At 46.6% G+C, this 70,295-nt stretch overlaps 3 protein-coding genes across 8 annotated transcripts in view; 2 read left to right on the forward strand and 1 right to left on the reverse strand.

Annotated features, from left to right (window-relative positions):
• PDIK1L (PDLIM1 interacting kinase 1 like) overlaps positions 1-8,556 on the reverse strand; it is a 10,913-nt gene extending 2,357 nt beyond the window's left edge. Inside the window, exons 1-3 of one of the 4 annotated variants that reach the window (XM_046662582.1) lie at positions 8,392-8,556; positions 5,627-5,928; positions 1-1,377 (exon numbers count right to left, since the gene is read on the reverse strand). The exon at positions 1-1,377 is cut by the window's left edge and continues 2,357 nt beyond it. In XM_046662582.1, the coding sequence (XP_046518538.1) occupies positions 637-1,377; positions 5,627-5,911 (1,026 nt within the window). In that variant the 5' untranslated portion in view covers positions 5,912-5,928; positions 8,392-8,556 and the 3' untranslated portion in view covers positions 1-636. Of the gene's footprint in view, positions 1,378-5,626; positions 5,929-7,071; positions 7,163-7,182; positions 8,089-8,391 lie in introns of those variants that run through there. The other 3 variants (XM_046662580.1, XM_046662581.1, XM_046662584.1) reach the window with 3 other exon arrangements.
• Positions 8,557-37,381: 28,825 nt separating this feature from the next.
• TRIM63 (tripartite motif containing 63) lies at positions 37,382-50,882 on the forward strand. 2 transcript variants are annotated; one of them, XM_046661673.1, is made up of 9 exons: positions 37,382-37,671; positions 39,049-39,221; positions 42,105-42,273; positions 43,074-43,169; positions 44,643-44,876; positions 45,888-45,910; positions 46,275-46,399; positions 48,630-48,701; positions 50,301-50,882. In XM_046661673.1, exons 1-9 carry the CDS (start codon positions 37,513-37,515, stop codon positions 50,309-50,311), a joined length of 1,062 nt encoding a protein of 353 aa, XP_046517629.1. In that variant the 5' UTR covers positions 37,382-37,512; the 3' UTR covers positions 50,312-50,882. The 2 variants fall into 2 exon arrangements, with proteins under 2 accessions (XP_046517629.1, XP_046517630.1); XM_046661674.1 differs by lacking the exon at positions 50,301-50,882 and having other exon boundaries at positions 37,383-37,671; positions 46,975-48,673.
• A 14,800-nt stretch (positions 50,883-65,682) lies between these two features.
• Positions 65,683-70,295, forward strand: part of SLC30A2 (solute carrier family 30 member 2) — a 6,285-nt gene continuing 1,672 nt past the window's right edge. For both annotated transcript variants that reach the window (XM_046661671.1, XM_046661672.1), the window contains exons 1-6: positions 65,683-65,880; positions 66,545-66,765; positions 67,358-67,504; positions 68,226-68,379; positions 69,129-69,285; positions 70,045-70,150. In XM_046661671.1, coding sequence (XP_046517627.1) covers positions 65,831-65,880; positions 66,545-66,765; positions 67,358-67,504; positions 68,226-68,379; positions 69,129-69,285; positions 70,045-70,150 — 835 coding nt within the window. In that variant the 5' untranslated portion in view covers positions 65,683-65,830. The remainder of the gene's footprint in view (positions 65,881-66,544; positions 66,766-67,357; positions 67,505-68,225; positions 68,380-69,128; positions 69,286-70,044; positions 70,151-70,295) is intronic.

Consider the following 70,295-nt stretch of genomic DNA (forward strand, 5'->3'; position numbering starts at 1 on the left):
GATGCCTAAAAAAAGCTATATAAAATTACAAAAATAAAAAACTTAGGATGATTTCATTCGAGGGAGGGACAGGGTAGGAAGATGAGGGAAGGTTCTTTTATTTTTCATCACTGATTTCACCAGCAAATCTCAAAAACCCAAACCTACATCAAATAATTTAAACAGAAGTGGCATTTTCTTCATATGGAATGCAAAATGCACACATTCACATACTTACATATACATAAATATATACATATATGTTTCCTTTACAAAGTTTCAAAGGTTGCATTACCAGCATGCAAACCTCTCTTCCATGGAAATTCCTAATACTGACAAGGAATGTCTAAAATACTTAGAGACATATTTTCAGAAAACTGGACTCTCTTCTTGGCTCTTAGAGAATTTTCCTGCCAAACTTCTACCAATGATCATTTAAAAAAATTTACACCCACATTGGTAATACACATTTAAAACATATTAACAAAATGGGAAGCTTGGACTTAAGTAAAACGAGGGAAAAAAAACACCCCACAATAAAATCTAAACCCTTAGAAGGTGGAGTTGAGCTTTTTATATTCTTTTCAGCCACATTATGTTGCATCACTGTTAAAACAGAAGCAGCATATCATCCAAGATATTTGCAAATAATATGTGTCACGTTTCCCAGCTGCTATCTTTAAATGCAATTTGTACTAATCTGAGTTCTAGTTCAAAAGCATCTGGACGATCCTGAGGGTTTGCAGCCAGCATTTCCTTAATCAGTTGTTTCATTCGCCCATTCATAGACTTCTTCTTCACAGGAATGAGAAGTTCCATTTTGGGATTTTCCAGAAGCGCTTCCCCAACAGGCACAATCTCAGTTCCCTGTTTTACGTAACTCCCCAAGAGTTCCTTCTTTGTCTCTGTGTCTATGAATGTGATCCTTTCCAGCATTGCCCAGATGATAATCCCCAGAGCAAAGATGTCAGCTTTGGCTGTGTAATGTCCCTCCCACACTTCAGGAGCCATGTAGAAATCTGTTCCACATGCTGTGGAAAGGAAACACTTGTTTACACTGACAGGTTCTTCTGGGTTCTGCCCAGAGGCTGAACAAACTTTACTTAGACCAAAATCAGCCACTTTCAGTGTAGGTTCCAAGTCACTGGTATCCAACCTGCTTTGAGAAATCAGGATGTTATCAGGTTTAAGATCTCGGTGGATGATCTGGTTTTTATGCAAGAAAGCCAGGGCGCTGCTGAGCTGAAGCATGAAGCTGGTGTTAGTTTTACGATTGGGTTTCCTGGACAACAGATACTCATTCATATCTCCTCCATCACAAAAATCCATCACAAACCATAGATAATAGGCGCTTCTGGGATCAAAGGCAATTTCTCCTTTCAACGAAGTCTCTACAAGCTATAAGAAGGGAAAAAACCGATTACGGTCACCTGCACAGTTTATACAATTTAGCTGTAGAAGAAGGGAAACTGGTTAAATTAGTCTCCAATTTTAAGTGGAAATTCCATGAATCTACTATTTGGTCAGTGCCTTTATATGTGCATTTTATTTTAGACTTCAGTCCTTCAAATTGTCACTCTGTCCCACCAAATCTTTAAGTCTAGAGTAAACACTTATTTAAAAACAGCTTTATTTTGAAAAGTGTCCAACTGGCTATACGTTTTCTGCATGTGTCAGTGGAGCTGAACTCTACTCACATAGCTAATAACTTCATGAAAAGATCAAAGTTTCAGCGGCTAGACCTGGGAGACTGCCAGCTGGAGTATAAGTATCAATTAGGAAGTTCTATTCAGTGAAACTGCCTGAAAAATACTTCTTGTTCATTGCACATACACTATCAACATAATTTGTGAAATCAAGAGAAAAATGATCAAGGAACAACTAGTTGTTACAGAAATAAAGTGCTCCTATAGTTACTAATAAAAATAAGACTAGCATCATTACTTCATAAACGTCTACAGGCAGAAGGCAAATATGTTGGCTATCTCTATCACTGGATGGCTTCTAAAAATCAATTTATAAAAATTATATTTGCATTTTGACATAAAAGTTCAAGTCTGAGCTTGTATATTTGATACAAGCTGAAAAAAGAATAAATTATTGCTTTATTTATCATTATCCAATTATTACTCTATTACCTGAAAATTCAAGAGTATTAATTACTTAACTGAACATGAACTACCATTCTAAAATATAGGCACATGGTGCTTTGAAAATATTTGTCCCATGGTGTCCTTTCAGACCCACAGATTGAATAGAAACTCAGTAGGACAGCCAGAGTTGCTGAAGAGTGAGTTACGTGTTAACTTTACATTTAAACCTACTGGTACTTCCTCCTGTCATATTGCCAGGCAGAAGCAAAGAACACCTCTCCATGCCATCTCCTCCCATGGCAAACAGCAGTAATTGCAACCGTCTGCAGATGTCTTTTTTGCATGCATTTTCCTTGTTGCACGTGTTTGCCAGTGAGACAGAAAATAATAGAAAGGTACAGATCACACAATTATGTACTTGTGCACTGTTACTAAATATGTTGAGATTAAAGACCAGCACCACCACTCTTACTTCATTTCCTCTCTTCTTTCTTTACTCTTAAAAGCAGACTTTCTACATAGCTTTGAGCAATGAAGAGTCTCAGCGTTCAAAGAACGGTTTAGAGTAAGGCCAGATAGTGAAGATTTTAGGCTTGACAAGCCACGTAAGATCTCTGTTCCATATTCTTCTTCCCTTTTTTTTTTTAAACAATTTTTTAAAAAACGTAAAAGCTATTTTTAGCATCCAGGCCATACAAAAACAAGAAGAGGGCTATAGTTTGAGGGCCCCTGGTTGAAAGCTACAGAAATACAGAGCCCAATCTCTTTATTTTCACGTGCAGAGGATGTTAGCCATTGGTTCTCTTGCTTAAAGTCCTTCAACAGCTTCCCTCTTCTCTCAGGATACAGGCTAAGCCCTTTAACATGGGCTATGGGATCCTGTGTGCTCTGACCTTTGCTGATCTTTCTCGCCTCATCTAAAACAAACTCTCCCTGTACAGTATAGTCTTACTATCTTCTTTCAATTCTTAGAATGCTTCATGTTTTTTGCTTCAAGACATCTCTATGTACAGTTCTTTCTGCTGGGGAAGTTTTGTTACTCCCTCACTTAGCTAAGTCCTTTTCACCCTAGAAGTTTCAGCTGAAATAGTTCATAAGTCCTAAACCCCAGGACTGTCCCAGGTTCCCTATAATATGCTCCTATACCATCCTGTACTTTTCATTCATGACACTTATCACAAGTATACAGACTGGCCACTAAGTTCCTGTGCATGAGATTTGTGTCCTCTGTTAACTATTTGTTTTACATTTTCTTCCAGGTGATATTTTTAACTCTCAGGAACTGATATAATGATTTCAATAGAGAACAAGGAAGATATCTGGAAAAACATGGAGAAAAATAAAAACCCGTATAGAGAATGGAGAACACCATGCATAGGGACTCTGTGGTCACCCTGCAGATTTGCTTAATTATCTTTACTAAATGTAAATATTGGTTGTCTTTACTAGATATAAATTTAGAGAAGGTACTTGCTAAATGGGTTGATGAATGTCTGGTTAACTAAATAAATCCATAGAAAAGACAATTTTTATAGAGCTATATTATTACTGAGCACTTCCTATGTGCAAGTATTCTATCTGCATCACCTCTAATTTTGACAACTCCCATGGAAGGTAGAAATTATTATTCCTATTTTAATTAGGAAGATACAGATGCTGGGAAAAAACTGGGTTATTTATCCAAGGTCATACAGCTAGCAAAAAGTACCACAAGTCAAACACAGGTCTATTAGGCTTTAAAAAATAAAAGAGATTGCTAAACAAAAAGGTGCTTTAGATTAAAAAAACAAAATCACTGAATCAAGTCTGGGAGTACTTTACATCTTAAAACCTTGCGAGGCCAGCTAATGCCTAGTTAACATAAAGGTTGCTCAATCTGGACTCAAGGATACATCAGCACTAGGTTCTATGTGTAAATGGCTTTGCATTTGTAGTCCGAAAGAAATCAGTCTTCAAAATCCATCACAAACTTCAGCAGGGTTCTAGCCACTTTAAGAGGCAGTGTGGTAAGAATGTTTCCAACATTTTCTACTAGTGCAACTTATATAATGAGCACTTTTAGAAAAGTAAGCAATAAAATGAATAGGAGCTAAAGAGTTGTGTTTTATACTCACTGTCTTTAGAGAGAAAACTTCAGGGCATAGCACGCTAAAATGCAATATAAATTAGGTTCTCCAGATTGATATTTGCTCACCATACAATGCAACTTGCAAGTTTCTAATTACACTTATTAATGCGCTTGTTTTGTTGTTCCTAGTCCAAAAGCTTTTGTTTTAAGAACAGACTTTTGCGCCCTGATGGTAATTTCTGAATTTAGACACACTCATGGAAAGTTGTTTCCTTTCCAAAGAATGATGGGACTTAAGAAATTTTGCTCTCGTCTTTCACTAGCTATGTCTTAAGTGTCTTTTCTCCTCAGTGAGTATAGAGCTACTGGAGATTCTGATCTAAGGCAGAAGCCAACCTGAAAAAAAAGGCTTTTCTGTTTTCCTATGTTAATGCTTTCCCCAGGTCTACAAAAGAGTAATGTGGAGGTTGAGAAATTTTTTTTCTTTCTTTCTTTTTTTTTTTTGGGTGAGGAAGATTGGCCCTGAGCTAACACCCGTTACCAATCTTCCTCTTTTTGCTTGAGGAAGATTGCCCTGAGCTAAGATCTGTGCCAGTCTTCCTCTATTTTGTATGTGGGAAACTGCCACAGCATGGCTTGATGAGTGGTGTGTAGGTGCACGCCCAGGATCCGGCCTGTGAACCCTGGACCACTGAAGCAGAGTGTGCAAACTTAACCACTATGCCACCAGGCTGGCCCCCAGAACACAAGTTTTAGCTGTGAGATAGTCCTAGGTTCAGCTCCCAATTCTGCCACTTGCTAGCTATGTGACTTTGGATAAATTCATTATCTATTCAAAGCCTCAGTTTCTTCATTGTAATGATGATAATAATAGTACTTTCCTCATAAGATTGTTCTGAGAGACTGCCTTTAAGGCACTTAGCACAGAGCATGGAACTGAGTATTAACCCAAATGTTAGCTATTAGCACTGTTAATAATATGCAGATGCTAAGCTACCTAGTTCATGAAAATTAACTGGAATTGCATGGTTGAAAAACCACATAACCCTCTAAAAGAGCAGAGGCTTATGTTTAAATCACTGCTTTATAAAGAAATGCCTGATTACTTATGGGTGTGGCTATTGGTTGTAGAGTTCTTCGTTTTCTTCTGTCTTCAGTTCCTAAAACTCTGACTTAAATAAGTAAACTTATTAGACTCCAGTGTTGATTACTTCTGTAGCTCCTATGTTGCCCCATTCCTATGCAGATTGGCAAGTATCATGGCATAACAGGTGGCTTATGTTATTTTTAGGTATTTGCATCACAGGTTTAAATAAAACCTTGTTTTAAAGCAAACATCTACTCAATTCTTGGCACACCCCAGTCTACTCTTAACTATATAAACACCTGCATTTAAAGGTAGGGGTTCATCTGACTCCTGCATTCCCCTTCTTGCTGACCAATGCTATGTTCAAATCATTTCTATTTCCCACTCAACCACACATACCTGTAAATAAAGGGAAGAATTAGAGCCGTGGGACATCTTTTGCACCATCCCATCTTTTTGTAGGATGCATTCCTCCAAGTGAATCACATTTGGATGTTGGCTCTTGATACTGCTTAGTGCCCAGAACTCCCGCAGGGCTAGTTCAACATTTTCGGGTGCATGGCATCGAATTTTCTTCACTGCCACCCGTGCAGAGGTCTTTCTGATGACTGCTTCATACACAACACCGTAACTACCTCGGCCTACCTCCCGTATTAGATCGTACTTTGGCTGGCTACTCACCATCTTCAAGGTCAAAGTTTCTGGAAAAATCAACAAAGTGCTCTGTTGAAATTAAGGATATCCTACTGGCTTGTATTTCTTCTTAAGTATGATTTAGTTGTCATCTGTCTTACTGTTGGCAGTGCTTGAAAGATATTTGCTATACCTTGGGCAAATCAAAATATTTTAGTAGTGATGATAATATAAGTGCTAACACTTATGTTGTACATACTTACCATGTCTCAGGAACTGTTCCAAGCATTTTAGAATATTAAATTCATTTAATCCTCACAACAATGTTCGATACTATTATCGTCATTTTATAGATGAGGAAACTAAAGCATGGAGAGGTTAAGCAACATGCTGCTTAACAACAAGGTCAAAACAGCTAGTAACGGGTGGACCTGGGATTTGAAATCAGGACATCTGGCTCTGACGACCGTAATTTTAACCACTATACTATACAGCCTCTTACATGAACTGCTTCCAAACACCACTGTTAAAAACAAACCAAAAAATTCAGTACTCTTATTTACCAATGATGAAAAAACAAACCAACCCCTAGCTTCTCCTTAAAGCTGACACACACATAAAAAGGTCATAAAAACAGCAAAAACAAAAAGCCCTCACAGTTAGAAGTACAAATCCCTGGCTTATGCTTAGGGACTGAAAGTGAACCAGATCACGTATAGAACTGAAAACGTGTAGTTATTTTTATTATTTAAACGGCCAAACGGCATATGTTCCTATTTTAATTTTACGATATTTCCTTCTTTCTTGCAAAATAAGTGAAAATAAAGTTTGCAGAGAAAAATGTTCCTCTCAAGATAAAGTGAGCTACTTAGAATATGCTCACGTTTCTGCTGTCGAACAACAGTTGTTTAGATCTAGGTCATTTTTGCCGACAAGGACTGTCCTGCATATCAAGGGGCTCTCTGACAGAGGTCTTTGGAATTCAACTTGAGAAGTCATTTAAAGGCAGGAGCAACGGCCCTAAGAGAAACGCTCACGTGTGCAATCAAGAACGTCTAAAGCGTGCCTCCTCACTCTCCCAAGAATGTCAAGATTCTAAGGAGCTTCGGGAACAAGTTCCCATTTGCAGATTGCCACCAAGGGCGAGAAGAGTAACCCGAGACTGTACAATCTTCAAATTGCACGGTTTGGGGGAACAAAAAGCTACTCACCCTTGAGCCTGAAAAATTGGGCACAGCTACGTTAAGTCCGTAGAATAGACAATAAAGAGAATGAAAGCTGAGATTGCTTCCTAGGCCCGCCTCCTCTACTTGGACACCCACCCTTCAAACTCCCACTGCATTTCCTAGTGTCTGATTTCCTGGTCCAGAAGCCTCGGCCCCAGGCATCCGTGCATCGCCAGCTCCCAGCCGTCTCGGAGGGGCCCTGTCCTGGAAGCTCCCCCACATCCTCACCCCAAAGAGAGCCTGGGGAACGGGGAGGGCGGGTGTTTATGGAACTCCGAGATCCTGGGGCAGACACAGCACGGTGGTGCATCCCGCGCGAACCCAAGCGACCCCGGACGGCGTTCGGGCCCTCGTGCCCGCAGCGGCGACCCCGCGCCCGGACGCGGGCAGCGGGCCCTACACCTGCTGGGCGACGGACTGGAAGGGCCAGTCCCGGGCAGAGGTGTTGCCCGACGCGGCGGCGCAGGGCCCCGCTCATTGGCCGAGGGTCAGGCCCTCCCTCTCCTCGGCTGCGTCCAGAGCAAACCCGGAGGGGATCCTCCCGCGGCCCTTCGCCCCGAGGAGCCAGTCCTGCAGCTGCCCCAAGTGCTCGGGGCTGGCGGCTGAGCGCGGGGCCTGGGAAGGAGGCCCCGGGCGCGAGAGGAGGCCGCAGCTGGGGCCGCTGGCCTGAGGGAGCGGGCCGGAGGCCTGAGCAGCGCAGGCCCTGCGGGATGACTCCGCTGACAGGTCTGTGACAGGCCTCCCGGGGACCGAGGCACGGACAGAGCCCTCGGCTCTGCAGCGGGGCCGCTCTGCCAGGCCGACGGGCCGGATTTACCTCAGGGTAGCCGCCGCCGCTTCTCCCTCTCACGGCCTCTGCAGGCCGCCATTATCGGGCAGCTCGCGCCTCCGCCGCCGCGGCCTCCAGTCAGAGGCCGGCGCGCGCCCCCGTGGTGCGCGCGGACACACCCCCTTACGCCCGCGGCCACGCCCCCCTCCGGCTTTCCGTAGCGCGAGTCGCGACGCCCAGCGTCGTCCCCATTGGGCGCGCGCCCCGCACTCCGCCAGCCTCCTCCCGGCTCCCGTGGCTTTCAGGAGCCGGGAGTCGCGGAAGGTGTGCGCGCCCAGGAACGCACCACTCGTGCCCCTCCCCGTAGGGGTGGCCGGGCCCGGGAGCGGGGAGGCCACTCCACGCCTGGGGCTCGCTCGCTGTCCAGTCGCAGCGGGCGCGCACGGCCCGCGGCCCCGGGGCTGGTCTGCAGCGGCGGGGCTGGGCCTGGGGGTGCATGCGCCCGGTGCGGCCTCCCCGCCCCCCTCCCGACCTACCGAGCTGCGGGCAGGTGTGCGGGGGTCGCTGGGGTGGAATGCCTGGTGCATCTTCCTCGGCGCGGGCCTGCAGTGCTTGCTGGATGCTGGGCTCTTCTGCGGACCCGCGGGGAGGCGCGGCCCGAAGCGGGAGGCCTGGCGTCCGCGCCGCCGGGAGGGAGGCTGCACCTTTTGTCAGAGTCACTGAGCCATGTTTGCGGGCGGTGCAGTTGCCGAGGCGGCGGCGGCGCGGGGCAGGGTGCGATCATCTGGGAAGACACCGTCCCCTGCCCCGCCGGCGCGGTGGTATCTCCCTTAAAGAAGCCGGCGCCTCATTGTTCCCGGGCCGCAGCCGCGGGGAGTCTGGGGCTCCCTGCCCTGCGCGAGGAGGAGGGGGCGGCGGCCCCCGCACCCCCTGTCCGGCGGCGGCACCTGCGGGCTTGTCGTGGAGAGTCGGGATCCCGCAGGCGCGCGGCGAGAGGCGGCGGTCCGAGTCGGCCGGGGCCGGGATTGACAGCGAAGGCCTGTGACAGCCAGCCCGGGACTGTCAGTTACTCAGAGACCCGGACCAATCGGTCATTCACTTAGTTGCGCAGCTCAGTAAGCATCCGCCAGAAACGCCCATTTCTTCACCGATTCTGCACCTACTATTTGTCAATACAGTGGTTGTTCCTCCTCCCCGTGCTGTATTAAGGCACGATGTGCAAAGAATCCCTGTGATTGCTTTCAAGGATCAACTAATTACCCATTCTATTTTCTGTTCTCCATTTGTGGACCTTCTTCCGGGAGTCTAGAACTGGATTAGGTCTTTAAATTCTCTCTCCTAATCCTAAGAAAATCCCACAAAGGCAAGCTTTATTACTAACCCTGCTTTTACGGGTGAGGAAACAGACCTCTGTCTTATTTGACCAAAAGGTGTCTGGGTTGGGGGGGGGCGTGGCTTGCCTTAAATACCGACTCCCCTGGTATAGCCCCCTCAACACCCCCCTCCCCTAAACCCTCCTCTGTAATCTGTTGAGACTTTTGTTCTGAGTACTATGTACTAGTCCTCAGCGATCTGCTAAACCTTGTCTGTAATTCATCTCTGCAGCCTCCTCTATCTGATATGGTACCAAGATACACCCGAGGAGAGCGTTGTCATACATTGCTGGTGGGAACGCAAAATGATGTAACTCTAATTAAGGAGATTTGGCAATATATAGCTACGTTACGTATGTATTTACTCTTTCACCCAGTAATCCTAGGTCAAATCCTAAACTAGGAATCTGTCCTAGTGATATACCGGCAAAAATATAAAAAGTAGTATACACAAGGCTATTCATTATGGCATTATTTTTATAGCAAGATTGGAAACTGCTCACATGTCAATAAAGAACTGGCTGAATATAGTACATACACAGGATGGAGTGCTATGCAGCTGTAAAAAGATCAGGAAGATTTCATATATATGCTAATAAACATGCTAATATGGAGTAATGTCCATATATTGTGAAGTGACATAAGCAAGGAGCATAATAGTGTTTATAGCATGTGTAAGTAACGGAGAGATATAAATATACATTAATTGCTTATACTTAAAAGTTAAACAATGGAAGAATAAACTGTAATCTTCTAAAAATGGTTTCTTATATGGGATGGAAGGGGTACGGATGGAAATGAGACTTCTGTCAATGTACCTTATTATATAGTTACTATTTTGGAACCTTGTAAATGTTTTGCATATTTATAAAACAAAGTTCAATAAAAAGAATAAAACGTCCCATCAAAACTAAAAACAAGTGGAAACAAATGAACCATCTGTATATCAAATTGGTGGCTTAACTACACAGAGAATCATTTCCAGTGGCTTTATAAGTATTTTGACTGCCGCCCTGATGAGATGTAGTCTAAAGACAAGGTGAACTGCATAGAAATATTAAATGCGTTCGTTCGTTTTATTGTTAGTAGTAATATTGATATTGCTGTTTTGAAACTATGATAGGTATATTTTTGGATAAAGCAAATAATTGTGTTAATGGCATTAGGAATCAAGATTTTCAAAGTATGAGAAAAAGAGTTACAAGTATTAAAGATGCTTAGGCTAATCTTAGACCTGAGTTAGATATCAATGAATGAAGTTTGTATTTTTGCCTTAAAAAATGTATTTTCTAGCTGTCTCCTGAAAAGGCCAAGAAGCAATGACCAGCCCAATAGTAATGAACACTCATAGTGCACAGATTTGGTGACTAAACACTATTTTCCAGTTGAAAAAGAAAATTAAGAATTAAACAAAGAAAATCAAGATTCCTTTGATAAATGGCTGGTTCCAGACCTGGAGCAGGAAGGATAAGGTTGGGTCCTCCTGTTCCTGGAAGCCAGGAAGCTATCAAAGACTATTGGAGTCCTGTAAAAATGACTGAGGAACCAATACAAAGGGGCCCCACTGGCCAAAGATGAAATAATTTGAGGATTAAACGAAAAATAATGACTTCAATAGATTACAACATATAAAATACATAAAAATCCATTAATCAATAACAGTACTTAAGGAAAACAACACATTTGTGATCAATGGAGTTTTATAGGGAATCAACTAATTGCTCTGAACGTTAATAAATAAAGGGAAATAAACATTTTTCTGGTTTTTCCCTGATGAGTTATATCGCAGGTAACCAAACAGTAGATAAGAAGTTTTTTATGCACGAATTCCAACCAATAAGTGCAGAAGAAATGATAGAATTGGAGAAGCACGATTTTGCAAACCTTAATGAAATAATGAGCCTAAGCAGCAATCGTGAAATGATGCTAAGACAATTGGATGAAAAGTTCTGAGGGAGTTTTGTAAGGAGAGCCTAGGCTGACGCTGCCAGAACCCACTGACCAATCTTAAAATCACTAAGAGAAGGATACTGTGTTCTCCATGAAATATTCTTGCCCCCCCAAAAAAGGAAAGAATCTAAGCCTAATCAAGGCAAGATCTAATTACCAGTTTACCAGAAATATATGGGGGATAGATAAACAGCACAATCAGCCAAACTCAAGATGTGGGATATTCCACGGGACAAGTGACCTGGTTTCTACAACAAATTCATGGCATGAAAGTAAAAAAGAATGTTAAAGGATAAAACTCAAGACACTTATAAAATGAGAAAACCTTATGTGGATCCTAATTCAAGTGAGCCAACTGTCGAAAAAGGTATCTGATTGTCTCAAATTAGAACTGCACGCTGACGTACCGTTTGTAAAATGAAATGAGGTCTGGGATATGCTTTAAAATACTCCACAGGTAGCAAAGCAAGCAAAAAGAGGAAGACTAGTAAAACAGTGATAGTTGTTGAAACTTGCTTCTGGGAACATGGAGTTCGTTACACTATTCTACTTTTGTGTATATTTGTTTTTCATAATAAAAAGTTAGACAACCATGCTCATTATCTTGGCCAGCTGGGAGTTTGGATGTAGCAACCCTGCCACCTGGTGGCACATTAGTGCAGCTGCTGCACAGGCCTAAGGCAGGTCTGAATTCCCAGACCTGTCTAGAGCCGCGTCATTGAGAAATTTCACAGGAACTCTAGGATGTGGGTAGTATTAGCATACCATTTTACACTTGGGGAAACTGAAACTCAGAGAGACTCAGTAACTTAAGTTCCTAGTAAGTCACTGGGGGAGCCAAGACTCCAGGTCCCAAGTGCCATAAATTGCTGTGTTTCTGGACTTTTCCTGTCTGAACAAAGAGGTCATAGGGGAAGAAACAAGTGGAGATGCCCCCAATTAGAATGAGTCCACAGGAAGCAGATCATCAGGGAGTAATTTCACCTATAAACTACAGATAAATATAAATAGGTAATACAAATGTAAATAAATAATAGGTAATATTCATATTATCTCCTGTGCCAGGCACTTTGCAAAGAGCTGTTTATACATTATCTTTTTTATGCTGCATTCATCCTGTGAGGTACACACTATTACTACTCCCCTTTTACAACTGAGGAAACCGAGGTTCTAAGAGGTGAGAGGACTCGTCCAAAGTCACACAGCTAGGAACTGTCTGAATTGGGACTTGAACCCAGGTCTGACTACAATGCCAGTGTGTTCTGTAATTAATTTCTTTGAAATATAGTTTACATACAGGGAAATAAATGCTCACATCTTCAGTGTATATTGCTTGTGTTTTTAACATCTAGTAACTATTAAATACTGCTTGCCTCGCTTTAGCATGAATGCAAGTATTAATTTCTTCCTGGGTAGTGTACTCACATTTTCTAAGTCTGAATGGGCCACGGTAAGGTCAGAGTTCACAGTTCTGCCCAGAGCTGACCAGGCCTCTGATGATGTTCTCTTCTTGCGGAAAGAGGTGGCTCCTTGTATTTTTGTTTCCTGTGTTCTTTTCGAGGGATCTCCATCATGCCTACCCAGCCACTTAAACGTACAGTTAAGTCAGTGGTTTGCAAAAGGGGTGATCTTGCTTCTCAGGGGACATTTGGCGGTATCTGGAGATGTTTTTGGCTGTCACGACTGGGAGGGTAGGTGCTACAGGGATCCAGTAGGTAGAGACCAAGGATGCTGCCAAACATCCTGCCATGCACAGGACAGTCCCCCCCAATAAAGAATTATCCTGCTCAAAATGTTAGCCGCGTGGACATTGAGAACCTCTGATCTAAGTAACCACAGTAGACTTGCTATGCAAATGCTGTTTCAAGGCAAGTCTCTTCATCACCTTTCCCACCAGATTTCTGGCCCTAAATTCCTCCCCTTTAGAAATTCTGGAGGCATCATTGATGCTTTGTAGAGGCTTAGTATCCTCTGAAGTCATCTCACCCTGGGCCAGCCACCAGGTGTTATCAAAATTCCAGAAAATTATTGAGGAAAACTCACCAGGCCTACCAGCGACTGTTTGTGGGAGCAGCTCTTACCTTGCCATAGCAGGGAGAATCCCCATCAGTGTTCCCTCCCCTCTCCTTCCAAAGCTGGGGGAGTCCCAGCCCCATCTTTGCAGGGGGAGGCTGATAGAGAAACTCCTTTAAGGAGAGTGCCAGCTCTGACACTAATGAGCTGTGGTGACCTTGAACAAGTCTTCTCCCTGCTCTGGGCCTCAGTTTCCCTATTTGCATAATGAGGGGTCTGACCAGCTCATCTCTAAGGATCCTTCCAGTACCGACAGTCTGATTCTTCAATCCTACACCTCCACTATTCTCATACCAAGAAGACTGAAATGTTTATTTCTGGTGCAGCCCCCCGACAAGTGATTTAGGGGCCCAAGAAGGTCATATGCCAGGTACAACTTGAGCTGTTTTGTCTTTGGATGGGTCCTAGTTGTCTCCTGGGTGAGGAGTGAGAACAGCTGGAGCAGTTGATAGTTAAGATCAAGCTCCGTATCCCCTGCCCTTGGCGCCAAGAGCTGCTGCTGGGTGGTGGCCCCGTCTGAGAACCACAGTGGATAAGAGTTGAGGGCTGCAAGAAAAGGTCACAAGAGCATTCCACACAGAGCATTCGCTCAGCTCCTCAGCAGGTACTGAGATGATAAAGCTTGGGCTGCCTCTGATGCTTCTGGTTGCTTCATGTTATAAGAGCAGAAACCCAACTCAAACTGACTTAGAGGAAATGATTGGCATGCTTGCCTGAGAAGAATGGCTTTGGGAGGGCTTCAGAAAAGGTTTGAATCAGCTGCTCACATATCACCAAAGACCCAGCTTCCTTTGCTCTGCCTTTAATGATGCTGACTTCATCTTAAACCTGGCTTCTCTCAAGGGCCCAGGTGGTCAACAGTGTTCCTGGGGATTCAGCCTCAGGAGTTCGCATCCCACAGGAACAGGAAAATCAGCTTCTCCATTCCTCAGACAACAGTCCTGGAACTGAGTCTTTTTAGACCTGATTGGCTCATCTAGGGTCATGGGCCCTTGCTTAACCAAGCTCTGTGTCCTGGAGGATGGGGCTTACTCACGCTGGCTTAAATCCAGAGGCTGGGGAGCAGCTAGCAAATGTCACTGCACATACCCCTCCTGAGGAGTCAACTTGTGCCTGGCACACAGTGGGCACTTTATTCATTAAGTCAACAGCCATTTAGTGAGGACCTACTATGTGCAAGAAATTATGCTAGATGCTGGTGAAGAAGCAGTGAAGAAGAAGATAAGGCCCCTGCCCTCATGGCCCTTGTAGTCTAGTAGGGGAGACAGACAGCTAAACAGGTAAAGACAGTACAATGTAATTAGTGCCTGAAGCAGGTTATATGAGCCCAGAAGAGGGGACCCTAAGCTGTTCTTACATGAAGGGGGTGGGGGGTCAGGGAAAGCTTTTGAGAGGAGGTGGCATTTAAATTGAGACTTGAGGGTCAAAGTGAGAAGCTTGGACACTCCTTTAATTAATTAATTAATTAATTAATTAATTAAATTTTGCTGAGGAAGATTCACCCTGACCTAATGTGTGTCAGTCTTCCTCTATTTTGTATGTGGGTCACCACCACAGCATGGTCCACACCTGGGAACCGAACCTGGGCTGCTGAACCGGAGCATGCTGAATTTAACCACTAGGCCACAGGGCCGGCCCCTGGACACACCTTTAAATTGACATTCTTTGAATACTTGGTCAATGGTTATTTAGAGCAGAGGTTGCGTGCTGTTTGGGTGAAGGGCAGAGAAGGAGGCCCCAGGTAACTGCACTTAGCTTGTCGATGGTCCTGAGTAATCGGGCCCCGGACAAACCTGTAGACCCCATTCAGCAAAAGACTAAAGGCCTGCTACTCAGCGTAGGCCCGAATGTCATCTTGCTGCTAACCTCCCAGCCCCAAAGCCTTACCTATGTTTTCCTCCCAGCAGTGTACAGAGCTCCCTGAACAGTGCTAGTAAATGTAATATTCCCCACCATGTATAGGAGCCTAAGAGGGAGGCACTGCCCCAGGCACTGGGGCCGTGGCCATGAGCAGAACAGGCACAGGGTCTGCTCACCACGGAGCTAACCTTCTTATTTACTTCCACAAGGATCGTGGAAAGAGACACATAAACACAGTGGTGGAAAGTGCCATGAAGAAGAAGCTCTAGAGCCCACGAGGCTTGTTAGTAGGCAGGGAGTAGAGGTCGGAGGCTGGAAGCTCTCTCTGAGCACGTGACATTTATGCTGAGAAATGACTGATGAGTAGCAACTAGCCGAGTGAGCAGTGGAGGGAAGAGCACCCTAGGCAGTGGGAATATATGTGCCCAGCTGCTCTACCCAGGATTGAGCTGGAAGTTTAAATCAGGAGTTGGGGGAAGCAATGCAGGGGAAAGTTTTAGGAAGGTCCATGGTGGCTATAGACACAAGCCTTGTCTCCAGCCCAACTTTAACAATAATAAAGCCCCTATCTTTTTTCTTTTATCACTCCTTTTTTAAAAAAAATTATTTTATTGCGATCATATTGGCTTATAACACTGTGTAAATTTCAGGTGTACATTATTATATATCAGGTTCTGTATAGACTGCATCGTGCTCACCACCAATAGTCTAGTTTTCATCTGTCCCCACACAATGTGCCCCTTTACCCCTCTCACCCTCCCCCATCCCCTTCCCTCTGGTAACCACTACTCTGTTCTCCTTATCCATGTGTTTGTTGTCTTCCACATATGAGTGAAATCTTACAGTATTTGTCTTCCTCTCTCTGGCTTATTTCACTTAGCATAATACCCTCAAGCTCCATCCATGTTGTCGCAAGTGGCATGATTTTGTCTTTTATTATTGCTGAGTAGTATTCCACTGTGTATACATACTTCATCTTCTTTATCCATTCATCCATTGATGGGCATTTTGGTTGCTTCCACATCTTGGCTACTGTGAATATTGTTGTGATGGCAAAGCCCATATCTTTATCTCCCCATCTGTCTGATTCCTGTTCCTATTTCCTACCAGGACCAGATCCTAATTGAAGGGGGAAGAGGTGAGATGATCAGCCTTAAAATGCCAACACAAGGGAGGGGCCAGATCCTGGAGGGTTGTGTAGACCATGTTATGCTATGTTATGTTACGGATTCGGAGATAAAAGCAATGGATCATCAAAGGTTTTTTTTTATGTTGTGGTAAAATATACATAATGTAAAATTTGCTGGTTTAATCCTTTTTAAGTGTACAGTTCAGTGGCATTAAGTACATTCACACTGTTGTGCAACCATTGCTACTCTCTATCTCCAGAAGTTTTTCATCTTCCCAAACTGAAACTCTGCACCCATTAAATAATAACTCCCTGTTCTTGTCCCCTCAGCCCCTGGCAACCACTATTCTACTTTCTATCTTTATGAAGTTGACTATTCTAGGTAACTCAAATAAGCATTCTATGATATATAACAATATTTGTTGTTTTCTGCCTGGTTTCTTTCACTTAGCACAATGTCTTCAAGGTTCAGCTATGTTGTAGCATGTGTCAGAATTTCTTCATTTTTAAGGCTGAATAATCTTCCATTGTATGCATATATCACATTTTGTTTATCCATTCATCCATTGATTTTTTTTTTTTTTGAGGAAGATTAGCCCTAAGCTAACTGCTGCCAATCCTCCTCTTTTTGCTGAGGAAGACTGGCCCTGAGCTAACATCCGTGCCCATCTTCCTCTACTTTCTATGTGGGATGCCTACCACAGTATGGCTTGCCAAGTGGTGCCATGTCCGCACCCGGGATCCGAACCAGCGAACCCAGGGCCACCGAAGCAGAACTTGCGAACTTAACCACTGCGCTACCAGGCCAGCCCCTCATTGATTTTTGTTTATCCATTCCATCACCAAACACTTTCATCACCAAAGGGTTTTAAGTACAGGTTTAAAACATGATCAGATTTCCAGTTTAAAAGATCACTTAGCTGCCAGCTGGAGATTGGACCAAGGATGTGCAAGAAGGACGTAGGGAGGTCAGTTGCAAAGGTCTAGATGAGAGATGAAGGTGGTGCGGACTAGGCTGTGGTCAGGGAGAAGGACAGGGGGGACATTGCAGATTTGGAAGTCTGCGGTGGGAAAGAGGAATCATTCAGGAGTACTGGCCAGAACTCAGTTTTCCTTAAGGACCAGAGCAGAGGGAGTCCATTGAGCTGCAGATAAGATGCCCTCTCTCCACATCTCAGCGCTTCCTGCTCATGAGCTCTGCTTTGTGGGGAACTCAGACTGAACCACCAAGAAACTTTTTGACGTTGTAAAGCTGAGTCCCAAACTCAGGACCAAGAGAGGTTCTGTCTTGTGAGTTCTTCTCATGCCAGTCAGGCTTGTGGAGACACGCTGTGTACCACTGCATTATCTGCTGAAGGTTCTAGCTCAAATTCTGGCTAAATTGCAGGTGATTCTAGCTAAGAAGGCGGGTTACTGAGCTGGACTCTAGTTATGCTGTGTGCTCATAGCTTGCTTCTCCCACTGCTGGCGGAGCTATACAACCTTTTAGCAAAGCAATTTGTCAATATTTACCAAATACTCTTTCAAAAATCCATCCCACTTCTGAGAGTCTAGCCTAAGGAGATCATTAAAAATGTGGCATTCCCTGTAGCACTATTGATAGCAGTGAGAAACTAAAAGAAAATATGCGTCCAGCAATATATCCTTAGGATGGGATATTCTGCAGCCATTAAAACATAGGCATTCTCATGCCACAACTAGAAGGACCCACAACTAAGATGTACAACTATGTACTGGGGGCATTTGGGGAGATAAAGCAGAAGAAAAAAAAAAGATTGGCAACCATTGTTAGCTCAGGTGCCACTCTTTAAAAAAAAATAGGCATTCTCAAAAGAGCAAATCCTGTTAAACAGGTGAAACTAATCTATGGGGAAGAGGGGTGGTTATTGATGGGGAAAGTGAAGGAGTCTTCTGGGGTGATGGAAATGTTCTGTATCTTGATCTGGGTTATATGGGTAGATACGTATGTAAAAGTTCATTGAACTCTACGCTTCATGTTTGCGTTGTCTGCTGTATGTAAACGAGACCTTAAAGTAAAAGAATGAGTTCTGAAGGCAATGTAGGGTGCCCACTAGAATGTAAGCTCCCAGAGAGAAGCGGTTTGTCTGTTCTCCTGGCTGCTGTGTGCTCAGAGCCTAGAACAATGCTCAACACACAGTAGACCCTCGGAAAAAACCTATTGGCTTGTTATAGAAAATGCTTAGGATAGGGGCTGGCCCCGTGGCCGAGTGGTTAAGTTCGCGCGCTCCGCTGCAGGCGGCCCAGTGTTTCGTTAGTTCGCAATCCTGGGCGCGGACGTGGCACTGCTCATCAGACCACGCTGAGGCGGCGTCCCACATGCCACAACTAGAAGGACCCACAACGAAGAATACACAACTATGTACCGGGGGGCTTTGGGGAGAAAAAGGAAAAAATAAAAAAAAATAAAAAAATAAAAGAAAATGCTTAGGATAAAGCATTAAATGAAAAAAATTCCCAAATTTGCACAACTATTAAGTACATTATGATTACAATGTTGTAAAAATGATGGACAGGAAAACAATCAGAGGGAAATGAAGTGAAATGGTGTTGGTTGGGTTAAATGGTGGGATTACAGGAGGTGATTTTTAGTTTCTTTGATGAATGTCTTCTTTCCATCCTGTCTGTGATTCTGTGTGTAACATTATTTGGAAATAGCAGCTAACATTGAGTGAGTGCTTATTCTGTGCCAGGCTTTACACTTCATAAATGTACGCTTTAAATTTTTTAACTTGGGGCTGGCCGGGTGGCGCAGCGGTTGAGTTCGCATGTTTCGCTTCTCAGCGGCCCAGGGGTCGTCGGTTCGGATCCCGGGTGTGGACATGTCACCGCTTGGCAAAAGCCATGCTGTGGTAGGTGTCCCACGTATAAAGTAGAGGAAGATGGGCATGGATGTTAGCTCAGGGCTGGTCTTCCTCAGCAAAAAAAGAGAAGGATTGGCAGTTGTTAGGTCAGGGCTAATCTTCCTCAAAAACAAAAAAAACACGACTTTTTTTAACTCATTTAATTTTCACAACTCTATTAAGTAGGTGTTTATCCCTATTTTACAGGTGGGGAAACTGGCTCAGATAAGTTAAAGAATCTCACCAAAGCCACACAGCCCTAAGTGGCAGACCTGGGAGGGAGGCCCAGCAGCAGTCTGGCTCCAGTGGTGAAGCAACACTATGCCACACTGCCCCTCAAGAGCTAATGTCAAAAACCTGAATTCAAGGCCTTCGTGACTGTGAGCCCCTGGACAAATGGGCCTCTTTGCTCCCCTCGCCCTGTGGTTGACCCTGTCTCCTGGGAGGCCCCAAATGGTCAAGCACTCGAAGGAATGGAGAGGTGAGTGAGGGATGGAGGCCAGAACCGGAAGAGAAGAGGTGAGCACAGAGGTCAAGTCCTGCTCCAAGCAGAGCCGTGTTTTCCCCGGGCAGGAACAGATGTTCCGGTCACCCTGTTCTGCACTCCAGAAACCCAGGGAGAGCCCCTCTCCCCAGCTGGCCCTGTCCCTGCCCCCCCGGGGCTGTCACGAGGCCTGGACCAACAGGCCTGGTTCTGCTGTCCACGGGAAAGGCGGCTTCCTGGAAGCTCATCCCCTCCCCCACCGCATCCAGTCAACTCTGTTCCTGGAAGTTGAAGGAACTGGGCCACAGTGTCACCATGGCCGGAGCCCATGCCTGTCTTTGGCTCTCACCACCCACAGGAGGGCTTGGTGTTGCTGGCAGATAGGATTTGAGTTCCTGCCCAGCCACTCACCTGTTGTGTGGCCTGGGGCAAGTTACTTGACCTCTCACGAGCCTCAGTTTCCTCACATATAACATGGAGATACTAAAAGTACCTGAAGGAATTGAACAATGTGGGTGACGCACTTGGCACCATGGCCTGGCACCCCACAGCACTCAAAACAGGGTAACTGTTGTATTATTATTATCCGGCTACCCTCATCCTCTTCAGGGCCATGGAAGGCTTGAAGAGATGGGCCGACGAGGCATTCAAATGTCTTGGCTGCCAGGAGGGAATGCCTTTCTAATCAGCACACACGTCAGAGTCTAGTTATTAATACCCAGCCGGCCCCACCAGCTCTTGGATGTAGCATTCCAAAGACGAGGTGGAGAGGTGGGGAGGATGGGGCTGGGGAACAGGTGGCTGAGGCCGGAGGGCCGAGGGCCGAGGGCTGGAGCAGGAGCCCTCCCTCTGCATGGGAGCAACCCTTCCCAGCCTAGCAGGCAGCACTTGGCCCTTCTCCCGCCAGACAGCCTCCACCTGCAGTCTAGGGTCTGGGAAGGTGCGAAATTCCGGCATGAAGTTGAGCTCCTGGCAGTCAAATCCTGAGTCCCCTGAGGGCACAGCACTGTCCTTCCGGGGATCCAATGCCCAAGTGAGCAGGGTCCCCCACAAGAGACAAATCAACTCACGGAATTGTGGAGTGTCGAAGGTAGCAGGGGGCTGAGAGAGCCCTCACCTGCCCTGGGGGCTTCGAGCCCAGCCTCTGGGCTCAGACAGACCAGGGTGACTGGGAACCTCTATCTATATTCCTCAGACTCGGTTTCCTCACTGTTAACCGGGAATTATTATTATAATTTTCTGCCCCTTCCTGTAATATCAACATTTTTATTTGGCTGTTGAAAGAACAAATTCCTATACAGCGCAGAGCTCTGCGTGCAGCAGGCGTTCAACACCTTCATTTCACACTGACTTCCTTCTGTTCCTTCCCGTGTCAGTGGTGGCAGACCTCAAGGAACAAAGATCTTCCAAGAATTTCCCATTCCCCAACCTGAGCTAACAATTGTATCAGACAATGCTTCTTTGCCTTCTTATATTGATTTTAAAAAGATTAACAACCTTATTTTTTTTTAGAGCATTTTTAGGTGCACAGCAAAATGGAGCAGAAAGTACAGATAGTCCCCATATACCTCCTGCACCCCCCGACAGCCTTCCCGACTGTGTGCACCAGACGGGTACATTTGTTACAATCAGTGAACCAGCAATGACATGTCATCACCCAAAGCCCGTAGTTTACATTAGACTTCACTCTTGGTGTGTATGGGTTTTGACAAATGTGTAGTGGCCTATATCCACCATTATAGTATCATACAGAATATTTTCACTGCCCTAAAAAGTCCATGTAATTCACCTCTCCATTCTTTTCTGTCCTCAGATCCCTGGCAACCTCTGAACTTTTTACTGTCTTCGTGTTTTTGCCTTTTCCAGAATGTCCTATTGTTGGAATCATACAGTATATAGCCTCTTCAGATGGACTTTTTTCAGTTAGTAATACACGTTTAAATTTCCTCCTTGTCTTTATGTGGCTTGATGGCTCTTTTTTTTAGTGCTGAATAATATTCTATTGTATGGTTGTACCACAGTTTATTTATCCATTCACCTACTAAAGGGCATCTTGGTTGCTTCCAAGTTTTGGCAAATATGAATAAAGCTGCTATACAGATTCACGTGCAGGTGCTTGTGTGGACGTAAGTTTTCAACTGATTTGGGTAAATACCAAAGAACATGATTGCCGATTGTATGGGAAGAGTATGTTTAGTCTTGTAAGAAATTGCCAAACTGTCTTCCAAAGTGGCTGCACCATTTCGCACTCCCACCAGCAGTGAGTGAGAGCTCCTCTTGCTCCGCATCCTCCCCGGCATTTGGTGTTGTCAGGCTTCAGATTTGGGTCATTCTGATGGGTTTAGCGGTATCTCCTTGTTGTTTTCATTCGCCATTCCCTAATGACGTATGATGGTGAGCATCTTTTCATATGCTTATTTGTCATCTCTATATCTTCTTTGCTGAGCTATTCAGATCTTTGGCCCATGTTTTAATTGGGTTGTTCATTTTCTTATTGCTGAGTTTTAAGAGTTCTTTGTATATGTTGAATAAGAGTTCTTTATCAAATATGTCTTTCGCAAATATTTTCTCCCAGTCTGTGGCTTGTTGTCTCATTCTCCTGATTGATTTTTTTTTTAATGATTCAATTTTTTTTTCCTGTTGTTAAAAAAATATTTTTATAAGTATATGTCACATGAATAGCAGAAAGGCTTGACTTTGCCAATGCCTTCATTCACAAGGGGCCCACTTTTGGCAGGTGTACCAGCCGATGTGGCATCCTGCAAGTACAGTATTGTGGCCCAGAGAGGGAATGTGACTTGCTTGAGATTGCACAGCCTGCTTCACTAAGATGATACATCCATGTCACGTGCATAACCTGCGAGTAATCAGAGAACTGTCTTGTTTGGTCTGTATGAGACTCCTGGAATGCTGCTTCTCTTTTCTTGACTTTTGAAAAATTGCAGAAAAATAACGTGACAACAGCAGATATTTTTTGAAAAGGAAAACATTGAAAAAAACTACCCACGATCACACCACCCCAAAAAATGAACTATTTCACTTTTCTGAGAATTTTGTCTCTCTAGCAAAGGTTGGGACAAGGTACACAGTTACTGTAACGATTATCACCTTAGTGTCTCCTGTACATTTGCATTTTACTTTTTTCCAGATTTTAGTTTTCAAAATGATATTTTAGAATGGCAGCATGATATTCTGTCTGTTCCTGAAAGATGCCCAGCTTGCTGCTGCTCTGTCTCGAATGGGCTTCCCCCAGGCTGCCACACTCCCGGCTCCTCCACATCGTTCGGGTCACCTCCTGGGGGGGCCTTCCTTGAATGTCTTATCTAAAACAGTCCCCCTGATTGCAAGTCTCTCTCCATCCCATTATCCTGTTTTATTCTCTTGAAAGCATTTATGACTATCAGAAATTCTCTTTGTTCTTGTGTCTGTCTTCTCCCACTACAATATGAGCTTCATGAGGACAGGGAACTCTTCCGTCTTGCTTGCTCTGTATTTCCAGTGCCTACAACAATGCCAGACACATGGTAGGAGCTCGATAAATCTTTATTTAAATGACTCAAGAATTCAGAAGACCACAATTTTCCAAGTTGGTCATTGACCATCCATTTTTTTTAACTTATTAGTCAATGCTGCAGTAGGCATCTTGGAGATTCAGTTTATCAAGGGTTTTGGGAGGAGGGCTTTGGCAAAAGCTTTGGGTTCCTCTCCCATCTCTGTCATTTACTCACTTTGTGATGTTGGCCAGCATATTTAACTTCTCTGACTCTAGATTTCCTTATTTGGAATGAGGGTAATATTAGTGCCTACCTCGTATGGTTACTGTGAGGATTGAATAAACATAATACCCATAAGTGCTTAGCACAATGCCCATGAAATACAGAGCAAATAACATTGGCCATCTGTTACCAGTGCCCTAAGTACTTTCCGGGTTTTGTCTCATGTCACCCTCAAAACCGTCCTATTTGCTGGTCACTTGACCAGGCTTATCTTGCGAAAATCCATCAGGCTGCAACTTATTTGCATACTTTTCTGTATTTGGATTATAGTTAATAAAAAGTTTGCTTAACAACAGCAACAAAAGCCCCATGAGGTAGGAAGCTTTATCATCCCCATTTTACAGATGAAGAAACTAAGGCTCAAAGAGGTTAAGTCACTGGCTCCAGATCACAGAGAACAGGTGGTGAGGCTGAGGCTGTGGAGCCCCTGCTCTTAACCACAGCTCTTCATGCCCTGCTCACGGCCTGGCCTGATCAAACACTCATTAACCAGTACCTTTTATTATTGTTATTAACATTTAACATTTTTGTTGTTTAAGTTTTTTCTTCCTTTTTTTGGTGAGGAAGATTCGCCTTGAGCTAACATCTATTGCCAATCTTCCTATTTTTTTTTTGCTTGAGGAAGATTAACCCTGAGCTAACATCTGTTTTCCTCTATTTTGTATGTGGGTCACCACCACAGCATGGCACTGATGAGCGCTGTAGGTCCTTGCCTGGGATCTGAACCCATGAACCCAGGCTGCTGAAGCGAGTGTGTTGAACTTCAGCACTGCGCCACAGGGCCAGCTCCTTTTTCTTCTATTTTAAATAATGCTTCAAAGTATGTCTTTGGGCATTTATGGCTTTTCTCTGCTTTTGGATTATTTCACTTAGATACAATCCCAAGGGTAGAATTAACTGGGGGAAATGGGGCCCAGAGAGGTGAAGTGATTTGCCCAAGGTCACATAAAAGTAGTGGTTCTTGGAGCAGGGCCATCATGCAGAGTTGCATAGGTTGTTCATTTCACAAGGGAACTGGGTCCAGGGGTGAGTGGGCTTCCTATAGGAGGCAAGAGCTAAGGCTTGGGCAGAGTGTGAATGGGCAGAGGAGAGAGAGGGCATTCCAAGTGGAGGCACACAGGAGGGGAGACTGAGGAGGGTGTGATGGGGGAAATAACGGGAAACTAGTCTCAAAGGAGTAGAGAATCAGAAAAAGGGGGATATTAGGAAATAGGTGGGGCTGGACCATTCACTCATTCCACAAATATTAGCTAGGCTCCTACTGTATGCCAGGAGCTGTGGCTATAGCAGTAAACAAGGCCATCCAATCCCCCTACTCATGGAACAGATACTTTCTTGGGTGATACTTTCTCCACTTATAGACAGATAATTGATAAGGAAATTGAGTAAAACAAGTATAGATTGTGATAAATATAAAGAAAGAATCAAACAGGTGCTGAGTCCAACAGGTGCTGAGTCCAGAAGTAATGAGATGGGGACTTATTTAAATAGAGCAGCTAAAGAAAGCCTCTTTGGAGAGGTGATGTCTCAGTTGAGAAAAGGAAGACTATTCCAGGCAGAGCAGACAGCACATGCAAAGGCCCTGAGGTGGGTACTACAGAGAGGCCACTCAAAGCCATGCAGAAGAGGGTCTTGAGGGGTTGTAAGTTCAGAAGTAATTTCAGACAGTCAGTTTTGCAAAGGACTCTTCCCTCCATTCCAGGCTGATCTTTCTTCTGAGTTCAGTCTTACTTTTCCATATGTATGCTGGTTGACCCCACAGAGCAGTCACCTTAAAGTCATGTGTCTTTCCCAACCAGCTCCCCATCTCCAGTTGTCCTTCTAGTTCTCTACAGTCATCTAGACTGTTGCCAAGCTCCTTGGTCCTTCCTTCCTCATTCTCTCACTTCTGTCCCTTCTTTGGCCACCTTCCTAGACCAGGGAGCCAGCCAGGTACTGTGGTGCAGTAGGCCATGCACAGTAGGCACTTTAGGGGCACACAGACCTGGTTCGCATCCCAGCTCTACCATTCAGTTAACTTCCCTGGGCCTTAGTTTACTGGTCTATAAGGGGAGTTATACCCTGCTGGGGGTGGGGGAGTGAAATGAGATGATGATGTCAGTGACAGCAGCTGGCACACAGTAGGTATTTTCTAAATGACGGTGTCTTGCCCTTCCCTATCAATCTTGAGAACTGTCTTAGTTCTTGTACCTTGGCTCTTCATATTTGGGAAGCAGAGAGATGGTAAAGATCTGGGGTAACCACCGACTCCCTAATTTTCTCTCTGGAGGAACCAAACCCCCAAGAATCCCCTTTTTCAAAGTATTTTAAACAGATAGCTTAATTTGTCATCATAATACCTATCTATCATTAACTGAGGGTTTGCTACGTGCTGGTTCCTGTGCGAAGTGCCTTATATGTGCTCTCTTTTCATCCTCATGACAGCCCTATGAAGGAATTTCCATCATTATCCCCATTTTATAGTTCAGGAAACTGAGGTTCAGGAAAGTAAAGTTACTGGTTTAAAAATCGCATAGCTGGGGCTGGCCTGGTGGTGCAGTGGTTAAGCTTGTGCGTTGCGCTTTGCTGGCCCAGGGTTTGCCGATTCGGATCCCAGGCGTGGAACTAGCACCACTTCTCAAGCCATGCTGTGGTGGGCATCCCACATATAAAATAGAGGAAGATGGGCATGGATGTTAGCTCAGGGCCAGTCTTCCTCAGCAAATAGAGGAGGATTGGCGGCAGATGTTAGCTCAGAGCTAATCTTCCTCAAAAAAAAAAAAAAATCACAAAGCTACTTACGGGATGAAATTGGGACTTAAGCCCACATTTTTCTGGTGCCAAAAAATCCCAAAAAACAAAAAACTCTGTATACCCAACCACTAGGGCATCCTGCCTCACAGCCCATTAGGCAAAAGCAGGGAGGGCCAACATGTTTCACTTCCTGGACGACAGGAGGCCCAGACTGGGGAGAGATTTTTCTGAGTCCCATAATGGACTGGACACTAAGCCAGGCTGTGGTGGGCCTGGCCCCAGACCCCAGACTTGCTCCAGCAGAGCAAACTGGGAGATCTGAGACCTCAGGGTGGCCCAGCCCTTCCTCCCTGAGCTGGAACGCCTCCCCAGAGCAACGGAGCCATAAACACAAGCAGCTCTTTCAACGGGACACTGAGCCTGAGTCACGCAGTATTTATAGACGGGCCTCCTCTCCTCTCCTCAGCTTTGCCAGGACTTATCAGGTTCACTTGGGGCTCAGAGGGTGACAACCTGTTTATCATCCAAGGTGCCCAGGCTGGCTGTTGGGACATCCTCCGAGAACGAGGTTTGGAGGCCTGCCCGTGTTTAGACCTGACCTGACCCCCACACCAGACTGAGGCAACTCTCCCTACCGGAGTTGTTCCACCTTCTCCCCAATGTCCCTCAAGCCCGCCCCACCACAACCACATGCATGCCCAGTGAACTCATGGTCTCGCGTTAGAATGGGACGGAAATGCTTCTTCTCTCAGGAAGACCTCTTGGATTGATCTGGGAAGGTTAAAAACTTTCTCTAGTCCCATTGCTCTTTGGGAGTGCATCCTCTCATTGGTCAGACCATTGAATTAATCATCATAACATTGACCAAGGAAACTCTCTGTACCCAATATTGTGCTAAGAGTTTTAACATTACCCTTTTTAATCCTTACAATAATTTTATAAGTTGGATATTAATTTAATATCATCTTTATAGATGAGGAAACTGAGGCTCAGAGAGGTGAACTTGCCTAAGACCACACAGCCAGTAAGTAGCAGGGCCAGGCTCAAAATCTAGGCCTTCTTTGATTCCAGAGTCCAAGCTGTGGGTGACCTTGGGCACATTACTTCCCCTCTGAGCCTCGGTTTCTTTATCTGTAAAATGGAGACACTAATACCTACTTCTCACAGTTGTAAGGACTGAAGAAAACTGGTACACGGTAGGCTCACAACCACTGGCTGCTGCCCCCCACCTCCTGCCCCCAACGATCAGCGAATTAGCTGGTTCTAAGCTGCTCAGGACAATCAGCCAGGCCACATCTGGCTCTGACTTCAGGAACTTGAGTCCAGAACCCAGGCTGTTCCAGCCACTGCGCCCACCCTTGTTTCTGCCCAATAGCCAGGCTCCCTGTCCCAAGGGACTCAGAGCCCAGTGGCTGGGGTGTGTGTGGGGGGGTGAAGGGGAGAGGGAGTGAGGGGGTGGAGAGGGAATTGGGGGCTTAGGGGGTGGCTGTGTGCAGAGGCACAGTAGACTGACCAGGCTCTCACCCCTGGGATCGATTTTGGGTGGTGCCAGCCCAGGGGGCCGGATTTAGTGGTTGAGCTTTGACCCCAGCTGGGTGGCAAGGCTGCAGGAACTAGGCAGAAGCTGCTTGTGTGATTCCTGGAGGGCTGGGGGCTCCCGAGGCTCTGAGCCCTGCAAAGACCTGTGGGCTGGGTTTCTGAGTCTTTGCCAAGGGCAGCCTGCTCCTCTGTGCCGTCTTCACCGCCTCCTCCGCTAGCCCAGCGCAGAGCCACTAACTTGGGGTTCAGACTGATTTGGGTTCAAGGCCCAGCTGTTCTATGTACTACCTGTGTGACCTTGGGTGAGGTACATTACCTTGGTGTCCTGATCGAGAAATGGAGACAATCAGCTCCCTCACAGGGCTGTGATGATTAAATGGGGTCCCTGGGTAGGGCTGTGTCCCCCTCCTTCATTCTCCCTTCCCCTACGGGGGCCCATGAGGGCAGGGCTTGTTCTCCTGTCCTCACCCTGCCTTGTAGGGGCCTTTAAATGCATTCCCTCCGGCCTTGACCTGGCTGCTCCAGGGTCTCACGGTGCTTCCAGAAACCCTAAGTCCCCTCTGGCCTCCTGGCCAGGGCCCAGCTCACTCAGCTGTAGCTCAGATTTCCTGCTGGGCTCGTTAGAGGGCCTCGGTAAGGAGCCCCAGCCCTTGAGTCCTAATCCGTAGGAACAGTGACTGTTTAATAGTGGGGATTTCTTTCCAGCCGCTTTCTACGCCTGTGCAACATGTTTGATAGACAAATTTATTTACATACACGTTATTTTTTTAATAGAAAAGAATCAGAAAACATATAAGTGGTGTATATTTTTCTGTTTGTGCCTAACAATATATTGCTGACATCTTTCATATTGGTGTTCAATATAGAAAGCTCAATGTCATTTTGTTAATTGGAGAAATATTTGTATATAAATGTTTATTCATTTTATGCACGGACAGGTGGAATGCTTATTGGGGTATACTTTTGTTTTCTTTCTTAATAAACTTTTAAAAAAGTATAATATACATTCAGAAAAGTGCACAATTCATCAGGGTACAGTTTTCAAGGGATTTTCACAAAGTGGCTGTGCCTGCAGAACCCACCGCCAGGTCAGGAACCAGATCATCACCTGCGCTCCCGGAGCCCAGCTTACGCGTCCAGCCCCCCAGCTGAGGGTAACACGACCCTGACCTCTAACAGCCTAGGTTAGTTTTGTCTTCTTTGAACTTTATGCAGACAGACTCATACAGCATGTAGGCTTTTGCTCAACATTCTTTATGAAATTCATCCATGTTGCTGCAGGCGTCAATATTTATTCATTCTTGTTGCTGTTTAGTACATGATGTGAGCACACACAGTTTAGTTATTTGTTCCATTGGTGGACATTGGGATTGTTTTGAAAGTTTTGCACTACAAACAATATTGCCCAAAAGTCCTTGTATGTAAATAGACCTATATATCTGAGTATCTATCTATCTATATCCAGCTAACTAACTAACTATATCTTTCTGTCATCTTTCCACTTTTTTGATGAGACGGATCCTTGGAATATAACAGCTGAGCTGCTGAGTCACGTGTATGAATATTTTACATCTTGATTTTGTCAAATTGCACCCCTTCCCCCAAGGTCAAGAGGACCGACAATGTCCGTTTCTCTACACCTTCACCAACCTTGGATATTATTAATCTTTAATATTTTTATCAGTCTGATAGAAGAAAAATCAGATTTTATTGTGGTTTAATGGGATTTTTTATATTAGTGAGGACGAGCACCTTGTTTTGTTTTAGGGGAGAGGGCATCGGCACTTATTCCTTTGTAAATTGCCTTTTTGTTTTAGGGGAGAGGGCATTGGCACTTATTCCTTTGTAAATTGCCTTTTTGTATCCTTTGCTTATTTTTAAAACTTGCACGTATTATGGGTATTGACACCTGATCTTGACGTGTGTTTCTACTGTTTTCTCCTAACGGTCACTTGTCTTTAGCTTTGTTTATGGAGCAACTGCCGGTTTAAATATAGTTTGTTTTCCTCCTGCTTACTGTTATGATCTGGATTGTCCTGAGGGTGTGCGTGGCAAACCCAAGGTTCAAGCTGGTGGGGGCAGGGAGCAGCAGGCCAGGTGGGTGGGCAGTGGGCCCCCAAGACTGTCTCTCTGGGGTGTAAACACAGAGCCCCTGGGCCTTGACTTTGCCCCAAGGTTTCCTCCAGTCCCTTTTCCAGTCTTCTCAGTGCCACCCGGGCCTCACTGTCAGTGAAGAGAGTCTCTGCCCACAGGCCAGGGGCCAGGCAGGGATCAGAGCACGTCAGGGCCAGTGTTAATGGGGCAGTAGAGGGAGAGGAAGTTTAAGAGCGAGGGCTAAGCAGCTCGACTCTCTGAGTTCAAGTCCTGAACTCTACATGCATTCGGTGCCTGCCTTAGTCTGCTCAGGCTGCCATAACAATATACCACAGACTGAGTGGCTTAAACCACAGAAGTTTATTTGTCACAGTTCTGGAGGCTGGGAAACCCAAGATCAAGGTGCTAGCGAGGTAGGTTTCATGATGAGGCCTTTTCTCTTGGCTTGTAGATGACTGCCATCTCGCTGTGTGCTCACATGTCCTGTCCTCAGCGTGTGTGCGTGAAGAGAGAGAGAGTGAGCGGGCTCTCTTGTGTCTCTAAGGGCACTAGTCCCATTGGACTGGGGCCCCAACTCATGACCTTATCTAACCCTAATTGCCTCCCAGAGGCCCCATCTCCATAATCCCATCATATTGGGGGTTAGAGCTTCAACATATGAATTTTGGGGAGACACAAACATTAAGTCCATAAAAATGCCTCAGATCGTTTTCTAGAAGGGTAACCTTAGGCAAGTTACCTAATCTCTCTGTGACTCATTTTCTTATCTGTAGAATAGAGATGATAATAGTATTGCCCTGATGAATTAATAAATAAGTTAATAGCTGTAAAACACTTAGGACAGACTGTGATAGCCTGCCTCTGAGATAGTCCTCAATAATTCTTGCCTCCTTATGCAATCCCCTCCCACACTGTATCCGGGTTGGTCTGTGTAATCAATAGAACACAGTGGAAACGATAGTGTGTGATGTCTGAGGCTAGGTCATAAAAGACATTGCCACTCTGTCTTGCTCTTTTGGATCACTGGCTCTGGGGGGAGCCAGCCACCATGCTATGAGGATGCTCAAGCAGCCCTATGGAGAGCTACATGTGCTGAGGAACCAAGGCCTCCCATCAACTTGCCAACTATGTGAGTGAGCCACTTTGGAAGTGGTTCCTTCAGGTCCAGTCAAGCCTTAAGATAAACTGAACTGCAGCCCCAGCCAACATCTTCATTACAACATCCTCAGAGACACTGAGCTGGAACCACTTGGCTTAGCTGCTCTTGAATTCCTGACTCACAGAAAATGTGTGAGATAATCAATGTTTATCATTGTTCTAAGCTGCTCGTTTGGAGGAAATCTGTTATGCAGCAATAGATAATACACAGACCATGGGATTATCCATAGTAACTCTCCAGTAAATGCCAGCCAGTATTAGTCCCCTGACTGTGAAAATATTAACAACAATGTTTGCTGAGTGTCTGTCATGTGCCAGATATGTGCCATGTGCCTGGGCAAATGGACTCCCACTTCTGTGCCATCAATTTTCGGCAAGGAATAGAGTGTTGGGGGCAGACACGGAACCTTAGCCTCTCGGGGCTAGAAAGGCTCAAAGAGATCATTACTCCACCCAACTCTCATTGTACAGATGAGGAGACTGAGACACCGGTTACCAAGGTAACAGAGCTGATAGGTGGAGGAGCCTAAACTTGAACTCAGATCCATTAGTGCCCAGGGCAGCCTCTTGACTGTTGTTCTGTACTCTCAGGGCCTTAAAGTAAGGGTCTATTGCATCTCATAGTTTATAAAGCACTGTCAATACTTTATTTCAGGATCATTTGATGTAGAGCCCCCTACAGACCCTATTGACACCCATGTCCCCTGGGGTAATCCCTTTCTCTAAGGGCCACCCATACCCCAGAGCTCTTGTAGCTGCCCACTATGGTTGGCTGGACCTGGGGACAGCGGGAACAGGCCTGTGGGACTCCTGGCCCTGAGTGGTGAGATCCTGAGATGCTCCGCGACCCTTCCATGGCACATGGGCCAGGCCCAGTGGGCTTTGCCCTGGCATCTGGGGCACTGCATCATGCCCCAGACCCCATGGACCTGCCTCTACCAACTGCTCTGGGTTTAGCCTCTGGATCAAATGACCTATTGGTTTGATCCTGTGATTTGGGATGATTCTTCAAAGAGGATGTCATTGAAGCATATGACAGGGATCTCAAACTATGAAAAAAAATAGTCCCTTCCCTTCCCCTCCCCCTCCTTTCTGAGGGTGCTGGAAGGGAAATACAGAGGAAGAGGCAGGGCAGACTCCCCCCTCCAGGGGAGTCATGAGGGCAGGGGGAGAACAGCATACACGTGGGAAGGATCTCCTCCATGATGTACTGAGGAAGCACTGAAGAACGCCTGAGCTTTGCGGCAATGAAAGGGGAGATGGCAGTGGTTTCCTCTCCAGCATCTCTGCCCCCATGCCTGCGTCATCCATCCCAGGAGGACTCTGAGAACCCAGCCGCTGGGGAGGGGGAAGGACCCTCAGGGATCATCTCTTACAGTTGGTCTGTTTGGCAGATGAAGAAACTGAAGGTGGGTGGGGCTTGCTGGGCATCACATTGCTTGTCTCTGGCAGAGCCGGAGATGAAGCCCAGGTGTCCGGGCCCTGGGCCAGGGTTCTCTCCTGGAACCAAGAGGCCTCAAAATCTCAGGTTTCTGAAAAGTACCCTCTCTAGTGACTATCAAAAAGAGCCTAGACTTTGGGGTTAAATCAGCCTCTTCCAGCTCTGCCTACACTAGCCGGGGGACTTGGGGCAACTCCATATACTGATCTGTGCCTCAATTTTCTCATCTGCAAAATGGGGATAAATATGAATTACTCATGGTTTTTGTGGGGACTGAATGAAATAGTGCTATAAAGCTCTCAGTAGATGCCAAGCCACTTGTAAGCATTAAATCAATCAAAAATAATGTTGTAATTACCATTACGTTCCATCCCTCCCTTTTCCTTGCCAGGCCCAGACCATTCTCCTTGCTGCTTTGCCTGACACCTGGGACCCCCTCTGGCACTAAAGCTCCTCCCACTAGTAACACAGACATTGGGGGCAGTCCCAAATGAGAAGTCTGTCTCTTAGCTGGGGGATGTGAAGTCACTTCACCTCTCTAAACTTCAGGTCCTGATATGTCAAAATAAGAACCGTAATACCCAGAATCTTCCTTTGACAGATCGATGGCATAGAGGAATGGGAGGGAAGGCGATTGCTATAGATTAAAAGAGATTGATGAGACAGAAACAACAAAATTTGCCATGTATAAGACTTTATTTGGATCGGATTTAGATAAACTAACTGTCAAAAGATATTTGAGACAATCAGCGACCTCTGAAAATGGTTTGGAAATTAGATAATATTAAAAAATTCTTATTTTTGTTGGGTGTGATAATAGCATGCTGATTATGTAAGAAAAAAAAATCCGTATCAGTTAGAAATGCTTACTGAAGTATATATGTGAGAAATGACTTGATGTCTAAGATTGGCTTTAAAATATTCCATAAAAAGAAGTGTGGGGGGCCAGCCCCATGGCCTAGTGGTTAAGTTCGTGCGCTCTGCTTTCGTAGCCCAGGGTTTCACCGGTTCGGATCCTGGGTGTGGACATGGCACTGTTCATCAAGCCATGCTGAGGCTGCATCCCACATGCGACCACTAGAAGGACCCACAACTGAATATACAACTATGTACTGGGGGGCTTTGGGGAGGAGGAGGAGGGGGAGGAGAAGAAAGATTGGCAATAGATTTTAACTCAGGTGCCAATCTTTAAAAAAAAAAAGAAGTGCAAGGGTGTATAGATGAAATAAGATTGTTAAAATATTATTAAAAGTTGAGGGTTTGGTTACCTGAGTTCAGTATACTATTCTCTCTACTTTTGTATGTTTGAAATTTTCATTAATAAACAGTAAAAATAAATAAACGAGAAGATGTGTAGAGAGGGAAGCAGCAAAATGTAGCAGCTAAAAGCTCTGGGCACCACTGATATTCCACGTTTGTCTCTTCATCTCTTGGCCTATAGCTTTACAGGATGCTCCAATAACTGGTAATGACACTAGTTTATAACTTCCTGGTTCTGATGCTGGCTCTGCCACTCACTGGCTGGGGGACTCTGGCCAAGTGACTTAATGTCTCTGAGCCTCTTAGATCAGCTGCAAAAGAGGGAAAATCATGAGCCATACTTCACTGAGTTATTTTGAGGACTGAGCAAGAGGATGGATGGAAAGGGTTTGGCACAATGCCTGGCATGCAATAAGCACTCAATAAATGCTTCAGTGCGAGGAACATATGTTTAGGAGTCAGGCTGCCTTGGATGTGAACCCCAGCTCAGCTCTGCCTCTTGGGGCTGTGTGACTTTGGCCAAGCCAATTAACTTTCTGAATCTCATTTCCTCCTGGGGAAAACAGAGATCAGAATATCTTCCTTGCAGAACTGTTATGAGGATTAAATGACAAGACATGTTTTGATGGCCAGCACGGCCCATGTGGGAATTTCCCTCCCTTATCCCTTGACTTTCAGCAGTGCTGGCCTTGCCAACACCCAGGCTGGAGTCGATCCCACTGTCCATTTGCTTGGCTTTTGCACCTGGACTGCCAAGCATGGCCAGAGACAGTCAACAGAACCATGTGAATGGCTTCTTGCAAATGGCAAATCAGTGCTGGGAAATATCAGCGAGGCTCTTCTGCTCCCAGACAGTCCTTCCACCCCTCTCTAGGGCACTTCCTCCTGTGTTTCACACTGGCTGGTCCACCACCTGCTCACACTATGCTCCCCCTGCCTCAGCTTCAGAAGTTGACCTCAACTCTCTCTTAATCAAGGTCATCAATATGAGCACATTTCTCTCCAACCCCTACACCTCTGATTCTCACCTCCATCCTTTCCTCTCTCTCCTATCCTCCCAACTCAAAGGTTGGAGTGTCCTTCTCCTCCCCAAGTCTTTAGAATTTATTCCATCAACACCTCACCCATAATATCGCACTACTTTCTCTCCACTGGCTGCCCTGTCTCAGCTAAAAAAAAAACTTGCTCAAGGACCTTAATCTCCCCCAACTTTGACAGTGACCTGCTGCTTCCATATTTAACTCACTCATCCACTTGTTCACTCATTTAAGAAATATTTGTTGAGTTCCTACTATGTGTCAGATACGGGGGGTACAGAGATGAATAGAGACAGTCTTTGCCCTCAAAGTCTTCAAAATCCAGAGAGAGAATCAGACTCACAAACAGATGATGGTAAGATGACAAGTGAGATGAAAGGTGGACCCATGCTTGATGCTGAGATTGGTTGAGTGGTCAATGGGAGGAAGGGGGAGCCCAAGGATGGCTCTGAGCTTCCTGGTCTGTGCAAATGGGTGAATGGTAGTGCTGTTCACTGAGACGTGAGACAAGGAAAACAGAAGGGGGAGTTAGGTGCAGGGAAAGATGGGGTGTTCTGTTTGGGGTATGACGAGTTTCGGGTATTATTGGAACATCCCAGTAGAGGCTTCCAACAAATCTTTAGCTTAAGGGAGACAGAGGTCTGAAATAGAGTTAGAGATTGAGGATCATTGGCATATAGAAGTTGGAATCATGGACGTACATAGAGTGCTCTCTGCTGCAAGTAACAGTATTCTCACATCTTAAGTAGTCAAGAGGTGGGCAGTTCCAGTGGTGGGTAAATTGGCAGCACAATGATGGCATCAATGACCCAGGTGCTTTCTATAGCTCCTCTTTGCCATTCTCAGAGGTGGATTTCTTCCTCGGTCTTGTCCACTCTTGGTTGCAAGATAGCTACCCTCCTCTCTCACAAGCCCATTCAAGGGCAAGAATGAAGCTTTCTTCTTGAATTTCTCTTTTTATCAGGAAAGAAATCCTTTCTCTGTAGCCCACCTCCACCAGCCCTTGGGTCTCCTTGGCCATAACTAGTCACTTAGGCAAAGGAGGATGGAATTATGGTGATAGGTTTAAAGCTTTGTCTCCTGTGGCAGTGGAGAGGCCCGCCTTCCAGGAGAACAACGCTGCCTGATGCCTGAAACTAAACAGAGGACATGTGGGCGAGGAAGAAGGGATGGCTTCTTTTCAACCCTCATCCTCTTCCAACCCTTGGCTGGCCTGCCAGTGTTGACCTGCAGTTCAACAGAGACATAAGGATTTTGGGCTCCTGAGTCAAGCATATCTGAGTTCATGTCCTAGAGCCACATCTTGCAAGCTGTATGACCTCATACACGTTATTTCACTCTGTGCCTGAGTTTCCTCATCCGCAGAATGGAGATATAGTTGTTCTTATGTTGTTGGCTGTTGAGATGAGGAAATGAAGCAATGCATGATGTGCTTGGCGCAGTGTGTAGCACATGGTAAATGCTCGGCAAAACTAGCCATTCACATTTAGGGGGGACCACCCTCTCCTTGAAGCCCCCCAGCCCCTTGTCCTCCATGCCGCCTCCTCTTTCTCTGACTGGTCCCCCTTCTTCCCCTTCTCCCTCCCATTTCCTCCCCGTCCCAAGGTTGGCTCCTCTGCCCTCACTACTCACTAAGTCTTCTCCAACCATCAACTCTTCTCCAGGCTGAGGTGATGAAACCTACCCTCCTGGACGGCTCTTTCTTGAGATGCTGGACACTCCTCCCATACATTCTATAGCCTCTTAGGCTCATCCTGAGGCCTGATGTCACTCCTCCCACTCTCACCCCAGCGCCTTGTACTGATGGCCCCAATGTCCCTTTGCATGAGATTCTACCTAAAAAATAACGTTGGAACTGCTCCAATGCTACCTGCCAACAGGGAAGATGTCCGGAAGGACACGGAGAAAAATTCAAGTTTGTACAGAGGGCAGAGGAGAGCATGTGGATAACTTCTAAGTGCCTAGGTAGGCATTACATAATAGTTATTTCTGTCTCTCTCCCCCCCGAAACTGTAGGAATCTCAGGGCAGGGAAAAGGAGGACTCATCTACCTGTCACCTTGGCGTCTGATGTATAGACAGTACTGAGAAAAATTTCCAATGAATGAATAAGATTCCTGGCTTTGCCACTTACTTTCTAAGTGACTTTGGATAAGGTCTTTTCCTTCTAAACCTCAGTGTCAAAATCTATACAATGAGGGCACTGGACCATGTCTCAAGGGAGCCCTTTCAGCATTAAAATACAGTTAGTGGCCAAAGGACGGAGGGATGGCCTTGACGGGGTGGGGGTCTCAAGGTCTCCAGCAACGTGCTGTGCTCAGGGATGAGCTCAGAGAGAGGGGCTGGCCTGACCCCTCATCTTGGGGGCTGCCCAGGACTCCAGAGGGGGTGGACCTGATTTAGGTCAGTGAGAGGGCACTGACGATTAACTCCACAAATCCCAGTGGCCCACTTGCTGGGTTTCATCCCTGGCTTACCAGCCTGGTATGGGAGGAGACTAATTTCTGGAGGAAACTCTGGGCGGCCAGTCCTCCCTCAAGCCTGCCCACGGACAGGCTGTTCTTGTTTACGACCCCCGTCCCAGGGGAACAGCGATTGCTCATCCCTTCATGTGATTTGAGAGGGCGGAGCTTTCAGGCCTGGGGGAAACTCAAGCCCCGCCAGCCGCTTGGCATCGGAATGCTCAGCTGGTCCCCTCCTGGGGCTCATGTGACCAGGGTCCAGCTATAAATATCAGAGGGGCCTCAGCCAAAGACAGAATTCAGGCGCCAGGAGAAGAAGGCAAAGAAGCTCTGGGTGGGTGTTTTGTGACACAGGCAAGACCCCAGGTCTGCTTAGAGCGAGGCGAGTGAAGGAGGCAGCCAGGTAGAGGCCCACATCTCCCGACAATATGGATTATAAGTCAAGCCTGATCCAGGATGGGAACCCCATGGAGAACCTAGAGAAGCAGCTGATCTGTCCCATCTGCCTGGAGATGTTTACCAAGCCAGTGGTCATCTTGCCCTGTCAGCACAACCTCTGTCGGAAGTGTGCCAATGACATCTTTCAGGTCAGTGCCGGGCATGGCCTAGTTCCAGGGCCCCAGGTGGCTATTCAGTTTTCCCATGATGAAAGCCCTTCTCTCCTAGCCCAGGATCCTTCCAAACCAGGGCTGGTTTTTCCCTCTCCGAAGTGACCCCCTGCCACGGCCTCAGGACAGGGCTGAGGGGGGCTAGGGAGGCGGCTCTGGCTGCCTCATTCCTTCTCCATGACGCATCTTTCCCCTCCCCGACTGCCCGCAGCTCCCCCACCCACACCCTGAGCACCGCGGTTGACTCTCCAATCAGGAGTCAAATGCCTCAAGCGATAAGTGGGAGAAGCAGGCAGAGAGGAGAGAGAAACCAGACCCCAGGGTTGGAGCCAGCTCCATGGTGGCAGGGGCCCCAGAGCTTTAGGAGGACGGTGGCTGGGACAGGGCAGTTGAGGGATCTTCCCTTTTGAGGCTGTTCCCTGTAATACGGGGCAGGAGGGTCTCCATCTTCCTAAGAAAGGAATGGGAATGGAGGTCCCGGCTGGGAGGCAGGACTCAAGTTTCCCCAGAAGCATTTTACAAAATGGCCTCTCGCTATTTTATCTTTAAAGTAGCAGCCCCAGGAGCTGGCTCTAAGTATAATGCTCATTTCATGAATGGGCAGACTGAGGCTTGGAGAGTTAAGGTTGCTTGCCCGGAGTCATTCAGAGAAGAACGGAGACTTGAACTTAGGTCTGCTGGCTCCCAAACCTGCTGGTTGCTTAGTTGCTTCTCAGGTGCTCCCTCTGTAACTGAGCTGGCTCTCATCTCAGGATGGGCAGCTCCAGCTTGTGTGATTTGACAAGAATGGTTGGGATGGGGCCGGCCCTGTGGCCGAGTAGTTTATTTCGTGTGCCCTGCTTTGGCAGCCCAGGGTTTCGCCAGTTCGGATCCTGAGCATGGAAATGGCACTGCTCATCAAGCCACGCTGAGGCGGAATCCCACATGCCACAACTAGAATGGACCCACAACTAAAAATATACAACTATGTACCGGGGGCCTTTGGGGAGAAAAAGGAAAAATAAAATCTTTTTTAAAAAAAGAGTGGTTGGTTAGGGGCTGGCCCCGTGGCCGAGTCGTTAAGTTCGCGCGCTCCGCTGCAGGCGGCCCAGTGTTTCGTTGGTTCAAATCCTGGGCGCGGACATGGCACTGCTCATCAGACCACGCTGAGGCAGCGTCCCACATGCCACAACTAGAAGAACCCACAACGAAGAATACACAACTATGTACCGGGGGGCTTTGGGGAGAAAAAGGAAAAAATAAAATTAAAAAAAAAAAGAGTGGTTGGGGTAAGGAGGGGGAAGGACAACCAGAGATTAGAAAGGGGAGGGTCTGAGGAGGGACCCCAGGTCTCACCTCTGCCCTTGCCACCCGCAGGCTGCAAATCCCTACTGGACCAACCGAAGTGGCTCAGTGTCCGTGTCTGGAGGCCGTTTCCGCTGTCCCTCGTGCCGCCATGAGGTGATCATGGATCGTCACGGAGTGTACGGCCTGCAGAGGAACCTGCTGGTGGAGAACATCATCGACATCTACAAGCAGGAGTGCTCCAGGTCAGTTCGCCCGGCTGCTGGGAGCCCATCCTCCCTCCCCTGCTGTTCTGTGCCCAGCTCTCCCAGGCTCCTTCCTCCTTCACCTGCTCGGGATCCAGGGCCCTAGCTGGACAAGAAACACTAGCCAGTCCAGAGAGCCAGCCCCCTCTTCCTCAGGCAGGAACAGAGGCTCATCTCTGTCCTCCAGCCCTGGCTCTCCGTGTCACTCTGTGAATGGGAAGGGGCCCAGACATTAGGCTGCCCTCCCGGGGGATACTGAGACAGAAACCAGGGAAAGATGAGTTATGAGAAGGAGAGAGAGGACTGAGGCCAGCAAAGTGGCCCTGATAAGCAGAGAAAGTGCCCAGTGAGACCACAGCCAGTTTCTCTAGTGATAGCAACGGCTATCCTCCCACGTGCTCCGAGGCACAGCCCTGGGCACCCCGGGCCCCCTGGGCCCCAGGAACGCTTCCTCCTGCTGCTTCACACAGTCCTGTGGGCCAGGCATGACTTTTATCATTCCCATGTCACCAATGAGGAAGCTGAGGCTCAAAGAGGTGAAGTCAGCTACCCAAGGTCTGGAAAGTGGAATCGCTGGGAACGAGCCCAGTAGATTTAGCTCCAAGTCTCCCTGTTTGTAAAATAGCAGCTCAGACTCAGGCGGAATTTGTGAGTGATGGACATGGTGCAGCGTTGGGCCTCCAACTGGAAAGAGACACAGCTACCAGGGAGATCTTTACATATCAGAACATCCTGACAAGTCTTCCAAACTGCTGACCTCACAGCTCTTAAGGTCCAAAACCTCCACCAAGTGCCTGCCTGCAGGCAGTGTCCTGCCCAAGGAAAGGCAACAGACCAGTCCTAGCCAGAAGGAGCCTGACCTGGGGAACTGTGTTTGCTGGTCTGACTCTGTTACTAATGCATTGTAGGATCTTGGGTAAGTCTTTGGGCCTTCATTTCCCCTATCTGCAGAAGGGGACAGTAAGATTTATTGTGACTATCAAATAGGATTTTGGTTGGAAACATTAAAAATGTCAAATATTTATTGAGTACCTACTGTGTGCAGGCACTGTGCTAAGTATTTTCCACGTGTTGTCCCTTGTTTAATTCTCACCGTAATCCTCTAAGGCATTCTTACTCTCATTTTACAATGAGGAAACGGAGGCTCAGAGAGGGTTAGAGATTTGTCCAAGGCTAGTCAGTTGCACATGGTGAAGCTGAGAGGGAGCCTGTGTGACTGACTCTATGGTGAACATTTCACCTGCTATTGCCTCTCATCTTGCTGGAGTTTGAACACTACAAAAATACAAAATATATTGTTGATCAATATAATAGTAATAAAGTCAATATTGCACAAAAATATTAGCCCACCCACTGTTGACCTTTAAAGAGAATGTTGTATTTGAACCCTTCGAGGCCTTTCCACAGAGTTGAATGACAGTAATAGCCTCCCTTTATTGAGGGTCTGCTCTGTGCCAGGGCCTACACATTCATTACAGACAACTCCTGCCATGATCCCACTAGCTCTGGGATGAAACCAAGGCTCAGAGAGGTGAAATCACTTGTCCAAGGTCACAAAATAAGTGGCAGAACAATCTGGATTTGAACCCAGATGCTGATGCCTGGGCTTGGGAGGATGGGCATCTGGGATGGCGGTGAGCACGGGCACCAGACCTTCAGGATCTTGCCTCACCTCTGCACCTACTGCCATCCCAGAGCTCCCTTCCCAGGTGATAGAGACAGGTGAAAAAGGGTGACCCCTGCCAGCATGGGGTGGGGGTGGCCCTTGGCTAAAAGATACAAAAATAAAAGTCTGGAAAGGGGCTTATTTAAGAAGTTGAAATGATCAGTCGTGCAAGGCTATTTGGAGATGGGGGGTTAACATTGATGGGGACAGTCACGATTTGACATTTAGAGATACCTGCTGTGTTAGGGGGTGGGAAATCAGAGGTGGTGTAGACATGGTGTTGGCTCTAAATAAGTGTATAGTCTGGCTGAGGGAAGACCTAGACTCAGAAAACTGAATCTCGGGTAGGAAGTGACCGCTGTGCTGCCCTGAGAGGCGCACAGGCAGCATCCCAGAGACGCTCAGCACAGAGAGACGAGGCGAGAAAGGCGTTCTAAGAATGCGCATTTCGGAAGAAAGAGAAGGAAGAGACTCTGGACCCTGGGAAGAATCTCTGGACTAGGATTCCAGACTCATGCTGGGCTGTTGGACAGCCCTGGGCTGCCCATGTTCTAGTTGTGTGACTCGGGGCACACACACTGCATCCTTCCCTGAGCCTCAGGCACCGTCATGGCGTGCTTACTGGTTTTTCCTTTCTACCTGTATTTAATTACCACCTCCTCGATGCCGGGCACTGTACACTGCAGATCCAGGGGTGAAGAGAACAGGCAAGTTTCCCTGCTTTGATGGAGGTTACAGTCTGGTGGATTAAATATAGAATTCAGTGTGGCCACGAGTATAACTTGCTTTGCCCAGAGCCCGGCCTGCAGTATCCAGGAGCTATGGGGACTATAATTAGAGCAAATGAACTTGAGCCTCCCTTGCCCTGACTTGCTGGGTGACCTTGGGCAAGTCAATTCACCTCTCTGGGGCCCAGTTTCCTCTTCTAGAGATTGCCTCCAGGTGTGACTCTGAGATTTTACAACCCTTCCCGTGTCCTGCACTGGCAGGGCCTAAGGCCAATTCCATCCACCAAGTTTGAGTCCTAGGATGTGGGGACAGCCTTGGTGTCATTGGCTTCCCTGGTCCTGGGTCCCCAGAGGATGAAAAGAAAAGAATTGGGGACAGCTAACCACTAAGAGCTCAGGTCATAGATCTGGGGTGGTCTCCTGGAGCTGGGGGAGGACACAGGGACCAGGGACCCCTAGCCCATGACTTATGACTCTTCTCCACTTCAGTCGGCCCCTGCAGAAGGGCAGCCACCCCATGTGCAAGGAGCATGAAGATGAGAAAATCAACATCTACTGCCTTACGTGTGAGGTGCCCACATGCTCCATGTGCAAGGTGTTTGGGGCCCACCAAGCCTGCGAGGTGGCCCCGCTGCAGAGCGTCTTCCAGGGACAAAAGGTACTGGCCCAAGCCACTTCCAACCCCAGCCTGGGCCTGCTAGGCACGACCCAATGATTCAGGATGTGCATTTGATCCCCGTAGATCTGCTGAGCCGGCCTTTCAGGAATAGTCCCTCTGGAGGGACTTCCTAGGCTGCGGGGACAGCAGCCCTTGCCTTCCTGGGGGAGGTGGCTGAGCTCATGGGTTATACTTAGAGCCACTTGAGAACACCTGGGTGTGGCCAGAGGGGAGAGACCAGACCCCAGGGCCAGGCCACCAGGGTTCTCTCAGGCCACGAGTTCTACATCCCAGTGTGCTTTGGGCCCCAGATGCCTCTTCCTGTGTCGGTCACCTCTCCAAGTCTTCAAATTCCCCTGCAGCAGGAGGCAGCTGGGAGCCCTCTCCCTGGGCTCCTGGGCCTGTGGCAGCCCTGCCATCCTGTCCAGGCAGTAGGCTGTGGTCCCTCATTCCGTATTCTTTCCTCCCTACCTCCCTCTCTTCTCTTGGTCTCTCTCTTCTAGAACTCTCCAGCTCTATTTGTTTTCTGCAACCCTTCTTTCCTAGAAACAAGCCCTCCTCTGCTAGTACATTGCTGTGTATTTTGGGCAGCTCATTTCCCCTCTCTGGGCCTTATCTGTAAAATAAGAGATGCACTATCTCTCTGATATTCTCTGCTCTCGACCTGAGCTGCACCTCAGAAAGGGGCTCTTTCTAGCAGAGAGGGGAGTGAGGTTGCCATTTTGCTGCCACTCCCAAGAGGGCAGGCCCTGAGACTATTTCTGTCTCTCCTCTCCTGATTCCCCACCCCTCCTGTCTAGACTGAGCTGAGTAACTGTATCTCCATGCTGGTGGCGGGGAACGACCGTGTGCAGACCATCATCACTCAGCTGGAGGACTCCTGTCGAGTGACAAAGGTGAGAGGAAGAATAGCTCTGCCTGGGGCTTCGAAGCCTCCCAGTGTGGCCCGGTCTCTGGGGTGAAGGCTCACCCATGGGATGTAACTAAAGTTTGGGGCCTGGAGCCTGGAGTGTTCAGGCAGGGATGGTGGGGGAGGGACTGACTAATCCACTCATCCACTCACTCAACAAATGCTTCCAGAGCACAGCTGTGTGTCAGGCCCTGCCAGAGGTGCTGGGGATGGGGTTGTGAGCGACACACCCAGCTCTGACTTCAGGGAGTGTCCCACCAATAATTCCCAGCATTTATTCAGCACTAGTAGTTTTTAGAGCATTGTTCTCCAGGGTGCTGTAGACCAAGGCTTCTCAAATCACCCTGGGGTCTTGTTAAAATTCAAGTTCTGATTCAGTAGTTCTGGAATGAGCCAGGAGATTCTGCGTTTCTAACAAGCTCCCAGCGTTTGCCAAGTTGCTGGTCCATGGACCACACTTCGAGTAGCTTGACTGTAGAGGCAGAAGGAAACTTTCCTATCCTTGCAGAAGCATCCAGGATTTTCCATCTCTACTTGGAGGGGGGACCTGGAGATGTGATGGGGGGAAGGGACCATCACATGTCTGGGAGACAAAGAGTTGTGTGAAAGATAGGTTCAAAGGAAGGTAGGAGGACATTGTTTCCACCCCTGAGGGGCTCCCAGGCTGATAGAGGATCTTAGAGACCTCAGTGTGATGAGATGCTATTATTATACCCGTCTTACAGGTAAGGACACTAAGATGTAGCATCTGTGTTAGAGAAAAGGGACCCTCAAAGAGGAGGCCACTGGGGGAGGAACTGCTTCTTCACCTCTGCTAGGACCAAATGATGCAGAGCTTTCTGAATCCAGTCTTGGTCCTAAAATAGGGGGAAGAGTGTGACTTGGGGACACACAGGAGGCCCAGAATATATCACCCCATCTGACCCTAGAGTCTCTTTCTCTCTCTCTTTTTTTTTTTTTTTTTTGAGGAAGATTAGCTCTGAGCTAACATCTGCCGCCAATCCTCCTCATTTTGCTGAGGAAGACTGGCCCTGAGCTAACATCCATGCCCATCTTCCTCTACTTTATATGTGGGACGCCTGCCCCCACATGGCTTGATAAGTGGTGCCATGACCGCACCCAGGATCCAAACCTGTGAATACCGGGACACAGAAGTGGAGTGCGCCAATTTAACCACTACACCACCAGGCTGGCCCCTATAGTCTCTATTTTAGAGGGAGAGGGTAGCTTTCTCCATGACGCCAGCCTCCAAATGTCACTGGTGTACTAAGTAACTATGAAACTTTAGCACGTGCTTTCTTCTCGCTCAGCCTACATTTCATCTTCTGTAAAATGGGGGTGTAGTAAGATCTCTTCCAGCTTTAGAGTCTGTATTCCTAGCACACCCATCCTGGGAAGGAAGTGTTGGGGATAGGGAGGAGGATCCCACAGGATCTGACTCCAAGATTTCTGTCCCCAGGAGAACAGTCACCAGGTGAAGGAAGAGCTGAGCCGGAAGTTCGATGCACTGTATGCCATTCTGGATGAGAAGAAGAGCGAGTTGCTGCAGCGGATCACGCAGGAGCAGGAGGAGAAGCTCAGCTTCATTGAGGCCCTCATCCAGCAGTACCGGGAGCAACTGGACAAGTCCACTAAGCTGGTGGAGACAGCCATCCAGTCCTTGGATGAGCCTGGTGGGGCCATCTTCCTCTTGGTGAGCAGGACTAGGAAGGTGTGGGCAGAGTCAATTCTCAACAGCTCTGTCTAAGGTTCAAGTTGTGCTCCATCATTGATCACCTATGTGCTCTTGGGCAAGTCAATTTAAATCTCTCTGAGCCTCAGTTTCCTCATCTGTAAAATGGGCATGTTACACACCTACCTTCTTTCTTCTTAACTGACTTTATGAGGATCAGATAAGAGGATGTTTGTAAAATAGCTTTGGAAGCTGCAAAATGCAATGTCCATGTAGAGACTATTAATTGAGCACCTACTGCAGGCCAGCCACTGAGGTGGAGACACAGAGATGAACAAGACACAGCCCTGCCCTAGGAGAGCTTGTTGGGGGAGACAGGAAGGGATCAGATATAAGATTTCACAGTTCATGGGGCTGGCCTGGTGGAACAGCAGTTAAGTTCGCACGTTCCGCTTCGGCAGCCCAGGGTTCACTGGTTCAGATCCTGGGTGCAGACATGGCACTGCTTGGCAAGCCATGCTGTGGTAGGCGTCCCACATATAAAGTAGAGGAAGGTGGGCACGGATCTTAGCTCAGGGTTAGTCTTCCTCAGCAAAAAGAGGAGGATTTGCAGCAGATGTTAGCTCAGGGCTAATCTTCCTCAAAAAAAAAATTTCACAGTTCAGTTCAATAAAAATTTCCTAAGTACATACTGTGGTCTAGGCTTTAGGTAGATGTTGGGTATAAAAAGGTGATTAGAATATGATTCTTATCTTGGAGATGTCAGGGTTTAAGAGTGTTTAGACTGACACCCCTAGAATCCAAGCTTCCTGCCAGGATGATGGGAGGGTCCTAGAGTGAAGACCAAGACCTGTGCGGACGAGGACAGAGGGAAAGATCCAGGTTCTGCTCAGCTCAGGGCGGGGAGCAGGTCACAACTGGGCTAGGGCCTGGCACCAAGCACCCATCTGTGGCCCCCGGTCACTGGTTTTGCTGATTTCCTGGGGCTCCCCTCCTGCAATCCTAACCCTTTGCTCTCTCTCTCCCCCACAGAGTGCCAAGAAACTCATCAAAAGGTCAGTGTCTCTCCAGGGCTAAGATCCAAGGCCTGAGCTCCCCCCTGGGCCTCTTGCTTTCTCCACTGGGCCTCCCCCTTTGCATGAGATCTGCTGGGAAGGTCTGGTCTCAGGCTATCTTTCCTGACCTTTGCATCCTCTGCTTTCTTGGACCATCTATTCTGCTGTTACTGGAGAGGAAATATTCCACCTCTCCAGGGAGAGCTTCCAGGTGTAAGATCTGGGTGTGGGCACAAGCATGTGCACTGGTGTGAGTTGGAGCTAAGATACCCTCTTCCTTCACTGAGCCGTGGGGATCTCACCCTGCCTCTCTCTCTCTCTCTCTCCCTCTCTCTCTCTCTCTCTCTCTTTTTCTCCCCCACAGCATTGTGGAAGCTTCCAAGGGTTGCCAGCTGGGGAAGACAGAGCAGGGCTTTGAAAACATGGACTACTTTACTTTGGACTTAGAGCACATAGCAGATACCCTCAGGGCCATTGACTTTGGGACAGGTAAAGGAGGTGGTTGTGTCACTTATCTGTTTCCCCTCCTCGACCCCTGGAAACTGGCTTCCTTCCGACTGAGCCCCACGGGGAGGCAGACACATTAGCAAAGATGCCCAGATATCAGTCAAACTCATACAGCTAACTTCTGGATGGACCCAGCCTAGTACAGTGCCTGGTACATAATCATTGCTCAATAAATTATGTACGGATCCACTGCAGGAAGGAGTCTTGGGGCAGTAGAAAGAGCATGGCAAGTGGAGAGGGGCAGGCCTAAGTTCAAATCCCGGTTCCACCACTTGTTATCTGCATGACTTTTGGTGAGCCTTTCCATCTCTCTGAGCTTCATTTTCTAACTTTAAAAATTAGGTTAATAGTGGGCCTGCTAATAACGACCACCTCATGGTGCTGTTGCAACAAATAGGATAGCAATACAGAAGAGTTTGTAAGGTACTAGATATATACTAGTTATTGCCTAGAGCTAGTCTTAGCTTCAGCTCCTTAATGCTACTATCTATGATACTCAGGCACCTTAATTTATCTTTATTATATCCTCATTTCTGTTTGTAATTACTCTTTCATAGAGTACCTGTAATAATATAACCATAACAATAATAAGGGAAAATGAGGAAGCCAGATGAAGAGCAAAGATGTTAATAATTTGCTGGAGGTCACACAGCTGAAAGGTAACTATTTAGCGACAGAGAAGGAGAGGGAGGATCCGGTTTTGCTGAATGTTGGTCTGAGAGATGTTGCTCCAACGACCAGCTGAGGGGGTGAGGGCACCCCGGAACAGGGAAGAATTGTAAGCAGACCAGCATGAGAAAGAGAAAAGCTTCTTGGCGCCTCTTGTTTTGGCTCTCCTGCAAGCTTGCAGAATCTGGTGTTGAATCTGTTCTCAGAACCCCAGATATACCCCATTCATAGCTAAAGACAAAATGCATCCCAAAGCCAACAGACGGGGGGGTTTGCATTGCTGTAGATTATCTGTTCCACTGTCACCCTCCCTAAGCTAAAATATTCACGAGCGGACCACACTGTGTGAACGATAGGACATTGTGAAGACCTACGCTGCCTTCTGTCATCTCCCTGAGCCTCAGTTTCCTCATAGCTAAATAGGGAGTGTACCAACAGCTACCATTTCTTGAGCACTTTCTATGTCCCAGCCACTGAGCCCTTGACATAAATTCTATCATTTACTGCAACAAATTGATGAGGTAGTTTCTGTTGTCTTCTCCATTTTGTAGTTGAGGAAATAAAGCCAAAGGAAGGTGTTCGATTTGCTAGAGGCCACGCAGCTTATAATTAGCCCACACGGATTCCATCAAGGGCCCCCTGGCTCACAAGAGCCTTGTGAGGATTATATGAGACCAGTGTGTACAGCTTAGCTCAATACTTGGCATAGTAGGTCTTCAGCAAATGCCACTGAGAGTGGTTAATTGTGATAACGATTAAACAACAACATTCTGGGTTACGCACAGATCCCAGCTACGTGGCTGGAATTTTGGCTGTCATTTTGGAGGCAATAATTCTTTTAAGCCTCTCCCCAGACACTCTTGACAAATGCTCTGACTCTGTGGTGACCCCGTCAGGGATGTTCCCCGATAGTAGAGCTTACAGATGATATCCCAGGACGGGAAAGTGAGGACACAGGTTGCAGCTCAGTCACTCTGTCTGGGGCTCAGTTTCAGAGAGCTAATCAGCAGGTGGCCCCAGAAGCGCTCCACCCCCACCCCATATCCACCCCTCTGTAGGCTGAGGAATGAGGAAAACTGGACAGGGAGTGCTAGGCAAGCAGATTTCAAAGGCTGAGCAACTTGCTTCAGGACAAGGACTCTGATCCCTGAGAATCAGGACTTTTTGTCCCATTCTCCCCAGGTGATGTTTATCTGTCTGAGAAATGTAGAGAAGCACAAAGCGTGCTTCCCCAAAGTCCTTTCTCGTCACGGGTAGATCAGGGGATAGAAGCTGCTGCTGCTACTGGAACAAAGGAGCATCTTGACCCTCTCTCCCTTGGAGGGGTGTGGGAAGGAAGGAGGAGGAAGCCAGCCTCTGTGCAGCTTGGGTTTGGCAAGCCCATCATCTCCCAGGCCACTGATGTCACTGTATGGCCCTTTGACCCCAACGGGGCATGGGAAGGAGTTTGGATAAGTGCTGTCTCTTGCCTGGTTCTGCTTGGAGCAGCTCCTCTGAGAAACCGGCCCCATTCTAAAACACAATTGTTCTTTGTCACATACAGATGAGGAAGAGGAAGAGTTCTTTGAAGAAGAAGATCAGGAAGAGGAAGAGTCCACAGAGGGGAAGGAAGAAGGTAAGAAGTTCACCTACCTCCATTCATTCATTCATTCATTCATTCGTTTATTCCACAACAACGTGAAACGCAGACTGTGTGCAAAGTGCTGTGCTGGACACTGGGGATGATGCCAATATGGGCTCATGTTCCCACTATGTGGTTTTAAACCTTTTAATGGTAAAGTCCTGTTCCTTTTACCGTTAGAGAAAAAAACTCCAAACTATTCGTAATAAAAAGCTCCCAGTTTATGTCTAAATGACCTTCCTAAATGGAAAGCGATACAGCATAACTGTATTGACATTTGTAACTGTATTGACATTATTGTAAAAGCCAGGGCACTCATGAGCCAGGCTCAGCCCACCGAAGTATTTTGTTTGGCCAGCACAATGTTTAACATTTTTTTAATTAGTTGCCAACCTTTTTAAAATTAGGAGTTTTTTTAAGGAGTTCTTATTAAAGGAGATTTCAACTCAGAATCTGGATTTCCACCTTCTTGCGAAAATTTAGAAAGAGCTAACAATGTTGGGCTTGCCCTTCTCCCTAGTCCCAGAGAGCTGGTGCTGGGCAGTGGTTTGCCCAGCCCCACCACTGTCAGCCTGCCTGCTTTTCCCATTCATGTCATCTGCTGGCCCCTGTAGGAATCTGCGTTTGCCAACCTGGCAGAGTATAGTTAAAAGCCTAGATTCTGAATCACAACTTTACCACGGTCTAGTGGAGTGATCTTGGGCAATTCACAACTTTTCTGAGTCTTGGGTTACTCATCTGTGCATGAGGGCATAATAGTCTGACCTCAAAAGGTTATGGTGGGCAGTAAATTAGATATTCATCTAACACGGTGTCTGACACATAGGAAGGTTATGTTTGCTAGTTAATACGTTTGCTAATGTTATTATTTTTCAAGCCCAGTTATTATTGGAACTAAATTCCAATCCAGCTGAAAAATACAGGGTAGTCTTGGAGTTTTGTATTGGATGTGAGATCCATAGTGTTTTGGCAACCAAATTCTAATTTGATTTAAAAAGGAAGAGGTTGGACTATTACCCAGCCATAAAAAAGAATGAAATCTTGCCGTCTGTAACAACATGGATGGACATAGAGAGTATTACGCTAAGTGAAATGTCAGACAGAGAAAGACAAATACTGTGTGATTTCACTTATATATGGAATCTAAAAACCAAAACAAACAAACAAAATAAAATAGAAACACACTTATAGATACAAAGAACATACTGGTGGTTACCACAGGGGAGGGGAGTGGAGGGATGGGTGAAATAGGTGAAAGGATTAAGGGGTACAAACTTCCAGTTACAAAATAGGTCCTGGGGACGGAATGGACGGCATGGAGAATATAGTCAATAACATTGTAGTAACTTTGTATGGTGACAGATGGTGACTAGACTTGCGTGGTGACCCTTTCATAATGTATATAAATGTCGGATCACTATATTGTACACCTGAAAGTGATAAAATACTCTATGTCAACTATACTTCAATTTTAAAAAAATGGGAAGAGGCCAGGCAGGAACTGGAGTTTGAAATTGTATCATGGCAGCTTGGTGAGCCCTGGATGCCCTGAGTCCCTGTCTCACCTCGTGTTTCTTCGTCTTTTTCTTTCAGGACACCAGTAAGGAGCTGGAAGAGGGAGAGACCCTCGAGATGCAGAGAGACTGGGGAGGGTGGGGATGGGCCCAGCTGCCTCTGTGACAGGCCCAGGGTGGGAGGGGTCAGGGCCCCTGGCGGGGCAATGGGAAGGTGTGTCTTCTCTCTGCTCAGAGAGCGGGGACTAGCAGTAGGACCCCCACTGCTGTGTCCAGCAGTCACTGAACCAGAATGGGAAACGTGCTTGAAACAACCACACAGGACATTTTTCTATGTTGGTGCAAAATGGAATATTTTGTACATTTTTAAAATGTGATTTTTGTATATACTTGTACATGTACGCCAATTTGGTGCTTTTTGTAAAGGAACTTTTGTACGATAATGCCTGGTCATTGTGTGACTGCAGATTGTTAGGAAGAGGGGAAGGAAGCCAGGTTGATAGCCACCCACTTCCTTCCCTCAGTGGGAGGGCGAATAGCACTCACAGGCCTAGAAGGAGATAACGTACTGTATTTCCATGCCCATCCCTGACGTAGGGGCTGGTAACTGAGTTTGTGATATATGTTGTTTTAATAAATGCACAGCGCTCTCTTCCTGTGATTACTGAGGGAGTTGGGGTTTCATTTGGCTTCTTTCTCGGGAAAGTTCAGAGTGGATGGAAAGAAGGCCTGATAGAAAGTGTGTGACAGGGGGTAAACGGTGATGGCAAGGCTGGGCTTCTGTCCCACCAAAGAAGTTCTTTAAACCAGCATTGCCCAATGACAGCTCCTTAGAAAACTGGCCCTGAAATGATCCTCAAGAAACAGGTTCAGTGCCTTGTTCTCTGGTTCTCCAGAAAACAGAGCCTGAATTTTGCAAAGCCTCAGTGCTTTAGTCTAGGACAGTCCCGGGGAGGCTGCGTGAAGGAACGGGAAGCCAGGGAGCAAACACAAAGTGTCACATCACTGAGCCGGCCACAGCTCCACCAAGAGACCCAGCTGCGTGCTCAGTCCTGTGAGATGTTTCTAACATGTTGTAAAGAACACAACAGGACTCAAAGCAGTTCATCAGAGGGAAGGAGGGAGAGGGCTCTGTCTGCTGGCTTCTTGCATCTCCTGTCTCTCGCGACTGGAGTTTGCCTCCCAGAGGTTTAGAATGAAAGAATCCTTGCCTTTCCAGGTTGCATAACTTGGCCCCTTCGGGCAGCTGCTGCGGACGCTAGGTGGCGCACCCTCAGTTGCCTCTGCAGGGGGTGGGAGGAGCAGCGCCTCCGTGGTCCACTTGGGCTGGGCGTGGGTGCTGGAGCTGCCGCTGCCTCCGCCGCACCGGGCACAATGGCGGCTCTGCCGGAGCCCAGACTTACTCCAGGACAGGCCGAGAGAGCCACCAGTGCTCGGGGATGAGGCTGACCCAGGCCGCAGTAGCATCCAGGCTTTCCATGGACAAGGGGCCAAGGGGCTGGGAGAGAGGTGAAGCTGAGCGAATCTGAGGCGGCACGTTAACTGGGTCCGAGACACCAGGAGCTCATAAATTTGAGGAACACTGAAGAGTCTGTCCCACCTTTTCAACATTCACAACACAGTAGCAAGTTAAGCTATGTCACTTCATACAATGACTGGTCCATCGAGTTCATGGTGTTCGGAACACTGTCTGACCTGTAAGGCTCTTCATATTTTTTTGTGGATTGAATATTTAACCCGGCATTTCCCAGTTTATTCATTCACATGACATCCTGCAGAACGGGCGTTCTGTGGAACTCACTTTCTGAAAGTGCTTGAAACCCTCCCGCCGCTGCCCATTTTCAATTCTGCGAGTTTTTCCAAAGCTCAGTCCCTAACTTTAAATTTCAGGGAATCAGATTTTGGTCTCATTTCTAGTCCTTTCTCAAGTTCCGAAGCATTTCTTTTTTAATTTTTAAAAAATTGTGTAATATAATACACACACAGTGCATAAAACTAGTTGTAAAGTTTAATAAATGACTGTAAAATGAAATCCTGTCTTGCTGCCAGGCAGGATAAAAAAAAAAGAACGTTGTCAGGCCCCAGAAGCCCTCCATGTGCCCCTCCCATCATAATTCCTCCTGCTGCGTGGAGGTAGCCATTATCCTATCTTTTTTAATAATCGCACACTTGCTTTTCTCTTCTTTCTTTTTTTTTTTTCATGCTTTTTGGTGAGGAAGATTGGCCCTGAGCTAACGTCTGTTGCCAATCTTCCTCTTTTTTTTTCTCCCCAAAGCCCCAGGACATAGGATAGTACATAGTACATAGGATAGTTGTATATCCTAGCTGTACGTCCTTCTAGTTCTTCCATGTGGGATGTCACCACAGCGTGGCTTGATGAGCACTGTGGAGGTCTGCACCCAGGATCCGAACCTGTGAACACCGGGCCGCCGAAGCAGAGCGCACAAGCTTAACCACTATGCCACCAGGCCGGCCCCTACGCTTGCTTTTCTTTATAGTTTTGTCTTCTAAAGTAGCTCCCATAAAAGACTGAAGGAATTTGAGGCCAGAAAGAGTCAGGCTTTCATCATTCTGAAATCACAAGAATCAGTATTGCAATCCGTCCACATTCAGTCTCTAGATTTCTTCTCCAGGTTACTGATTACATGGGAAACAGGCACGTCAGTCTACTATCTCGTCACTTATCAGAAGGAGGAGAGAGGACAGTCAAGGCTCTGTAGTCAAAGTTTAAATTCCAGGGAGATATCTGTTAATTGCAAATAAGGGGATCTCTACTTTGTTACATGAACAGCTCTGCCTGTCCTTGCAAAGCAGAACAATAAAGGGCAGTAGGAAGGGTTCTTGATCAACAAGCTTCCTGTAGGATCATGGTGAGAGAGTGGAAATTGGCTTCAAAGGGGTTATTCCAATGAATCTTGAACATAGTTTCATAGGCTGCTGCATTAGAATCACCAGAGAAGGCTTATTTTTCCCTAAACCTTTAATTCTGGAAAATTTCAAACATATGGATAAGTAGAGGGACTAGTATACTGTACCCTTACATACTCATCGCTCAGTTTCAACAGTTATTGACATGCTTGCTTCTTCTTGACTATTAGCCACTCCCCACGCTGGGGTTATTTTAAGGCAAATCCCGGATATCATGTCATTTGATCTTTCAATACTTTAGATAAAAGTTCTTTTATGGTGGTTACCAGAGGGAATGTGGGGGTTGGGGGGGGGCGGAGGAGAAAGAGGTGACTGGGCACATGTGTGTGGTGATGGATGGTAATTAGTCTTTGGGTGGTGAACATGATGTAGTCTACACAGAAATCGAAATATAATGCTGTACACCTGAAATTTATATAATGTTATAAACCAATGTTACCTCAATAAAAAAATAATAAACTTTTTAAAAAGTTCTTTTAAAAATCATAACCATTATACCATAAAAAGTGAACAATAGGGGCCAACCTGCTGGCATAGGGGTTAAGTTTGCACACTCCACTTTGGTGGCCTGGGGTTCACAGGTTCTGATCCTGGGCATGGACCTACACACTGATCATCAAGCCAGGCTGTGGTGGGCGTCCCACATAAACAATAGAGGAAAATTGGGATGGATGTTAGCTCAGGGCCAATCTTCCTCACCAAAGAAAAAAAAGTGAAAAATAAATAATTCCACAATAGCATCAAACAGATGTTTTAAAAGTATAGATTCCCAGACCCCCACATCCACAGACTCAGACTCTGGTTGTAGAATGTAAGAATCTACATATTTATATATATAGGTCTCTGAGCTAACATCTGTGCCAATCTCCCTCTATTTTATACATAGGACACTGCCACAGCATGGCTTGATGGGCAGTGTGTAGGTCCACGCCCAGGATCTGAACCTGCAAAGCCCCAGGCCACCAAAGCAGAGGGCTCGAACTTAACCACTACACCACTGGGCTGGCCCCTGAGAATCTGTATTTTTAAAATAAAATTCCTCAGGTAATGTTGACATCTGAGAACTGCTAAGTGATTTGCATACGACTTCCTGGAGATTCTGAAGGAGCCAGGTATACAAGTGGACCTGGCAGTTTTCAGTATATCAAAGTCTTGATTAATTATTTAGTTGAATTCTTGCAAATCAATTAAAATACATCATGGGAAAGTATTAATTTAAAGGAAACTTGGCATAAATGTTTTTATAAAATGCATATACGTGTCTGGATCCAATTTATAAATCTGCATTTATTGAGAATTTACTACGTGACCTGCATTAAAGGGAACAAGGGGACGTAAAAGACACTTTTTAAAAGTATAAATCTTTCGCCCTCAAATAATTTCTAAGGCATTAATCTGAGCATAGGGCAGTTCAAACCACAACACAACTGAGATGGCCCAGCAAGACACTCCTGTGAACAGCACCCCCCTCGCTTACTCTCACCTGATTAAGCGACCAGCCCTATGTTTGTCTACTTCTTTACTTCAGTCCAATTCACAGGGATTTAATTAAGTGCCCAGTAGGTGTTCAGAGCTGAGCTAAAATGTAATAGAAGTGCAAAATAAATCCCTTCTCTCAGAGAGCCTATAATCTAGTGGGGAGATCATGGGAATACATATCTGAGATGACCTGCTAGAGCTTATGCAGGGGGCCTCAAACTTTACTGTGCGGAAAATCCCCTGGGAATCTTGTACATATGCAGATTCCCAGGCTCCACACCCAAAAATTCTGATTCACTTGGTCTGATGCAGGATCTGTGCTGGTAAACAAATGGCAAGCAATAGGATATATTGGAGTATGTGAGGAAGCCATTTGGTGTAAAACAAATTTGGCCTAAACTTGTTTTTTCCAAAAGGGGCTGACATGGCCATTGAGCAAGCATTGTACATCCGCTTTAAGCATTTGCTGTGTCCCAAAGGCAAGAACGAATGCTCTTAAGATATAGGTGCAACTTTCCCTATGTGGCATGTCCTTGAGGATAAGAATCTCTCCCTAGGCTAGGAATTAATTGCTGCTCCCACCCTCTGACCACCCAGCTTGAGACAACGGACCTGCTACCTGCTGTGTCCATCAATGGCTGTGCAATCTCATGACTATTGTAAAAGGGACATTTCAATCACATGTGATACGTGCTCTTCGACTGTATATAACCACTCTGTACACCCCACACTTCTTTGGAGTGCTCCATTCTTTTGTGGAAGGACTTTCCTGGACTATATAGTCCTCAAATCTGGCTCATAATAAACTCACTCCAATTTTGATTTATAGATTGGTTATGGATTATTTGAGTTGACAATGCAAAAGATGATGAGTGGAGCCAAGTTAAAATAGAGCCAGAGAGGGCATTTCAGGACAATTGCCTTGCACATTTTATGTTCTTTACCTTCCAAATTGGAACAAACCATTATTTTCCAAGAAGTCAATAAGGACAAGAATATCCTGTTTGTAAGGACTGATGAAACTGGACTCTGCTGATGACTGAATCACTAACCAGTCAATGAAGTACAAATCAAGCCTTTTGCCTGATGACCAAATCTCAAGCCAATCTATGAAGTACAAACCTAGCTTAGCTTCTCTAGCACCGATGAACTCCTCTTTAATACAACTTACCTCATTTTCCTCCCTTTTTCCCACAAAAATCCTGAGCCCCTCTCCTGTAATCAGAGCACATTTGAGTTTCTACTCAAACGTGTTTCTCTCAAATTGAAATTCGTGAGACCCCCAAATAAACTTTTTGCTTCTCTTGCAGTTGATGCCCCTTATCTGTTGACATTACGTGGTGTCAGAAGTGGGATCCAGAGTCCACCATGCAGACACAAGCAAGGTGGCTGCAAAGAGTCCTTTGTGCTCTATCGTCTCCTCCCAGCAGCTCCAGCTCCTGGGGGTAAGTCCTCGTGGGCCCAAATCTCCCATCTTTGGTAGAGATTCAAACTCTTTACTTGGGTGTCCTTTGATACCAGTTCTGGCCATCCTTTTGTTGTTGGCTTTAAGGAACTTCTCTTTGCTTTGTTCCTTTGTCAGGCCTTTGTTTCTTTGGTAAGTACTTACAAATGGGAAGTCCATTTTATAAGGGGACTGCTGAAGGCCAGCCCCTGTTCTGGGACTCCTGCTGGCTTTATGTTTAAAGAATACGGACTTTCAACATGTAGACTTTTGTCCTGCTGGATTCGCCTTACTCAGGACTATTTGAGGCTTCACTGGCCTAAATAGGACTCCTTCAAAAATCGTAAATTGGTCCACTTGTGTGCTCAGTTGGAAAAAATTATCAAACCAAACAAATTGAATGGGAGGCTTATTTCAGTTGGTATCTTGATGCCTCTAAATGAAACACTCAAAAGCTTGCTTCCCTGCAAGCTGTTAATTCTAAACTCACTGAGGCCAATCCAGACCTCTCTCAACTTGCACTTCTCTCTCTGTCCTTCGAAGCTGTAAATTTCACCGTCTTTAGAATGTAAACGCCCCAGGAAACAATTGTCTCCAAGCCAACTCACAGCGATTGCCATCTGTGAGGGCTTCTAGATTTGAGCTATGGGTCTGTGGGTTTTCTCCCTATCTGGTGAGTGCCCAAATTCTGTCTTTTGTGTCATTTGTCAAAACAGCTGTAGCCAGTGGGTCAGAAGCATAGGTAACAACCTGGGGCTTGCAACTCGTATCTCTTTGTCTCTTTTTGTCTCTTTCTCAGGCCGTGCTTTAATGTGGGAATTCCATCTTCTAAAAGTTCCTGAGAAGTTCCTCCCTCGGGAACTCCAGCGGGATTTATATTTAAGAACTATGATCCTTCCTCTTCTGAATTTTTGTCCCAGCGGACTGACAATACTAAAGATGATTTTAAAATTAGGGCCAACACTTTGGGGCTCCTTTGAGCTTCCAAAACTTGTCTTTTTGCGCACTAGATTTGAGAACCGTGGACCAGACAAATTGAATGCAATCTTTAATTTCTAAAGACTCAAGCACGCCACCTTCTGGCACACTTGCTTAAAAACTATGGTCCCAGAATGTGTAAATATTTACAAAGAGGAGCAAAATCTTACTAAGCTTGTTTCATGTCCTAAGAGCTTGGTTTGGTAACCATCAGGTTAGGGGCCAAAATATGGCCAGAGAGAAATGTGGGTTGCACTCCATTTACAGCCAGATATGGCTGGACAGAAATGTGGGTTAATGGGGCCGGCCCTGTGGCCAAGTGGTTAAGTTCGCACACTTCGCGGCGGCGCCCAGGGTTCGGATCCTGGGCGCGGACATGGCACTGCTCTCAGGCCATGTTGAGGCGGTGTGCCATATGCCACAACTAGAAGGACCTGCAACTAAGAATATACAACTATGTACTGGGGGGATATGGGAAGATAAAGCAGAAAAAAAAAATTGGCCACAGTTGTTAGCTCAGGTGCCAATCTTTAAAAAAAAAAAAAAAAAAGAAATGTGGGTTAAACTCTATTTGTGGCCAGGGTCCTACCAAACTGCAGCTAGCCTCAGGGGAATTACATTGACCATTGGAAGGAACATTCCAACTAGATAAGATCATTTGAGAAGTCCACTTAAAAGCAAAGTCTTCAAAATTCCAAAGTAGCCTTATTGAAAGTTTCACTGCAAAAAGCTAATGAAAAATTAAGATACAAGTGGTACCTAAAAGAAAAGACTACAAAAGACTCTTAAGTTAATACCTTTACAGACACCTCCATATCGACTTTCAAAGGAGGGCCTGATATGGGCCCCTCCAAGAGTTAATGAGACTGAGAGATTTTTCTGGTAAACTGCTACATTATTCCTTTAAACAGTCAAGGGGAAACTAAAATTAAAAATTAATGGAGTTGTTGAATACTGCCAGAAATATTGACTGTTTGTCCCGGCCGAAACCTCACAAGATATTTGAAAGGATTTAGTAACTTATGATCAGAAATTTGGCGAAATTGGAAGCTGATATTCACAGCCCAATAGGCCTTCTTCCTTAATTTAACACAAAACTATGTACCCAGAGGGAAAGAAGCAAATTAGGGATGATGTGGTTGGACGGGTAGATCAGCCTATAATGTCATTTAAGTTACAACCCAATTTAGTTTCTGAGGAATTGACAGCAACTGTCCTTATCTTACAAATCTTTGCAAAACTGGAAATGCAACTCTAGAGGTAGTTCAGATTCCACTGGTTCCCTTTCACCCATCCCCAAAACCTCCCTTATTTATCTCAAAAAGGCTTGCAGCTTCTCTGGGGGAACTGTTATCTAGACCAACACCAATTTCTAAGACTGAAGAACCAAAAAAGGAAAAAAGAGGCAAATGACTATAGAAGCACCCTTGCCACAAATCTAGCATCTTCTCCACAAATATTAGTAGAGAAAAAAGCTTTAGCCATCTAAGCAGATAACTTTAATTTATTCCATCTGAAAGAAACAAAATTTGAATCCAACTATTCTTTTATAACTAGTGAGCTTTGTATTATTGTACCTGATTCATGGCAGTAATTCCAAAACAATAGCTATGTGGTCCCTATGTATGTTTGTCTATACATACGTTTGTTGTAAATGTGTGATATTTTTCTACCTCCAGATGGTATTATCAAATTTAATTTGTAGAGATCTCTATTTAATCAGCTTAAAACTTAACTAGCGCTATATAAATTGAGTATACTCTCAAAAATGTATTAGAAACTAACCCAAATGTTTTTCAAGTTAACGTCATAAAATTTTTGTTCTACCTAGGTTTACTAAAAGTCAAACAAATTCATGTTATCTCTGTTACAAAATTCAGCACCAAAAAAATTGATGGCTGACTTTATCTAATGTCTCATGATGTTTTTGTAGGTAATCTAAAAATAATTACTGAGAACAAGTAAATTAAATACATGTAAGTAAAACAAAACGGGTTTTAGGGGGCCGGCCCGGTGGCGCAGCGGTTAAGTTCACACGTTCCGCTTCTCGGCGGCCCGGGGTTCGCTGGTTCGGATCCCGGGTGCGGACATGGCACTGCTTGGCAGCCATGCTGTGGTAGGCGTCCCAAGTATAAACTAGAGGAAGATGGGCACGGATGTTAGCTCAGAGCCAGGCTTCCTCAGCAAAAAGAGGAGGACTGGCAGTAGTCAGCTGAGGGCTAATCTTCCCCCCCCCCAAAAAAAAAAAGGGTTTTAGGTGAACTTTTTAAAAATCATAATTCCAATAGAATTTCTTTATTTTTATTTATTTATTTATTTATTTTGGTGAGGAAGATTGGCCCTGATCTAACATCTGTGCCAATCTTCTATTTTGTATGTGGGACACTGCCATGGCATGGCTTCATGAATGGTATGTACGTCTGTGCCTGGGATCTGAACCTACAAACCCTAGGCCCTGAAGCAGAGCACACAACCTTAACCAATATTTCTCTGGGCTGGCCCCTAGGCAAACTTTTTAAGAATAATTGTGTGTTATGGTATATGCACTTGAAAATAGCTTCCAAAAATCTTTTTAGTAACTTGAAATTTTAGAGTTTTACCAAGTTAAGTTAAATGATGGAAAATTCATTAAATATCTAGATAATTTTCAAATAGCATAAAATACTGAAACATTAATTGCTGAACAAGTTTAAGTTTACCTACTTTTGGCTTCTTATTACAGCAAAACTAAAAGATGTCTGGCTCTATTAGCAAACGTGTCCTGTGCCACATTAAAATAAAACTTATGCCCTGAGGAAATGTATGTTTTCTGTAAAAAAAGGTATAAAGAATGGAGATATTTTTGTGAAGAAAGTAAATTGGTCCAGAAGTAAAATTCGTTATCGAAAAGAATGAAGAACAAATTCTGAATGTAAAAAGAAAGTTATAGGAGGTTTGTGGAAGAGGAACCATGAGAAAAGTGTTTTATGCATGGTCAAGCTGGCTAAGATTGGAATGAATTTAATTAAGTAAATGAGTTTTAATATCAAAATATACTGGTGAAAAATTACAATTTGTTTTTTCTCTCTATTAAAAGACAAAGTCTTCTCAGATTATTAGTCTGTTCTTTTATTTTCAAAGATTGGCACCTGAGCTAACATCTGTTGCCAATCTTCTCTCTCTCTTTTTTTTTCCTTCTTTTTCTCCCCAAAGTCCCCCCGTACATAGTTGTATATACCAGTTGCAGGTCCTTGTAACTGTGCTATGTGGGACGCCGCCTCAGCATGGCCTGATGAGCAGTGCTAGGTCTGTGCCCAGAATCCGAACTGGCGAAACCTTGGGCTGCTGAAGTGGAGTGCACAAACTTAACCACTCGGCCATGGGGCCAGCCGCCTGGTCTGTTCTTAATAAGAAATTATAAACAAAGTTTCTTTACCTTTAATGTAGTCTGCCTGGGAAACAAAGATTCTCTGTTTTGTCTTTATCAGGTCTTTGATTACTTTGCTTAATAGAAAAGCTGAGTCTTTTCTATTAAAAGAGTTAAAATCTTGCAGCTATGTAACCTTCTGTGTTTGTCTTTGAAATCTTTTTGTCATTTTGGTTAAACAGATGATTAGGGGGCTGGCCTAGTAGTTAAGTTCGCGCGCTCTGCTTTGGCAGCCCAGGGTTTTGCCAGTTCAGATCCTGGGCACCCAACATGGCCCCGCTCATCAGGCCACGCTGAGGCAGCATCCCACATGCCACAACTAGAAGGACCCACAACTAAAAGTATGCAACTATGTACCAGGGGGCTTTGGGGAGAAAAAGGGAAAAATAAAATCTTTAAAAAAAAAACCAAGATAATTAAATATTAAGTTTTATAATGATCCGTGATCTAGTTAGGAAAGTGTTTTAAAATCTCTTTGATATTTTAGACAAACTTCCCTAAATCAGATTCTAAATGAAGTCTTTTTTTGAACTCTAGCTAACTTTGGGATTTTACAGAGGATCCCTGAAATATTTCAAAAGATTTGTTCTCAGGGCCAGCCCCGTGGCCTAGTGGTTAAGTTTGCTGTGCTCAGCTTTGGTTGCCCTAGTTCAGTTCCCAGGGGTGGACCTACACCACTCGTTGGCAGCCATGCTGTGGTGGCAACCCACATACAAAACAGAGGAAGACTGGCAACAGATGCTAGCTCAAGGCGAATCTTCCTCAGCAAAAAAAAAAGAAAGAAAGAAAGAAAAGAAAAAGATTCATTCTCTCTCCTTGTAAAAAGATGGATATAAAACTAATTAGGCTTATCTGACATGTTGAATTACATGGGAAGGATTGTTAAGTAGGAAATAACATTAAGCTTTCTTTATGCTATGTCTTTATATATTATAAAAGTTCCAGAAATTATGTGAAATTCCTGGATATTTAATACGTCCTGGTATAAAACGTCTGTCATCAAAATTGAGGCTCATACTAAATATCAGGAAAGTGCCTTAGCTGAATTTCATGCAAAGGCAGTAACAACAGAATCAGAATCTATAAAAGTTATGACACATGTAATTGAAGTTCCTTCTGCTTCTGCAAAAAGAAAAAAATTGACCCTTCATTGCCAGACTCTTGCCAGCCTGAAATCCTTTAACACGGCAACAGTCTGCTCCTGAATCAGAGAAATTAAGATGGGCAAACAATGGTGGTAAATTAAATGAGCAGACAGGGCTATGGGAAATCCAAGAAGGCCACTTGGCTCTTCCCGGCTCCCTGACAAACCCCATTTTTCATTTTTACATTCCTTCACCCACCACAGTGCATTAAGAAAAACTATCTTTGTCCCCAGAGGTCTCAAACTCCTCTCTCTGAATCCTTTAAGCACCTACAGCTAAATTTAATTCAATTGCTACTTAGCATGGGTTATTATTATGTTCTTGTTATTGTATGTACGTTTTCCAGATGGATTAAAGCCTTCCTTTGCCACAAAGCTGATGCCCTCACAATGGCAAAGAAACTGCTGGCAAATTATTTCCCACTTGGGGTCTGCCTTTCACAGTCTCCAGTGATTGAGGCACCCACTTCACTGGGCAAATCATACAAAGCTAAACGAAAAACCTTTCCAACTTCTTGGAATTGTCACTGTTCCTATCATCCTCAATCATCAGGCAAAGTTGAGAAAACTAATGGAAAACTGGATTCAAGCAGAAAAAATATTAAATTACATGGGACTATGTGAACTGAGGAAGATGTTCTAATGGTTTGTTCTTCCAGATTTAAAGAAATATTTTCTCCTAAGTGATCAACAATTTGATCCTTTGTGATCAAAGGTAACATACCTTTGTGAACAAAGATGAAACATTTACTTTTTCTCCCTAGCTGATCCCTACAGAATTCAGAAACTCTCAGTGAGTATTCTCATTTTCACTTACATAAATAATCAGGCCAAGTTTTTAATATAAACAAATTAGTTTTACTGTGATTATCTTTCGTAAAAAAACATGAGGGTAATAATGGTAGAGAGAAAAATTATATTTGCACCTTTGTAAATATTGGATTCCAGTCATGTTAATTGTCTTTGAGATTTTGTCATATACCTGTGGACAGGACTCCCCTGGCCTAGGGTATTACTTTTGGTCTTGCCAACTGTTCACAGTACCCTTTTGGAAACCATGAGCTGACTCCACATGGGACGGTCACCAGTAGATCAGTGTCTGTTGGTATATAATCTTCTTCTGATTCTCTGTTGTCTTATGCTAGTATGAGCAGCTACTACAAGTCTCTAATGTCTTATGCTCGAGCCTATTATCAACAGGTTAAAGAAGCTTTCCCAGATTCCAATTTAAAGGGTCCTCTTGGGTACAGTCTAGAGCCTGGTGACTGGGTATTCTGGAAGCATCATCAGAGAAAGACAGCTCTTAAGCCCCATTGAAAAGGACCTTACCAGGTGCTCCTAACCACCAACACTGCTGCAGAACCAGAAGGCAGTGAACCTTGGAGATACAGCTCACAGCTGAAGAAGGCTCCCCCTGACATTTGGTCCCATACAAATGCTGGAGATCTCCAAATCCAATTGACTAGGAAGAGAAGCAGCTGATGGCTGAGGCAGATGGCTTTCCCAAGACAGCTGGACCAGGCCTGTATACCTCTTACTTGCTGTTGCTTCTTACCTTATTTTCTCCATCTTTCTTGGAAAGACAATACTCTTATCCATATATCCCAATCTATTACAAAAGGGGAAATCTTTCCGACTATTGGCCTTGTCATCAGAAGCCTCATTCTGTACATGAATCTAGAGAATCCTTTAGCACGTTTAATTACCTATCTTTCTGCCATTCCTCCCCTAATTCATCATGCTCAGTGTCTAGAACTTCTAGCCTAACCAATCAAACCTCCAGAGATTTAAGAGGTGACATTTGTAACTCTTGTAAACACCTCTTGTTTTACTTGAGTAAACACCTCTGGCAAGGTAGAGCTAGAACTGGACAGAATTCAGGCACAAGCCAAATGGTTGAATGCAGTGCCCACTGACATCCTGTTGCTCTCTGATCTCTTTAGCTGGCTGCCCAGGCATTGCCTCCTGGTTCACATCGATTCCCTAATTTGGACTTAGCATCTTGTTTGTTATTATAGGAATTCTCCTTGTTGTAAAACTTTGTCTCCTCTGCATGTCTCAATGTTATAAAAAAGACCATTCAGATAACGGTTGCTAAGTGCTTTGAAATAATTACCAAGACTTAGGAAACTTCACATGAGAAACTTCAAGGAACTGCAGAAGATGATTATCCTTAAAAGAACTTGACCCAAGAGCCCTGCTCTGCTCTGGTGCTCTTGTTCCTCAAATTTGGCCTAAAGGGGCCTAAGGAAACTGCTTTCCCTCCTATGTGGGACATGACATACTGGGACTAAGCCTTTCCTGGCAATGAGGGACCAACGATGCACTGATGGGTGATCAGCAATGCTTTTGGAGAAAGATCTTGATCAAAAGGGGAAAATGTGAAAGATGACATGAGTGGAGCCATATTAAAACAGAGGCGGAGCAGCCGTTTCAGAAGAATTGCCTTGCGTGTCTTGTGTTCTTTATCTTCCAAACTGGAGAAAACTGCCAGCATTCCAAAAAGTCAATAAGGACAAGAATATCCTGCTTGTAAGGACTGATGAAATTGGACTTTGCTGATGACCAAATCACTAACCAGTCAATGAAGTACAAGTCTAGCTTTTCGCCTGTCGACCGAATCTCAAGACAATCTACGAAGTATAAACCTAGCCTTGCCTCATGGAGCACCAGTGAACTCTTCCTTAATACAACTTACCTCATCTTCCTCCTTTTTTCCCACAAAAACCCTCAGCCCCTGTCTTGTAACTGGAGCACATTTGAATTTCTACTCAAATCTGTGTCTCTCAAATTACAATCCATTTCCTTTTTGGGTGAGGAAAATTGACCCTGAGCTAACATCTGCTGCCAATCCTCCTCTCTTTGCTTGAGGAAGATCGGCGCTCAGCTAACATCTGTAACCATCTTCCTCTATTTTATGTGGGAGGCCGCCACAGCATGGCCTGATCAGTGGTGCAGTGTCTGTGCCTGGGATGGAACGAGTGAACCCGAGGTGACAGAAGCGGAGCATGCAAACTTATCTAATACACCACCACACCAGCCCCCCACATTGCAATTCTTGAAACGTCAAATAAACTTTTTGCTTCTCTTGCAGTTTATGCCTCTTATTTGTTGGCACCTGGGACCTGAATTTTAACACTTTCTCTAGGTAATGCTGAGCCTGTAGGGTCTTAGACTATAGCAGGAAAGCCAGGAAGTGTGAGATAAAGGTTTTCCACACTGAGAGTCCAGAGGAGCTGCTGCGGGGCAGGGGAGAAGGGATGGTGGTGGTGGCGTCAGCTCTGCCCAGATGGCGACTCCTGCTGAAGCGCCACACTGCTCCATGTAGGAGTGGAGATAAAGCTGGCCACTCCGGATTCTAATCGGAGCGCGCAGGACAGGGGGAACTGGTGCTGCTTCAGCGGCGAGGATGGGTCGGTCAGTCCCAACCAGACCTAAGGAGGGCTACTCCCCCAGCCTGAAGGGAGGCATACCCCCAACCGAGGAGCCTCGCAGCCGGAGCGGAAGAACACGGCCGATCTCAAGGATCTGCAGGCTGAGGAAGAAAACCGATCAAGCCCTCAGGAGTCTCCAGCCCGAGGGGAAGACACAAGCCTAGCGTCAGGAGCCCTTCTTCTAAGAGCCACTTTTCTGCTCTCAGGGCACCCGAAGTGGATTTCTACAAACCAAGGTCCAAAAACTTCTCGGTAGGACGCGGCCGGCCCCGGCCCGGGAGAGTGCGCGCAGCCCTCGCCCAGTCCTAATTCAGTAACTCCAGGCGGCAGCGCGGGGCGGAGGCGGTTAGGCTTTTCGTCGCAGGCCAGATCGTTCCTCGGGGGGCGCTGGGGCCCGGTGCTCGGGTGCAGCGACGGGGCGCCCTTTGCAGCCGGCCACCTCCTCCCCCTTCCCCGCCAGCTTTTGCACACGACGCGCCGCGGGCCGCTTCACACGGGGTGGCGGAGGCCGGATAAGGCAGGCGGCCGCGGGGCGCAGCGGCGGGGTCGAGAGGCGGGAGCGCTCGGCGCGCGGAGCGGGTGCAGGAGCGACAGCGGGACGGCCGCGGCGGGCCCGGGGCGGAGCAGGCGCGCAGCGGAGCGGGCGGGCGGGGGGCGCACGCGCCGGGGCGGCGGGAGCGGCGCGCGGGGTCCTCCCGGCAGGTGAGTGCACGCCGCCGAGCGTCCGCGCGCAACTTCAAGAGCGCCCTCGGCCGGGCGATAGCACGCGGCTTCCGGGACCCGGCGCCCGGCGCGCATGGAGGCCACGGAGAAGCAGCATCTGTTGGACGCCAGGTCCCGAGCCGGGTAAGGCGAGAGCCTGGGGAGGAGCGGGAATTGGAGCGGCATCAGACGCACCTCCCCGCTTGCCATCTGGCAGTGGATGGTTTTGGCGGCGACTTGAATTGGGACCGCACAAGAGGGCTGGGGAGAGGTAAGGAAAAGGGGAAATCGAGCGTGGGCACGAGGATCATCCTTCTCTTGCGGCCGAACACAGATCCTGACCCCTGCCCGCTAGTGGGGAGTCTGATACCTGGAGCCCCGCCCCCGGCCCAGCACTTTGACCCCGGGCAGCCCTGTCCTGGGAGGCCCTGTGTCCCCAAGTGCACAAGACGGGGGATCTGCCCTTCTCCCTGAGCCTGAGCGTTTTTCCTTCTCCGCGCTCGGCTGGACCAGCCCCGCCCCTTGGCCGTTTCCCAAGGTCTTTGCTTTGCCTCCTCAGGGCCCTGGGAGGGATGCGGGAGGAGGGAACATCACGGGCCAAGGCCCCAAGACTCCTGGACTGGTCATTTCCCCAGCACCCACCTCCGAACACGGGCTTCTGGTCCCTCTTCAGGGACTGTCGAGTTTGGAGTGTCCTCAGCTATTCTTCCAGTTGGACACATGGGAATGCTAAGCCCCCTCAGAGAGATAGGACTAGAGTCTGCCCTCCTTGCCCCCTCAGCTCCCCTCTCCCTTCCTCTCTGGTCAGGTCTTACAAGGGGTCTCTGAGGCAGGATGGGGCTGGCTGGATCCCTCTGCCTCCACCTGGCCTGGACTTGCAGGCCATTGAGCTGGCCACTGAGAACAACCATTACTGCCACGCCCAGAAAGATCTTGACAGTCACTGGGACCCCAAGAAGGAGCGAGCCCGGCGCCAGCTCTATGTGGCTTCTGCCATCTGCCTGGTGTTCATGATTGGGGAAGTCATTGGTAAGGACTTTTGTGCTAATTAAATTAAACTGACGCATTGATAGTCTGGATGAGCCAAAGGCTTTTCTCCTGGATGTTCCCAGTAATGTTAATACTAATAACCCTAATTATTGAACACTCACCATGATAAGTCCTTTATATACACACTGTCTCAAGCAATCCTCATAACAATTTTGCCTGTTGTATGGGTGCTGTTATTCGCCTGATTTTACAGATGATGAAACTGAGGAACGTTAAAGTTAAGTAACTTGTCTAAGATCACACACAACTAGTAGGTAAGGGAAGGGCTGAATGCCTAGAAGGAAAGAGTGTTTACTGAGTACCTACTATGCTTTCCAGGCCCTATTTGAACTTGATTTTCATGTTCACCCTCTAAGTAGATGTTGGAAGTCCCATTTCACAAATAGTAGAAGTCGAGGCTCAGAGAAAGTAAGTCACTTGCCCGTGGTTACACAAGCTAGTGGGTAGAGAGGCCCCAAATCCAGTGTCTTTCTCCAGAGCCCATGGTTTCCCTGCTGCACACACAGTCGGGGAAGTTGGCTCCTTGGGAAGCTGGTAAGGATCCTCCATCCTCCTGGTCCTGCCCCTGCAGGTGGGTACCTAGCACATAGCTTGGCGATCATGACAGACGCAGCCCACCTGCTCACTGACTTTGCCAGCATGCTCATCAGCCTCTTCTCCCTCTGGATGTCCTCCCGGGCAGCCACCAAGACCATGAACTTCGGCTGGCAGCGAGCTGGTGAGGGACCAGATTGGGATGGGGATGGAGATGGGAGAGGACGCTGGTCAAGACATGGGTTCTTAGGTGGCTGCAGTGGGTGGAACCCTGAGTGAGGCCAGGAGGCTGACTTGGATGGGGGAAGAGGATGTCAGCCTTGGCTTCTGTCCTTTGGGAGTTCCCTGTCTGATGGGGGAGCTCTGATCCTCTGTCCTCTGGGAACGCCCAGCCTGCAGGGAAAGAGTTCGCCTTCCTAAGAAATGAAATGGCCAAACTTCCAGAACAAATGACTGTGGCATTAACTCTGCACATAACTCCATGGATCAGCTCTGGGGGGTGGGAAAGGTCAGCAAAGTCTTCTGGAAGATTCAGGCTTTACACACTTTTAGTTCATTTCTGGGCTGCATTGTCATTTTCCTCTTGGTGGGAGATGATGGCCCAGCCCATCCTCCTCAGAAGTCTCAGTTTGCCAGTTGAGCAAGAGGTATAAATTTTAATAAGTAAGTTTCTTTACATGTAAAACCAAAAGTGTTGACCCAGATGACTTGTTATGTTCCTTGTGGCTCTGACATTCTCAGATGGGTGAGTGGTGGAGTAGGGTGCCACCATGCCAGCCGTCTTTACCAGACCCAGGCTCTGACTTTCCTGGGAGATGGAGAGGAGATCACAGAGGGAGGGGGAGGCCTCCTTAGCCTTAGAGCCCCATGCTCAGATTGGTGTGGGGGGTTGGGTTCTTCCTCAGAGATCCTGGGAGCCCTGCTGTCTGTGCTGTCCATCTGGGTCGTGACTGGGATACTGGTGTACCTGGCGGTGGAGCGGCTGATCTCTGGGGACTATGAGATTGAGGGGGGGACCATGCTGATCACGTCAGGCTGTGCTGTGGCCGTGAACATCATGTGAGTGTGCCTTGGTTCCCTGTGAGTCCTCCCTCCTCCCACTTCTCACATGCATACCTACATGCCTGCTCCCGGTGGAAGGAGGCCATGCCGCACTCCAGGCCACAGGAACAGGATTTCCCTAATGGTCTAAGCTCTGGCCCCTGAAACACCTGGGTCCTGCCTCAGGCCTAGGCCATGGCCATCAGGAGTTATAAATCCAGGGCAGCACTAACTCCACACCCCTCCATACATGTCAGTGAATACCCTGGGAGTCTTCATACCTGAAGTGGGGAGGGGTGAGTCTAGTCTCGCAAGAGCAGATGTCCCTCACAGCAGAAGTCCTTTCTCAAGCTGATGTGCCTGAAATTGGTCTCAGTGAGAGGCAGGGTGTTTAGAGCCTGAGTGTCTCATTTGGGCTCTCTCCCTTGTTTGGTGGCTTTGGGCAAGCCACTTCCCTCTCTAGGCCTCAGCTTCCCAATCTGTGATGGGGGGGGGGGGGGGCCTCGATGACCTCCATGGTGCCCTCCTGCTCTGAGATTTGACACTGGCGCATCTTTGTGCTCAGATTCAGCCTGCCATCTGAAAGAGCTGAGCCCTTTCTCCTGTGGACCTCTGAACCAAGGCCGTGTGGATTGGGCTCCTCACATGGCCAAAGGGATCATGCAGTCTTGGGGGTTGAGATTTTTGCCCCAGAGGGAGGCCAGCCCTAATGGTTGGCCTCTTCCTGTTACCTCAGAGAGCCCCTTGGCTTGTCTCCACTTCTGTAGAATGGGGTTGACTCTTCACCAGTCTGGCCACGGGCACAGCCACGACACCAGCCAGCAGCAGGAGAACCTCAGTGTCCGAGCTGCCTTTATCCATGTGATTGGAGATTTTCTGCAGAGCTTGGGCATCTTGGTGGCAGCCTATGTTGTATACTTCAAGGTCAGAGCTGGGGACAGAGGGAAATAGGTCGGGGCAGGGGTGGGGAGGAGCAGGGGAGTGTAGATCATCTGGGGGCTCCTGTCTGCACAGGACCCTTTCCAGATTCTAGCTCCATTCCAGCTCTGGGCAAAAGGTTGGGGAGAGGGAAGGAACATTTATCCAACACCTACCACGCGTCAGTACTTCTGATCTTCATAACAACCCTGACGGGTAGGTGGTAGTGTTTTCTGCAGCTAAGAAAGGTTCAGTGACTTGCACAGTATCACGCAGCTGATAAATTGTGGAGCCAGATTCAAACCCAGGACTGTGTGCTGCCAAAGCCTGGACGTTGCCCACTGCATAGCACAGTGTGGTGTAGTAAAAAGAGCCACATGTTGGGTTTGGAGCCTGGCTCCACCCCTCACTACCCGTGTGCTGTAGAGTGAGTCTCTTGTTCTAATTGATCCTCAATTTCTCCATCTATAAAATGGGGATGTTGGACCAGATGATGTCTAAGATTCCTTTTAGTTCTGTCCATGTCTCAGTCCCTTAGGCAAGGATGTGTGGGAAGGGACTGTGTCTTATCCTGAACTGTGGTCTGTCCTGCCTGTTCTTCTGGACACAGAATGAAAAGTAGAGAACTGGGAGGCAGGGCCAGGATGAGGCTCGTGCCCACCCTGCAGAGAGACCCTCTCCCCAACTCAGTGCTGGGTGGGAAGGGAGAAGGGAAGCTGAGGTGGTGGTGGTGAACCCCAGCTCTGCCTTCCCCTTTTCTTGTAGCCAGAGTACAAGTGTGTAGACCCCATCTGCACCTTCCTCTTCTCCATCCTGGTCCTGGGGACAACCTTGACCGTCCTGAGGGATGTGATCCTGGTGCTGATGGAAGGTAACCCGGGCTTGGGGCTCCCTTTTTGCTCTTGGCTCTCCAGCTCTAATTGAAATTCAGGGCAGGGGAATCCCAGCAAATTGGCGGGGAGCCATGATCTGGAGCCTGGCATGGGCTGAAAACATCCTGGGGCCCCGGGCCAACC

This window comes from Equus quagga, chromosome 5 (assembly GCF_021613505.1).
Source record: "Equus quagga isolate Etosha38 chromosome 5, UCLA_HA_Equagga_1.0, whole genome shotgun sequence".
NCBI lineage: Eukaryota > Metazoa > Chordata > Mammalia > Perissodactyla > Equidae > Equus > Equus quagga.

Coding starts and splice junctions, on each gene's coding strand:
- TRIM63 (XM_046661673.1), top strand. CDS start 37,513: ATGGATTATAAGTCAAGCCTGATCCAGGATGGGAACCCCATGGAGAAC. Junction 39,222..42,104: donor TACAAGCAGGAGTGCTCCAG/GTCAGTTCGCCC, acceptor TCTCCACTTCAG/TCGGCCCCTGCAGAAGGGCA. Junction 46,400..48,629: donor GGCCATTGACTTTGGGACAG/GTAAAGGAGGTG, acceptor TGTCACATACAG/ATGAGGAAGAGGAAGAGTTC.